General features: G+C 43.6%; 3 protein-coding genes across 10 annotated transcripts; all 3 read left to right on the top strand.

The window, feature by feature from the left end:
- The first annotated feature begins 34,463 nt into the window (after window positions 1–34,463).
- On the top strand, window positions 34,464–60,669 carry LOC108953554 (cytokinin dehydrogenase 5-like). The gene is made up of 3 exons (XM_065194206.1): window positions 34,464–35,039; window positions 60,391–60,395; window positions 60,450–60,669. Exons 1-3 carry the CDS (start codon window positions 34,464–34,466, stop codon window positions 60,667–60,669), a joined length of 801 nt encoding a protein of 266 aa, XP_065050278.1.
- An 837-nt stretch (window positions 60,670–61,506) lies between these two features.
- Window positions 61,507–67,553, top strand: LOC103994941 (uncharacterized). Of its 4 annotated transcripts, none has more exons than XM_018829654.2 (2): window positions 61,507–62,901; window positions 67,232–67,553. In XM_018829654.2, the coding sequence occupies exon 1, from the start codon at window positions 61,515–61,517 to the stop codon at window positions 62,889–62,891; it is 1,377 nt and encodes a 458-aa protein (XP_018685199.2). In that variant the 5' UTR covers window positions 61,507–61,514; the 3' UTR covers window positions 62,892–62,901; window positions 67,232–67,553. The 4 variants fall into 4 exon arrangements, with proteins under 4 accessions (XP_018685199.2, XP_009413681.2, XP_009413682.3 ...); XM_009415406.3 differs by lacking the exon at window positions 67,232–67,553 and adding an exon at window positions 65,428–65,718; XM_009415407.3 differs by lacking the exon at window positions 67,232–67,553 and adding an exon at window positions 65,423–65,718.
- Window positions 67,554–67,923: 370 nt separating this feature from the next.
- Window positions 67,924–71,047, top strand: LOC103994940 (AP2-like ethylene-responsive transcription factor TOE3). Of its 5 annotated transcripts, XM_009415401.3 has the most exons (10): window positions 67,924–68,322; window positions 68,692–68,906; window positions 68,992–69,550; window positions 69,642–69,667; window positions 69,745–69,863; window positions 69,942–70,087; window positions 70,174–70,221; window positions 70,287–70,378; window positions 70,447–70,553; window positions 70,629–71,047. In XM_009415401.3, the coding sequence occupies exons 2-10, from the start codon at window positions 68,876–68,878 to the stop codon at window positions 70,842–70,844; spliced, it is 1,344 nt and encodes a 447-aa protein (XP_009413676.2). In that variant the 5' UTR covers window positions 67,924–68,322; window positions 68,692–68,875; the 3' UTR covers window positions 70,845–71,047. The 5 variants fall into 5 exon arrangements, with proteins under 5 accessions (XP_009413676.2, XP_018685324.2, XP_064935544.1 ...); XM_018829779.2 differs by having other exon boundaries at window positions 67,924–68,906; window positions 68,995–69,550; XM_065079472.1 differs by having other exon boundaries at window positions 67,924–68,906.
- Window positions 71,048–72,089: the final 1,042 nt, after the last annotated feature.

Here is a 72,089-nt window from a genome sequence, read left to right as displayed (position 1 = left end):
TCTTCCCTTTCCATATCTCATATGGTGTAGACACCACCGACTTAGTTGGAACTCTGTTCAGAAGGTAAGCTGCGGTTTCTAGGGCATATCCCCAGAATGAGATGGGTAGGTCAGCGAAACTCATCATGGACCGTACCATATCTAATAATGTACGATTTCTCCTTTCAGAGACACCATTGAGCTGAGGTGTATAAGGAGGTGTCCATTGGGATAATATCCCATGGTCCTTGAGGAAGTGAGTAAACTCTGTACTTAAGTACTCACCTCCTCGATCTGATCGAAGAGTTTTGATACTCTTTCCAGTCTGGTTCTCCACCTCATTCTTATACTCTCTGAATTTCTCAAAGGCCTCGGACTTGTACTTCATTAAGTACACATATCCATACCTTGAGAAATCATCAGTAAATGTAATGAAGTAGGAGTAACCTCCAATGGCATGAGTTGACATGGGTCCACACACATCACTATGTATGAGTTCCAACAACTCAGTGGCTCTCTCTCCAGTTCCACTAAATGGAGAGTTGGTCAGTTTTCCACGAATGCAAGGCTCACAAGTTGCATATGACACATAGTCGAATGGATCTAGATATCCATCATTTAGCAACTTTTGAATCCTTCTTTCATGGATGTGACCTAGCCTACAATGCCACAGGTATGCACTGTTCAACTCATCTCGTTTCCTTTTGGACACATTTATATTCATGATATGTGGAGTGGTGTCTAACATAAATAAACCATTATGCAATGTTCCTTTCGTGATGATCTTATCATCTAATAATATCGAACAACCATTGTTCTCAAAAACAAATTTATATCCACTAACTGTTAAACATGAAATGGAGATAATGTTTTTGATAATAGAAGGAACAAAATAACATGCATCTAATGCAATAAAAGCTCCACTAGGCAGATGTAGGGCGACCTCGCCAACAGCTAATACAGCAACTTTTGCTCAATTACCCATCTTGAGGTCCATCTCGCCTCTCTCTAGTCTCCTAGGCCTTGCCAGAACCTGCAACGAATTACATATATGATAAGCACTACCGGTATCTAATACCCATGTGTTATCATAAGAGTCTGACAAATGGAGACTGATCATGAATGTACCTGAAGCTTCATCAAGCTTTTGTTTCGCCCTTTCTGCAAGGTACTCTTTGCAGTTTCTCTTCCAGTGCCCATCTTTACCACAGTGGAAGCACTGGCCTTTGTCCTTTGTTGGGTCTTTCTTAGCAACCTTTGCTTTACCTTGTTTGCCCTTGCCCTTTCCCTTCTTAAGGGACCTTTCTGCTTTCCTTTTCTTTCTGGTCTCACTAGTGTAGAGAACTGGCTTCTCTTTCTTAATAGTACTCTCTGCCTCCCTCAACATATTGAGGAGCTCTGGGAGAGTCACCTCAAGCTTGTTCATATTAAAGTTCATTATGAACTGTGAAAAGGAATCTGGTAGGGACTGAAGCACAATGTCCACACACAAGTTATCCTCTAGGACCATTCCTAGACCTGTGAGTTTCTCTATCCACTCAATCATCTTTAGGACATGGTTCTGAACCGGTGTCCCCTCAGTCATCCTAGCGCGGAAAAGGCTCTTGGATATCTCATATCGTTGAGTCCTTCCCTGTTCCTCAAACAATTTACGGACATGTAGGAGAATGGATCTGGCATCCATCTTTTCATGTTGTCTCTGTAACTCTGGAGTCATAGAGCCCAACATATAGCACTGAGCAAGAGTGGAGTCATCAATGTACTTCACGTAGCGAGCGATCTCATCCTCGCTTGCCCCTTCTTCGGGCGTAGGCATCACTGTATCAAGGACGTACACGATTTTCTCCGCTGTGAGAACAATTCTCAAGTTACGGAGCCAATCCGTATAATTTGGACCAGTGAGACGGTTGACATCAAGTATGCCACGTAAGGGATTTGAAAGCGACATTTTCTGAAAATAAAGATGTAGCAAAAATGAATAACATGCAGATTTTGCAAGAAATAAACTATCAAGATATGGACTTCTATCTTAATATGCTCCCACTATTTTACTAACGAGTCACGCGACACCCTCAGCACGTGAAACGGAAGTCTCCGGCAGACTTCTAGTGGGGATCAGGATCCAATCAGCGTCTTAGTGTAACCTCGAGGGACTCGACCAATCACACTAAGCCTAAAAGGTAGACAACTCTTGCCGATCACAACTCCTTGTGATTCCCGTCCTGTTCGGCCTCCGAATCACCATGGCCTCGAGGGACTCGACCAACCATGATGCTCGGTTAAGTCAACACCTTCGTTACAAGATGAGTCTGATTTGATGATATACCCTCGAGGGACTCGACCAAGCATATCATGCCCTCAGGTCACCGATGACATCTCTATGTCGTAAGCAAGATAGCGAATCGCGATATAGGTGAGTCTCGAGGGACTCGACCAACTCAACCTACACCGGGAATCGGTTCCTACTCATAACGATGGAAGGCCACGTGGGTCAATCTAATTGCCTCACGTTTACCGACTTAATATTATCGAGAAATGTTTCTATAATTTGGTCTCCTAATATCACATGTCACACATATACATATTTAATATATATCTACATCGCATGCAAATATATATACATATCTAGTATGTGTATAAGCAATCACACCAGATGATCATGGAACACAACCTAATATGATTAGGCCCGAGCCAGTAGGCCTAATCACTCACATCAAGATCTATGTGTGCAACGGTGCATCTCCATGCCCTGTGATCGTCCATCTCGTCCTCGTCGGTTCCGTCGACATCTTAATGCATCTCCATGCATCACGATCGTCCGTCTCGTGGGTCCCACTATCGCATCCACGCTCCCGCTGCGCCTCCTCATGTGATTACAACTTAATCATAGGCACGCAGGCCCGACAATAAACGAGAAATATAATGGAGGTTCGCAGACCTCAATAATAATAATCACAAGTACACACATCACACGGTCCATGATCATCCGTCCACACATCATACATCACATGTATAAATAATCATCATCATGTAGGACTACTAGATAATAATAAAAATAATAATCAACTAAACCTTTTAATTAATTAATATTTTCTGAAATCAGGGACATGTAGGGAATTTCTCAATTCCTAAGGGTATTTTCGTAATTTGGACAAAAGATAGAAACTGGAATTTCTCAAATTCACAGGGGCAAAACTGTCTTTTTGCCCAAAACCCTAATTCCCTCTGCTGCTTCCGTCGCCGCCACCCTGCCGGCGGAGCCTGTGCGGCGGGGCGAGGGCACTGCCCTCGCCTGCAGGCGGCACGCCCGCTGGCGGCGACGCCGCTGCGGGTGGGCGCCCCCTTCGGGCGCCGCTGCCTCCGCAGGCGGTGCTGTCCTGCTAGGCGGCCGCCCCTGTGGGGGGGGTTTCGCCCGCGGGAGTACCGGCGGCAGGCGTCGCTGCAGGTGGGCTCCCCCTTCGGGCGTCGCTGCCCTGCGGCGGCAGGCGCCGCTTCCTTTCGGCGGTAGGTGCCGCTGCCCTGCGGCGCCTCTGCCCGTGGGTTGCCAGCCCCGCCGGCAGCAAGCCTGCTGCAAGCAGGCCGCCGGCCGGCTGCTGCAGGCACAGCGCTTGCGCATGCGCCGGCGCTGTGCTGCCTGGCTGCGGCTGCGGCTGCCGCTGCAGGTGGCTGCAGGCATGCAGATCGAGGGCAGCAACTGTTGTTGCCCTTCCTTGCTTTTGCGTCAACGATTTTGACGTCAAAATTCTTCCTAAACATAACACACGCAGTTCAAAAACCAATCATTCGCACGAACAACCTGGCTCTGATACCACTGTTGGGAAATCATAGGGGGGGCGACATCATATGCGCAGCGGAAGAACAAGAAAACAAAAATCCCCGATTCCCAAAAAGATGTTCGTCGTCGTGCGAAGATTGGTGCGCAAAATCCGCAAAACACAAAACTGCGTATAGAGATTGTGTTACCTAGGGAGATCGTATATCCCTGTTTCCTTGCAGATCCTCAGGAGAGGGTGAAGGAGGTCAAGCGTCCTCCTCTCTAGCGGTGATCCACACAGCAGGGTTGCGACGACGCTCCTCAAAACTCCAGGCCTACTCTGAGGTGGAGAGGGAGAGGAGAATAGGAAGGGCAAGCAAAGACTCTAGCCTATGAGGCTGTGAATCCCTCCTATTTATAGAGATCCCGTGTCAAAACCCTAATGGGTCCTTTCCTTAGTGGGTATTGGATCTGCATCCAATAAGACAAGGGCTCCGTCGGATATCTCATATCCGAACCTCTACTCATCGCAATGCCTACCATATGTGTGTGACCCTCTAGGCCCAATATCGAGCTGGCCGTGAGTCATACCTGTCAGAACTCCTTCTAACTAAGTGAATTATTATCTCTGTAATAATTCACTCGACTCATCGACTACGGAAGTACTAGGCCACTACGCCGTAGTCCCCAGACGATATAGGGGAATCCAATCCATTGGACCTGTCTGTCCTCAGTTACCATGTACCTATAGTCCCTCATCCATCTAATATCCCAGAGACCGTATATCGAGCATGGTGCTGTCAGACCCATACGGTTTCTACTCGAGTCTCGCTCTAATCGGATTTTCCCGGAGAACTCTTTCTCTCTCAACCCGAATGACCCTGGCCAGGGATTTGTCTGAGCAAGAACACATGGGATATTCCTCTCATGATACCGAGAGTGGATGATCCTCTATCGACACTCAATAGCCCTCGTAAGGTCGACTACCACTCCCAATGACCAGCTGTACTAGATCTGGGAACAGCCAAACCTATAAGTCTGGTATCAAAGAGTGGAGCACTCATACAGGACATCCTTGGTGTCTCAAGTCTAAGAACCAGATACACCACTAGGACTACGGAATTGTTGTCTGACAATAAGGCATCATCAACCATCCAGCATTCCGTAAGCGGATCAATCAGTGAACTCATTCTCCAATGAGCACCTGTACTGTATCCCTAGTGTCCCTACACGAGCAGCTATGAGACCAGCTGCATCCATCATATGGACGGGTATACAGCACACCAGTCTATCCGGTTATCACGATGTCCCTCTCGAGTAACCTATGACCGGGATTATTTAGGATATGTGTTTAAAGGTGAATCGATCTCATTATCGTGATCTCATCACGATCCGATTCCCATTGCACAAATCCAAGGACATCACAATATATATATGCATTTATGCAATAGTTATAAAGTGATATATGCCAAAATATAATAAGCAAAAAAGATTCTGTATCAAGTCACACGTGCCATCACTCACGTGATTGGCTTGTTGGGCACCTATGACTAGCAGATAGTGCCTACACCATATGAGATATGGAAAGGGAAGAAGCCTGATCTTAAGGTCGTTAAGATTTGGGGCTGCCCTACCCACGTTAAAAGACATAACCCCGATAAGTTAGAATCAAGGACAGAGCGATGCAAATTTGTGGGATACCCCAAAGGAAACTTATGGGTATTATTTCTATCATCTCAAGGACCAAAAGGTCTTTTTAGCTAAGAAAGCAGTGTTCCTTAAGAAGGAACACATTCTTGGCGGAGATAGTGGGAGAACGACAGAGTTGAGCGAGGTTGGAGAACCAAGCTCAAGCACCACTCTACAACCCGAGTCTATTCAGGTACCTAATACACAAGTTTCAACTTTATGTAGGTCTAATAGAGTATCCCATCCTCCTGAGAGATATGTGGGATATATTAGAGGAGAGGATGTTGAGGATATTGATGCTCAGGCCTACAAGGAGGCTATTATGAGTATAGACTCCGGGAAGTGGCAAGAAGCCATGAATTCTGAGATGGATTCTATGTACTCCAACAAGGTTTGGAACTTAGTTGATGCGCCCGAAGGTATTGTACCCATCGGTTGTAAGTGGATCTTTAAAGAAAAAGATCGGAGTAGATGGAAAGGTAGAAACCTATAAAGCAAGGCTAGTGCCTAAGGGGTATCGTCAAAGGCAAGGTGTTGACTACGACGAAACCTTCTCACCCGTAGCAATGCTAAAATCCATCAGAATTCTATTGGCTATTGCAGCACACTATGATTATGAGATCTAGTAGATGGATGTAAAAACTGTATTCCTCAATGGGAACCTCGAGGAGGAGGTGTATATGATGCAATCTAAGGGATTCGTGTCCAAGAACTGCCCAAATAAGGTATGTAGGTTGCTTAGATTCATTTATGGACTAAAGCAAGCTTTTCGAAGTTAGAACATAAGATTTGATGAGACAATCAGATCTTATGACTTCGTTAAGAACGAAGATGAGCCTTGTGTGTACAGGAAGGTAAGTGGGAGAGCTATCACCTTTTTGGTATTATATGTGGATGACATCCTGATCATTGGGAATGACGTAGGAATGCTATCCACAGTAAAGACTTGGTTATCCAAACACTTCTCCATTAAGGTCTTAGGGGAAGCATCCTATATCTTGGGGATTAGAATATATAGTGATAGATCCAAGAGGATGCTTGACTTATCCCAGTCCAGGTACATAGAAACCATTGTCAAAAGGTTTGGCATGGAAAATTCCAAGAGAGGTCGCATACCGATGAGACAGGATATCGCTTTCTACGAGTATGTCCCCAAAGACTCCAAAAGAAAGGGCGAACATGGATATGATACCTTATGCCTCAGCAATAGGGTCTATCATGTATGTCATGCTATGTACTAGGCCTGATATAGCGCATGTTCTAAGTATCACGAGCAAGTATCAAGCGGATCCAAGCTTAGAGCACTGGAAAGCAGTAAAGTGTATCATTAAGTACTTGAGAAGGACTAAGGATCTTTTACTAGTATATGGAGGTAATAACCTTAAGTTTGAAGGCTACACGGACTCAAGTTTTTAGTCTGATGTCGATGATAACAAGTCAAATTCAGGGTATGTGTACACCTTGAATGGAGGAGCAGTGTGCTGGAAGAGTTCCAAGCAAGATACTACTACTGACTCGACCACAGAGGCGGAGTATATTACTGCATCAGATGCAGCAAAGGAGGGAGTCTGGTTGAAAAAGTTCATCACATATTTGGGAGTCGTGCCGGGTAGCAAGGAGCCGATCTCCTTATATTGCGACAACAACGAGGCGATCGCTCGAGCGAAAGAACCTAGGTCTCATCAGAAATCTAAGCATGTTCTAAGGAGGTTCCACCTTATCAGAGAGATCGTAACCCGAGGAGATGTAGCAGTGGAAAGAGTTCCATCCAAAGATAACATTGTATATCCACTGACAAAGCCATTGTCACAGATTGTCTTTGAGCATCATAGGGGTCTGATGGGGATCAGACACATAGGTAATTGGCTTTAGGTCAAGTGGGAGATTACTAGTCATAGGTGCCCAACAAGCCAATCACGTGAGTGATGACAAGTGTGACTTGATAAAAAATCTTTTTACTTATTATATTTTAGCATATATCACTTTATAACTATTATATATATATATATATATATATATATATATATATATATATATATATATATATATATATATATATATATATATATATATATATATATTGTGATGTCCTTGGATTTATGCAATGGGATTCGGATCATGATGAGATCACGAAAATGAGATCGATTCACCTTTAAACACATATCCTAAATAATCCCGGTCATAGGTTACTTGAGAGGGACATCGTGATAACTGGACAAACTGGTGTGCTGTATACCCGTCTATATGATGGATGCAGCTGGTCTCATAGCTGCTCATGTAGGGACACTAGGGATACAATACAGGTGCTCATTGGAGAATAAGTTCACTAACTGATCCACTTACGGAATGCTGGATGGTTGATAATGCCTTATTGTCATACAGCGATTCCGTAGTCCTAGTTGTATATCTAGTCCTTAGACTTGAGACACCAAGGATGTCCTATATGAGTGCTCCACTCTTTGATACCAGACTTATAGGTTTGGCTGTCCCAGATCTAGTATAGTTGGTCATTGGGAGTGGTAGTCGACCTTACGAGGGCTATTGAGTGTCCATAGAGGATCATCCACTCTCGGCGTCATGAGAGGAAAATCCCATGTGTTCTTGCTCAGACAAATCCCTGGCCAGGGTCATTCAAGTTGAGAGAAAAAGAGTTCTTCGAGAGAATCTGATTAGAGCGAGACTCGAGTAGAAACCGTATGGGTTTGACAACACCATGCTCAATATACGGTCTTTGGTATATTAGATGAATGAGGGACTATAGGTACACGGTAACTAAGGATAGACAGGTCCAATGGATTGGATTCCCCTGTATCGTCTGGGGACTACGGCGTAGTGGACTAGCACGTCCGTAGTCGATGAGTCGAGTGAATTATTACAGAGATAATAATTCACTGAGTTAGAAGGAGTTCTGACAGGTATGACTCACGGCCAGCTTGATATTGGGCCTAGAGGGTCACACACATATGGTAGGCATTGCGATGAGTAGAGGTTCGGATATGAAATATCCGACGGAGCCCTTGTCTTATTGGATATCCAATAAGCCCTTGAATTATTGGATCCCATGGACTAGATCCAATAAGAGCCCATGAGAGATTATTGGATAGAGATCCACTAATCTAAAAGGCTTGGGTTATTGGATGCAGATCCAATACCCACTAGGGGAGGATCCATTAGGGTTTGATAGGAGACCTCTATAAATAGGAGGGATTCAGAGCCTCATAGGCTAGAGCTTTTGCTTGCCTCTCCTATTATCCTTCCCATCTCCACCTCAGAGCAGGCTTGGAGTTTTGAGGAGCGTCGTCATAGCCCTACTTTGTGGATCACCGCTAGAGAGGAGGACGCTTAACCTCCTTCACCCTCTCCTAAAGATCTGCAAGGAAACAGGGATATACGATCTCCCTAGGTAACACAATATACTCTATACGCAGTTTTTTAGTTTCGTGGATTTTGCGCACCAATCTTCGCACGATGACGAACATCTCTTTGGGAATCGGGGATTTTGTTTTCTTGTTCTTCCACTGCACATCTGATGTCGCCCCGAAGATTTCCCAACAGCTACCCTCTCTCACCTTTTGTGTCAATGATTTTAATGACAAAAGTCTTTCAAAAACATAACACATGCAGTTCAAAACCAATCTTTCGCATGAATAACCTGGCTCTGATATCACTGTTGGGAAATCTAGGAGCGACATCACATGCGTAGTGGAAGAACAGAAAATAAAATTCTCAAATTTCCCAAATATATGTTCGTTGTCGTGCAAAGATTAGTGTGCAAAATCCGCAAAACTAAAAACCACGTGTGAGATAGTTGTGTTACCTAAGGAGATCATATATCCCTAAATCCCTATAGATCTTTTGGAGATGATGAAGGAAGTCAAGTGCACTCCTCTCTGGTAGTGATCCACATAGTAGGGCTGTGACGATGCTCTTCAAGTCTCCAGGCCTACTATCTAAAAAGGAGAAGGGGAGAGGAGAATAAAAAATGACAACCAAGAGAAGCTCTAGCCTATGAACCTTTGGTTCCCTCTTATTTATAGAGGATCCCTATCAACTTAACCGTATTGGATCCTGCCTTATTGGATATTGGATCTCCATCCAATTATCCAAGCCTCTTAGATTAGTGGATCTCTATCCAATAATCTCTCATTGCCTTTTTTTGGTTCTCATCTATAGGTTCCAATAATTCAAGAGTTTATTGGATATCCAATAAGATAGGGGTTCCAGCGGATATCTCATATCTGAATCTCTACTCGTCGCAACGCCTACCATATGTGTGTGACCCTCTAGGCCTAATATCGAGCTAGTTATGAGTCATACCTGTCAAAACTCTTTCTAGCTCAGTGAATTATTATCTCCACAATAATTCACTCAACCCATCGACTATGGACGTACTTATTGAATCTTGAATTTTGATGGTGAAACCAATTGATAAGTGTTTATGTTTTAATCTATGTTTTGAGTGATGCAGGATGCTTCGATCAAGATGAGATAATTAAAGCAGGAAGACTCATGTTGGGCCGGAGGAAAACATGTCAGAAGATTGGATGTCGAGCCGGTGGATCGGTTGACGTATCGACAGAAGGCTTCAGGCCATAGATTCGGGCATCGGGCCAAGAAGAACAGATATTGCGTTAAGGATATTGGAGTTGCGGAGTCAACTGGCTGATTGGGCAATAGGCCACAAGAGAGGACGACGCGCCGAAGAATCGGATGAAGCGTAAAGGGACCAATGACATGCCGGACAACATGATTAAAGCTTAGTATTAATTGTTTGGATCAAAGTATGTTTTACAAGTGCAAGATTAACTACGATAGCAAGGCATGTAGCAAAATGAAGTCCTAGAGTCAATATCAAGATCACGTTAGGAGTACGAGAGTTCGTCGGTAGTTTGGACGTTCGTCGGAAGTTCTACAAGAACCAGCTGAGAAGTCCAAGAGCTTGTCATAGAAGCTTATCAGAACTTGGCAAGAAGATTGTTGTGAAGTCTAGGAGCTTGTCGGGAGTCCGCCGGAGCATCGCCGAGGGTTCATCGGATGCTTGCCAGAAGCTTGCCGGAAGAAGAGATTGACGCATCGGAACATAGAATTATAGTAATCAATTCATAATTATCATAGTTAAAGTATAGATTAAGTTAGGGTTGGGAGGTAATCCCACTAACTTAATTAGGGACCAACTGGGCCCTTAATATACCCAAATTGGGCCGAATGGAATAGCCTATTCAGACCCAGAATTCTAGGCCGGCGGTGGCTGTTAGGATCGAGAGCACTAAGAGGGGGGGGGTGAATTAGTGCAGCGGAAATCTTACAGCGATTAAAAACCAAAAGCTGCGTTCGTTCAATAAAAGCTATTATGATGCAAAAGCTAATTCTCAGTTTGTATCTAAGTGTAGTTTGCGTCTAAGCGCAGATTGCGTCTAAGCGCAGTTTGCGTCTAAACACAGTTTGCGTCTAAGCGCAGTTTGCGTCTAAGCGCAGTTTGCGTCTAAACACAGTTTGCGTCTAAGCGCAGTTTTGCGTCTAAGCGCAGTTTACGTCTAAACTCAGATTTACGTCTAAACGCAGTTTTACGTCTAAACGCAGATTTACGTTTAAACGCAGATTTACGTCTAAACTTTGAAACTCGTTTGTATACTCGCAGAAGGCAGTATGCAGTTGAAATCAAGACGTGAACGTGAACTGAGAACTGATGATTGTGAGAGGAAAGCCGATTTACGTCTAAATGCAGTTTTACGTCTAAATGTTGAAACTCGTTCGTAAAATTGTAGAGGACAGTTTGCAGTTATCAATAGGATCAAAATGTAAGTGTAAACTGCAAAGAAACTCTTTCGTAAAAGCACGGAAGACAGTTCTGCAGAATCAAACGTAAACGTAAACTGTAATGTACGAAAATACGAATTTACGTCTGAATGCAAATTCGGAAGAACAGCACTTAGAACTTGTTCGTGAGAGCGCAGAGAGCAGTAGTAATGGAGGAGGTTTGCAGTAATGATAAAGTGCTCAAAAATAAACGCAAACCAGAGATTTAGAGTGGTTCGGTCAGCCTTGACCTACTCCACTTTTGGCTTCCTCCACCGACGAGGTTGCCGACGTCAACTAGGGGCCTTCCTTCAATGGGCGAAGGCCAAACTGCCCTTTTACAGTTTCTCTCCTTTTGACAGGCTCAGGAGACAACCTTTACAGACCTTTCTCTCCTCACTTTACAACTGAAAACTTGAAGAACAGAAGGAGGAGACTTAAAGGCTTTACAACACTTTTGAGCTCTTAGAATCACAGAAAAGATCAAGATTTCGGTGTAGGTCTGTATCTTTTCAGTGCTGAATGGGTGGGGTATTTATAGGCCCCAACCCAATTCAAATTTCGAGCTCAAAACGATCAAATCCCGGAATTCCGGGATCAGGCGGTTGCACCTCTTGACTGGAGAGGTGGCACCGCCTGGCAGAGCTCGAAGTCTGAGCTCAGGCGGTTGCACCTCTCGACTGGAGAGGTGGCACCGCCTGGCAGAGCTCGAAGACTAAGCTCGGACGGTTCCACCTTCTCTGTCAGGGGTGGTTGCACCTTCCTGCCAGAGCTCGAAGACCGAGCTCAGGCGGTGCATCTCCTGACCAGAGAAGTTTCTCTTCTCTGCCAGAGGTGATCGCCCCTTTCTGCTAGAGGTGGTTGCACCTCTCTGCCAGAGGTGGTTGCACCTCTCTGCCAGAGCTCGAAGACTGAGCTTAGGCTGTGCATCTCCTGGCCAGAGAGGTCGTACTTCTCTTCCAGAGCTCGAAGACTGAGCTCGGTGATTGCATCACCAGGCAGAGCTCGAAACTTGAGCTCAGGCGGTGCTACCGCTTGACAGAGGAGGTTGCACCGCCCAGTCTCGCTTGGAGACTGAGCCCTGGGCGGTTGCACCGCCTGGCTGGAGCGGTTGCACCTCCCAGTCTCGCTGGGAGACTTAGCCTGGGCGGTTGCACCGCCTGGCTGGAGCGGTTGCACCGCCCAGTCTCGCTGGGAGACTTAGCCTGGGCGGTTGCACCTCCCTGCCTGGGCGGTTGCACCTCCCACAACTTCTTGGGTTCGAATGGGTTGAACCATTCGACCCAACTTGAGTTCTTTAGGGGCCCAATTGCCCCAGGATTAAGCTAATGGGATCACCTCCCATTTCTAACTTAATCACCGTGCTAACTACGATTAAATCTAAGACAATTTCTGCAGCTTTGCTTCGGTACGTCAATCGCTTCTTCCGGCGAGTTTCCGGCGAACTTCCGTCGATCATCCGATGAACCCTCGGTGATCCTTCTGCGGACTTCCGGCAAACTCCTGGACTTTGCGATGATCCACTTGGCGAGTTCCGACGAGCTTCGCTTGGCAAGCTTCTGGACTTCTCGGATCTGTTCTCGCAGAACCTCCGACGACCGTCCGTACTTCCGTCGAACTCTCGAACTCCCAACGTGATCATGAACTTGACTCCGGCGCAACTCCTGCTGCTTGTCTATCTTTCATCGTAGTTAATCCTGCACACTTATCTCAACACATAGATTAGACAACAAATGACAATTGACTTCATCATCAAAATCCGAGATTCAACAATCTCCCCCTTTTTGATGATGACAATCAATTGATAATGGAGTTATCCTTAACTCCCCCTGTCTATATGCCATAGTTGAGATAAGTCAACCTTGAATTCAAGACCTAAGAATTCAAGTGACGTATTGATAAGTTAGATCAGTTAAACTTATCAATACTCCCATCATGATACCTATCATGATGTATCTCTTCAAGGATGATGTCAAAGCTTGACATTCATCATCAAGTTTGTATGATAGTGTTTGTGACTATTCATCATGTAATTGAACATTATCATTTAAAGCTCGAAGGACTATTACATGATGCACACATATTATCATTCTAGCAAGTTTGCATTTACTTCACAAAATAGGATATCAACTCAAGACATAATGCAAACTATAGCACATGTTTCATATATCTCTTGGTGATGCAAGGATGGCATTGTGCAAACATTATTTATAGCATCACTCAAGGTATTTCTAATCACAGTGTTTATCAATTCATATATTTCTCCCCCTTTGTCATCAACAAAAAGCATTGTTATACAAGGAAGACCAATTTAGACGAAAGCTTATAGAGGGATTTTACATAGATTGCTTTGAAAACTTCTTCCCCCTTTTGTTATAATTCATTTTACCCGTTAAAGATATTACAGAATGACATACATATTCAGGAATCACTTTATCAGATTTATTTCAAAAAACTCATTTTTCATGAAAGTGTACGAATAAATCTGTTTTATAGCATTCGAACAACTAAGATGCATTTGGACAAGATTTTGTTACAGATATAATCATAGAAAATGGCATTCATGTGATCTGATCATTCAATATAGTCCGAAAAATAATTCTAACAAGTTTATTTATTCGGACACATGAGCATTCCTAACTCTCTTCTAATGAAATCAAATTGTTCTTCACTTAGAGGTTTTGTAAAAATGTCAGCTAGTTGATGTTTAGTATCAATGAATTCTATGGTTACGTCATGATTGGTGACATGATCTCGTATAAAGTGATGTCTAATATCAATATGTTTTGTTCTTGAGTGTTGTATAGGATTTTTCGTTAAGCATATTGCACTTGTGTTATCACATTTAATTGGAATATTTTTGAGATGAACTTTATAATCTTCTAAGGTATTTTTCATCCATACAACTTGTGCACAGCATGCACTTGCTGCAATATATTCAGCTTTGGTTGTTGATAGTGCAACTGAGTTTTGTTTCTTTGATGACCAGGAAACAAGGGCATGTCCTAAAAATTGACATGATCCTGATGTGCTTTTTCTATCTAATCTACACCCAGCAAAGTCAGCATCAGCATAAGCAATTAACTCAAAATTTTCTGATTTTGGGTACCATAATCCTAGATTTGTGGTACCATTAAGATATCTAAATATTCTTTTAACTGCTTTGAGATGAGACATCTTAGGGTTTGATTGAAATCTAGCACAAAGTCCTACACTGAACATGATGTCTGGTCTGGTTGCAGTGAGGTAAAGTAAACTTCCTATCATACCCCTATAAGTTTTTTGATCAAAGCTTTCTCCACTTTCATCAATTTCTAATTTAGTGGAGGTGCTCATAGGAGTGTTACTGGCCTTTGAGTTGTTCATGTTAAACCTTTTTAATAAATTCATGGCATATTTAGTTTGACTAATAAAGATGCCATTGCTTAGTTGTTTGATTTGTAAACCTAAGAAGAATGTTAATTCTCCCATTAAGCTCATTTCGAATTCAAGACTCATAGTTTTACCAAACGATTCACAAAGAGATTCATTTGTAGAGCCAAAGATGATATCATCAACATAAATCTGAACAATGAGAAAATTATTTTCAAAATTCTTGATAAACAATGTAGTATCAACCTTGCCTTTTATGAAATTATTTTCAATGAGAAAAGAACTAAGTCTCTCATACCAAGCCCTTGGGGCTTGTTTTAAACCATAGAGAGCTTTAGTTAGTCTAAACACATGATTAGGGTAGCCATTATTTTCAAATCCAGGGGGTTGTTCAACATAAACTTCTTCGGAAATGAAACCATTTAGAAAAGCGCTTTTAACATCCATTTGAAATAACTTAAAATTATTGCAACTAGCGTAGGCAAGGAGCATCCTTATGGCTTCCAATCGAGCCACAGGTGCGAAGGTTTCTTCGTAATCGATACCTTCTTCTTAGTTGAAACCTTTGGCCACTAATCTAGCCTTGTTTCTAACCACGATACCATTTTCATCTTGCTTGTTTCTAAAGACCCATTTAGTACCAATAACTAAATGGTCATTTGGCCTAGGAACAAGCGTCCACACCTCATTTCTCTCAAATTGATTTAATTCATCTTGCATTGCGATAATCCATGAATCATCTTTCATGGCTTCATCAACACATTTGGGTTCAATTTGGGAGAGAAAGGCGGCGTTGGCACAAAAGTTTTTAAAAGAAGATCGTGTTTGAACCCCCTTTGATGTGTCTCCTAGGATTAGCTCCTTAGGATGAGCATCTATATACTTCCAATCCTTGGGTAAGAATGTTTCGGAAGTGGATGCATCCAAGTTGCTAGTTGGAGACGGGGTTTCGTTTAAATTCAAGGAATCAAAATCATCATCAAGATCATTTTTCTTAATTTCTGAAATCTCATTGAAAACAACATGGATGGATTCTTCAATAATTAAGGTTCTTTTATTGAAGATGCGAAAAGCTTTAGAAACCGAAGAATAACCAAGAAAGATTCCTTCATCAGATTTAGCATCGAATTTTCCTAAGTTATCCTTTTCATTCAGGATAAAACACTTACACCCAAAGACTTTGAAATATGAGACATTGGGTTTTTTGTTATTCCATAACTCATAAGGAGTTTTGGTGAGTAAGGGTCTTACTAGGACTCTATTTAAAATATAGCATGCAGTGTTTACAGCTTCGGCCCAAAAATATTTGGGTAGGCTATGTTCATTCAACATTGTTCTTGCCATTTCTTGTAAATTTCGATTTTTTCTTTCTACGACCCCATTTTGTTGAGGATTTCTTGGAGTAGAGAAATTATGGTTATATCCGTTGAGTTCACAGAATTCTTGGAAGTCATGGTTTTGAAATTCTCCACCATGATCACTTCTAATTGACGAAATCATAGATCCCTTTTCATTTTGAACAAGTTTACAAAACTTGGTAAAATATCTAAAGCATTCATTTTTCTGTTTTAAGAAGTAGGTCCATGTATATCTGCTATAGTCATCAATAATGACAAAGGCGTATTTGCTACCTCCTAGACTCGATGTAGAGATTGGTCCGAACAAGTCCATATGGATCAATTGTAAGGGCCTAGAGGTGCTTATTTGATTCTTAGCTTTGAAGCTACCCTTAATTTGCTTACCTAATTGGCAAGCATCACATACATTATCTTTGATGAACTTGATATGAGGAATTCCTCTTACAAGTTCTCTAGATGATACTTGAGTGATTAGTTTCATGCTAGCATGACCTAATCTTCTATGCCATAGCCAAGCATCCTCATTCATAACGGCAAGGCACATTTCATCACATAAGTCATTGATGTCAATAGTGTATACGTTGTTTTGTTTTAATGCAATCATAGATATATTTTTGTGTGGTTTTTCAATGATGCAAGCATTAGATTCAAATCTTATAATATATCCTTTATCACATAATTGACTAATGCTCAAGAGGTTATGTTTTAAACCATCAACTAGTAAAACATCTTCAATAGAGAGGTTGGATTTGTTACCTATGGTTCCTTTGCCAATGATTTTACCCTTGTTGTTGTCTCCGAAGGTGACATATCCTTCGTCTATGCTAGTGAGCTTAGAGAATTGAGATGGATCTCCGGTCATATGCCTTGAGCATCCACTATCAAGGTACCATTTCTTGCTCCTAGCTTGCGATTGTTTAGTTTTCTACAAGAAAGGATGATGTTTAGGTACCCATTTGCTTTTGGGTGCCTCATAAATAGATCTACATTTTCTATCATGTTGCATAGAGTTTATCATGGTTCCTTTAGGAACCCAAATTAATTTGTTTGGACTTATTTTCTTGAATGGACAACAATGTGTCTTGTGTCCAGATTTGCAACAAAAGTTGCACTTGGTTTGGTGTTGAACATGTAAGATGGAGCCTTTTAAGAAGGTGGTTGGATTTTGGTGAGGATTTCTCACAAATCCAATCCCGCTCCTTTTTGGAATGTGACCCTTGTTTGCAAGGATCATGTTTAATGACTTGCTACCAACCTCGAATTTCTTCAAGGTGTCCTTGAGTAGCAGGTTTTCTTTTTGCATAGTTTCTAAATCATGACATTTGATACATGAATTTAAACTATCATGATGTTCGACTTTTAACTTATCAAACTCACAAGTAAGACTATCATGCATCTTTTTCAGCAATTTATATTTTCTACTTATACTCTTGCATTCGTCAAATAAGTCATTGAAAGCATTTAATAATTCATCGAAAGATAAATCAGCATCTATTGAATTTGTTACCTCGTCTTCGATGGCCATTAAGGCGTAATGAGCAACTTGCTCGGTGTTGGACTCCTCTTCCTCAGATGCGCTCGAATCATCCCATGTTGCTTGGAGCGCCTTCTTCTTTGTTGTTCTTTTCTTGACTTGGGGACAATCACTTTTGTAGTGTCCCGGCTTTTTGCATTCATAGCAGATCACTTGGTCCTTTTTGGGTTCAAGTTTATTTTTTGCATCATTCTTAAACTTGTTTCTTTTAAAGAACTTTTTAAACTTTCTTGTTAGAAGTGCCAAGTCATCATCACAGTCCTCATCACTTGAGTTTTCTCTCAAGTGGCATTCTGACGTTTTGAGTGCCATATCCTTCCTGTTCTTTGGAAGGATGTCTTCTTGCTCTTCATGAGCTTTACAAGTCATTTCATAGGTCATTAGTGACCCGATTAGTTCTTCAAGAGGGAAATTTCGCAGATCTTTTGCCTCTTGAATAGCGGTGACTTTAGGATCCCAACTCTTAGGAAGGGATCTTAGTATCTTATTAACAAGCTCAAAATCCGAAAAGCTCTTTCCGAGTCCTTTTAGACCGTTGACGACATCCGTGAAACGGGTAAACATGTCGCCAATGGTTTCACTCGGTTTCATCCGAAAGAGTTCGAAAGAGTGTAACAACAAATTGATTTTTGACTCTTTTACTCTACTTGTGCCCTCATGGGTCACTTCGAGTGTGTGCCAAATATCAAATGCAGTTTCACAAGTTGAAACACGGTTAAACTCGTTTTTATCGAGTGCACAAAATAAGGCATTCATAGCCTTTGCATTTAGAGCGAAAGCCTTCTTCTCCAAATCATTCCAATCGATCATTGGAAGAGAAGACTTTGAAAAACCATTCTCGACAAGATTCCATAATTCAAAATCCATAGAAATAAGAAAGATCCTCATTCGGGTTTTCCAGTAGGTGTAGTCCGTCCCATTAAACATGGGTGGACGTCTAATAGAATGGCCCTCTTGGTTTCCGGCGTAAGCCATCTCTCTTGGGTTTTAATCCTTTTGAGAGTTAACCGGGCTCTGATACCAATTGTTAGGATCGAGAGCACTAAGAGGGGGGGGGTGAATTAGTGCAGCGGAAATCTTACAGCGATTAAAAACCAAAAGCTGCGTTCGTTCAATAAAAGCTATTATGATGCAAAAGCTAATTCTCAGTTTGTATCTAAGTGCAGTTTGCGTCTAAGCGCAGATTGCGTCTAAGCGCAGTTTGCGTCTAAACACAGTTTGCGTCTAAGCGCAGTTTGCGTCTAAGCGCAGTTTGCGTCTAAACACAGTTTGCGTCTAAGCGCAGTTTTGCGTCTAAGCGCAGTTTACATCTAAACTCAGATTTACGTCTAAACGCAGTTTTACGTCTAAACGCAGATTTACGTTTAAACGCAGATTTACGTCTAAACTTTGAAACTCGTTTGTATACTCGCAGAAGGCAGTATGCAGTTGAAATCAAGACGTGAACGTGAACTGAGAACTGATGATTGTGAGAGGAAAGTCGATTTACGTCTAAATGCAGTTTTACGTCTAAATGTTGAAACTCGTTCGTAAAATTGTAGAGGACAGTTTGCAGTTATCAATAGGATCAAAATGTAAGTGTAAACTGCAAAGAAACTCTTTCGTAAAAGCACGGAAGACAGTTCTGCAGAATCAAACGTAAACGTAAACTGTAATGTACGAAAATACAAATTTACGTCTGAATGCAGATTCGGAAGAACAGCACTTAGAACTTGTTCGTGAGAGCGCAGAGAGCAGTAGTAATGGAGGAGGTTTGCAGTAATGATAAAGTGCTCAAAAATAAACGCAAACCAGAGATTTAGAGTGGTTCGGTCAGCCTTGACCTACTCCACTTTTGGCTTCCTCCACCGACGAGGTTGCCGACGTCAACTAGGGGCCTTCCTTCAATGGGCGAAGGCCAAACTGCCCTTTTACAGTTTCTCTCCTTTTGACAGGCTCAGGAGACAACCTTTACAGACCTTTCTCTCCTCACTTTACAACTGAAAACTTGAAGAACAGAAGGAGGAGACTTAAAGGCTTTACAACACTTTTGAGCTCTTAGAATCACAGAAAAGATCAAGATTTCGGTGTAGGTCTGTATCTTTTCAGTGCTGAATGGGTGGGGTATTTATAGGCCCCAACCCAATTCAAATTTCGAGCTCAAAACGATCAAATCCCGGAATTCCGGGATCAGGCGGTTGCACCTCTTGACTGGAGAGGTGGCACCGCCTGGCAGAGCTCGAAGTCTGAGCTCAGGCGGTTGCACCTCTCGACTGGAGAGGTGGCACCGCCTGGCAGAGCTCGAAGACTGAGCTCGGACGGTTCCACCTTCTCTGTCAGGGGTGGTTGCACCTTCCTGCCAGAGCTCGAAGACTGAGCTCAGGCGGTGCATCTCCTGACCAGAGAAGTTTCTCTTCTCTGCCAGAGGTGATCGCCCCTTTCTGCCAGAGGTGGTGGCACCTCTCTGCCAGAGGTGGTTGCACCTCTCTGCCAGAGCTCGAAGACTGAGCTTAGGCTATGCATCTCCTGGCCAGAGAGGTCGTACTTCTCTTCCAGAGCTCGAAGACTGAGCTCGGTGATTGCATCACCAGGCAGAGCTCGAAACTTGAGCTCAGGCGGTGCTACCGCTTGACAGAGGAGGTTGCACCGCCCAGTCTCGCTTGGAGACTGAGCCCTGGGCGGTTGCACCGCCTGGCTGGAGCGGTTGCACCTCCCAGTCTCGCTGGGAGACTTAGCCTGGGCGGTTGCACCGCCTGGCTGGAGCGGTTGCACCGCCCAGTCTCGCTGGGAGACTTAGCCTGGGCGGTTGCACCTCCCTGCCTGGGCGGTTGCACCTCCCACAGCTTCTTGGGTTCGAATGGGTTGAACCATTCGACCCAACTTGAGTTCTTCAGGGGCCCAATTGCCCCAGGATTAAGCTAATGGGATCACCTCCCATTTCTAACTTAATCACCGTGCTAACTACGATTAAATCTAAGACAATTTCTGCAGCTTTGCTTTGGTACGTCAATCGCTTCTTCCGGCGAGTTTCCGGCGAACTTCCGTCGATCATCCGATGAACCCTCGGTGATCCTTCTGCGGACTTCCGGCAAACTCCTGGACTTTGCGACGATCCACTTGGCGAGTTCCGACGAGCTTCGCTTGGCAAGCTTCTGGACTTCTCGGATCTGTTCTCGCAGAACCTCCGACGACCGTCCGTACTTCCGTCGAACTCTCGAACTCCCAACGTGATCATGAACTTGACTCCGGCGCAACTCCTGCTGCTTGTCTATCTTTCATCGTAGTTAATCCTGCACACTTATCTCAACACATAGATTAGACAACAAATGACAATTGACTTCATCATCAAATCTAGGAATGGACACTTTTATACTCCATTTTCAAACTCATTGGTGCCTATATAAACCCTACCCTTTCCTGCATGAAAGGGCATGAAAACTTGACATTATGTTGAGTTTTTAAGGCCTTAAAAGTGTTATAAAAGCTAGAATTCTCCTCCTTCTTTCTTCTAAGTGTTGAGATCATTCAAGAGAGGAGTAAAACTTGTAAGGGTTATCTCCTAAGCCCAGCAAAAGGAGAAAAGTTGTAAAAGGGTGGTTGGCCTTTGCCTATTGAAGGAAGGCCTCTAGTGGACGTCGATGACCTCGTCGGAGGAGGAAGCCGATAGTGGATGTAGGTCATGTTGACCGAAGCACTCTAAAATCTTGGTTTGTATTTACTTTGAGCATCTTTCCTTTATAGCAAACTGCCTCTAATCCTTACTATGCTTTAAATACGTCTACATTCGCTTTGATGAAAGACATCTTCCAAGATCAGCTTTCTACGAAGACTTTACGAAATCTACATTTTTGTGATTTATACTACTGCAATTCACCTTAGTCTTCTCTTGCATTTTTACTTAAGACTTCAAGCTCAAATTCCTTCTAAAATGAATTGAGTTGAACTCATTCTCATTGAATCAGCTTTAATTGAAAAAAGGGTTTTTGAAATCGTAAAAGTTTTTCGCTGCACTAATTCAACCCCCCCACCCCCCCTCTCTTAGTGTACTCTTGATCCTAACAATTGGTATCAGAGCCTCATGATTTCTTAGTTAGTTTAACACCCAAGAGAAATGGCTATTTTTGGCTTTCAAAAGAGTCACTCTCTCATTCATCCTCTCTTTTTCGATGGGACAGACTACACTTATTGGAAAACTCGAATAAGAATTTTCTTACTTTCTTTGGATTTGAACTTATGGAATATTATCGAATCCGGTTTTAAAATGTCTTCTCTTCCAATGAAAGATTGGAATGATTTGGAGAAGAAGGCTTTTTCTCTAAATGCAAAGGCTATGAATGCCTTATTTTGCGCCTTAGACAAAAACAAATTCAATCGGGTTTCTTTGTGCGAAACGACTTTCGATATTTGGCACACTCTCGAAATCATACACGAACGCACTAGTAGAGCAAAAGATTCGAGGATTAATCTTTTAATACATGATTTCGAGTTGTTTCAAATGAAGCCAAGTGAAACTATTGTTGACATATACACCCGTTTTACGGATGTCGTCAATGGTTTAAAAGCTCTTGGTAAAACTTTTTCAAATTTTAAATTTAAACTTGCTAGTAAAGTTTTTGTTTGGGAAATCTTTGGGGGCGACATCACATGCACAACGGAAGAACAAGAAAACAAAATCCCTGATTCCCAAAGAGATGTTCGTTGTCGTGCGAAGATTGGTGCGCAAAATCCGCGAAACTTAAAACTGCGTATAGAGTTGATTGTGTTACCTAGGGAGATTATATATCCCTGTTTCCTTACAGATCTTTAGGAGAGGGTGAAGGAGATCAAGCGTCCTCTCTGGCGGTGATCCACACAATAGGGCTGCGACGATGCTCCTCAAAACTCCAAGCCTGCTCTGAGGTGGAGAGGGGGAGGAGAATATGAGAGGCAAGCAAATGCTCTATCCTATGAGACTCTGAATCCTTCCTATTTATAGAGGTCCCCTATCAAACCCTAATTGATCCTCGCCTAGTGGGTATTAGATCTGCATCCAATAACCCAAGCATTTTATATTAGTGGAGCTTTATCCAATAATATCTCATGGGCTCTTATTGGATCTCGTCCATAGGATCCAATAATTCAGGGACTTATTTGATATCCAATAAGACAAGGGCTCCGTCGGATATCTCATATCCGAACCTTTACTCATCGCAATGCCTACCATATGTGTGTGACCCTCTAGGCCTAATATCGAGTTGGCTGTGAGTCAAACCTATTAGAACTCCTTCTAACTCAGTGAATTATTATCTCTGTAATAATTCACTCGACTCATCGACTACGGACGTACTAGGCCACTATGCCGTAGTCCCCAGACGATACAGGAGAATCCAATCCATTGGACCTATCTATCCTCAGTTACCATGTACCTATAGTCTCTCATCCATCTAATATCCTAGAGACCGTATATCGAGCATGGTGCTGTCAGACCCATACGGTTTCTACTCGAGTCTCGCTCTAATCGGATTCTTCCGGAGAACTCTTTCTCTCTCAACCTGAATGACCTTGGCTAGGGATTTGTCTGAGTAAGAATACATGGGATATTCCTCTCATGACGCCGAGAGTGGATTATCCTTTATCGACACTCAATAGCCCTCGTAAGGTCGACTATCACTCCCAATGACCAGTTATACTAGATCTGGGACAGCCAAACCTATAAGTCCGGTATCAAAGAGTGGAGCACTCATACAGGACATCCTTGGTGTCTCAAGTCTAAGGACCAAATACACCACTAGGACTACGGAATCGTTGTCTGACAATAAGGTGTTGAATCTCGGATTTTGATGATAAAATCAATTGATAGGTTAATTGATCTAATCCATATTATTGAGTTAAGTGTGCAGGATTAACTACGATAACCAGAAAACACAAAGCAAGAATACCGGAGTCAAGTTCGATGGACGTTTAAGAGTCCGAAAAATCGTCGGAGATGTTGCCGGAACCAACCGAGAAGAAATCGGGAACCTGTCAGAATTTTTGGAAGTTCGCCGAAGAGATTGTCGGAGGTTCATGGAGATCACCGAGAAGGCTCAGCTACTCGTTAAAGTCATCACAAGTTCGGGAGCTTGTTGGGAGTCCGTCGGAAGAAGTTCGTCGGAAAGCTCGTCGGAACAAGACTCGACGTTCGCGGTTGAAAACTTGCTTAGGATGTTTTTGTGTTATGTAGTTCACTTATAATTAGGATTAGGATTAAGAGATAATCCTATATCCTGGTTAGGGGCCAACTGGGCCCAAAATTAGACTTGGTTTGGGCTAAATTTGAAGCCCAATCAGTGAACCGAAGGGTCTGGCGGTGGCACCACCAGACTGGGCGGTTGCACCGCCCAGCACCCGAGAGCCAGGCGATGGCACCGCTCGTCCACTATCAGTGTCTGACACTGACAGGCGATGGCACCGCCAGCATCGGGAATCCAAAGAGAATTCAAATTTGGAGCCCAAATTTGAATCCTCTTGAGGCCTATAAATACCCCTCAAATCTCAGCTGAGATTACAACTTTTTGAGAAGCAATTGATTGAGAGAAAGATCTTAGAAGAGTCTTTGCTAGTCTTGTTTTCAATTTGCTAGTGTTCACCTCCTTCTTTCTTGCTGAAAATCTGTAAGAGAGTGAACCGCTTATAAAAAGTTGTAAGAGGGGTATTTACCCTTCCCCTTCAAGAAGATTTGCTAGTGGAAGGTGGGAGCCTCATCGAAGAGGGGCCTCGCAAGTGGATGTAGGTCATTTGACCGAACTACTGTAAAATCGGCGTGATCTCTGGTTTGCATTTACTTATTGTCATTTACATTACTGCAAACCATTTGCACTTTAATGCTCTACTTCTTTTTCTCCGTCTTACTTATCCCTTCAAGTTAAAATGCAATCGAAACGATTTCAAACAAAAACGTTACTTTTATCGTACGAAGTTTCCGAAAGTATTTAAATTGTCAAAAGTTTATCGCACTTTACCGCTGCACTAATTCACCCCCCCCCCCCTCTTAGTGCCGCTCTGATCCTAACATAAGGCATCATCAACCATCTAGCATTCCATAAGCGGATCGATCAGTGAACTCATTCTCTAATGAGCACTTGTACTGTATCCCTAGTGTCCCTACATGAGCAGTTGTGAGACCAGCTGCATCCATCATATGGACGGGAATATAGCACACCAGTTTGTCCGGTTATCACGATGTCCCTCTCGAGTAACCTGTGATCGAGATTAATTAGGATCTATGTTTAAAGGTGAATCGATCTTATTATCGTGATCTCATCACGATCCGATTCCCATTGCAAAAATCCAAGGACATCACAATATATATATGCATATATACAATAGTTATAAAGTGATATATGCCAAAATATAACAAGCAAAAAGATTATGTATCAAGTCACACATGTCATCACTCACGTGATTGGCTTGCTGGGCACCTATGACTAGCAGTTTTACGCTCACTTTTTAAAACTTGGGATTCAAAAGTAATGGCTTTATAAGAATCAAAAGATTTGAACCATTTCTCTATCGAAGAACTTATCGGGTCATTGATAACCTATGAAATGACATGCAATGCACGTAAAGAACTTGAAAACCACCTTCCAAAGGACAGGAAGGATTTCAGACTAAGAACAATCGAAGACTACTCGAGCATTAGCTCAAGTGATGGTGAACTTGAACTTTCAATGAAAATTTTAAAACAAGAATCGAAAATTAAAAATGAACTTAAAAAGAATAAAAAGAATGTATCTACTTGCTTTGAACACAAGAAGAAGAATACAAATTGGGATGAATCGAGCTCCTCCGAAGACGGGCAGAAAATCAACAAAGGCGAGGTGGCAAACTACGCCTTAACGGCTTTCGACGATGAGGTAATCAAAATCCCCCTAATTTATTTTGAAATTACATGATGCTTTTCATGATGCATTTTTTTAATTTAGTTTAGAATTAATTTTCTTTAAAATTACATGTTTAATAATAAAAATGCAAAAATTAGGAATCATGCTTATCATTCTAGTAATTTTGAAAATATTCATGAAAATTATATGTTTATGATAAATAAAATGATTTTGATTAAAAATACCTTATGAAATTATGTTTGATGATATCATGCCTAATAAATTTATCTTTCGAAATGATGCATGATGATTTTTGTGATTTATGAATTATCGATTTTTACTATAATAAAAGTGACTTTTTCGGTTATAAGTAAGATGATAGTTTTTATGATGAAATTTATTTTTTGATCCTAAATATTGATGCATATTTTTATTTGGCATAAATAAAAAAAAGGACATGCTTGAATGAAATAAATCACATGAATTGAAACAACTAAAAGAGGAAAGGTTTCTCCTTGAAAAATTTATTTTTCAGACTTTATCGATTTTCATGAATCTCATGGATTATGAAAATGATTTAAATTTAATGGGTTTTTATCGAAATCATGATCTTAATTTTTCGTAATTTATTACTTGAAATCATTTATGAAACAGGATCTCTTGTTATGGGTTCTTGTATCTTCTTACTGAGATTTATCCATATCAATCTTTTTTTTTGAAATTATAATTTTTATGATTCATGATGAATGGAGAGATTAATGAATCTATCTATATTTTTCTTTTTATGAATCTCTTGAAAATGATTTTGATTTGACAATTTGAATTTGAATGAGTTTTATTCAAATCATAATCTTAAATTCTTCGAATTACTTGAAATTTTTTTTGAATCAAGATCTCTTCTTTTTACCCCTACAATTTTTCTTGGTATTTTATTTAAGAGGAGATGTGTCAAAATGAATCATGTCTTTTGGTATTCACATGACATGATTTTTTTTGTCTTTGTATAACTTCTTATATTCATCACTCAATTAATTTTTCTTGATGAGATGAAATGAATGTGATAATATAAAATTATGCATGAAATACTCTTGATATTATTTTGATGCATACAAATATAATGTTATGATCATGCATAGCAGGATGTAATTTAACTTCTTGATACCATCATGATTTGAAATTTTTATGATTTGCATATCGCATGATATGATTGAATCATTATAGCAAAAGAAAAAGGAGATTGTTAGCTTGCACATTGCAAAAGAAAACAAAAAATATATGCTAGCTTGAATGATAAACATGAGATTATGTTTATAATGCAAATTTATTTTTCTCGTAATGTGAAAATTGATGTAAAGGGAAAAGAATGATAAAATTGTATTCTTCCCCTCTTTTTGACAATGACAAAGGGGGAGAAAGAGTTGCTAATGTACACATCTCAAAGAGAAAGATGCTAGCTTGCACAACTCAAGAATGAAGCAAAATTTGCTAACTTGTGCATCGCAAAGAAAAGCAACAGTTGCTAGTTTGGACATCATAAAGAGAAGCAAAAACTCGCTTATCTCAAAAGATGTAATGTTGAATCTCGAATTTTGATGATGAAGTCAATTGTCATTTGTTGATCTAATCTATATATTGAGAAAAGTGTGCAAGATTAACTACAATGGTAGTAAGACATACAACAGGTGTTATGCCGGAGTCAAGACCAAGATCACGTTGGGAGTTCGAGAGTTCGTCGGAAGTCTGAACGTTCGTCGGAAGTTCTACGGGAACCATCCAAGAAGTCCAGGAGTTTGCCAAAGAAGCTCGTCAGAACTCGCCAAGAAGATCATCGCGAAGTCCAGGAACTTGTCGGGAGTCCATAGGAGCATCGCTGAGGGTTCGTCGGATGTTCGCCAGAAGTTCGCCGGAAGCTCGCCGGAAGAGCGATTGACGCATCGGAACATGAATTACAGTAATGAGGTCTTAATTGTTATAGTTAGAGTGTAGATTAAGTTAGGATTAGGAGGTGATCCTACTAACTTAATTAGGAGCCAACTGGGCCCTTAATAGTCCCAAATTGGGCCAAATGGAATAACCCATTCGGACCCAGAATTCTTGGCCGGTGGTGGCACTGCCTAGGAGACTCGATCTCCCAAGGATTCTGGGCAGTAGTACCACCCCTGTCAAGCGGTGGTACTGCCGATAGTTATTACTACCAATGGTGGTACCACCCCAATCAAGCGGTGGTACCACCAGAGCTCGATCTTCGTGCTCTATCAAGCGGTAGTACCATCAGATTGAGCGGTAGTACCGCTCAGTGACAGATGACAGGCGATAGTACCACCCAGTTATGACAATGGTACCACTAGGATCCTGAAAATCCGGGAATGGACACTTTTAGGCTTCATTTTCAAACTCATTAGGGCCTATATAAACCCCACCCTTTTTTGCAGGAAATATAACAAAAAAACTTGCTTTAATCTTGAGTCTTGAGGCCTTAACAGTGTTGTAAAAGCTAGAGTTCTCCTCTTTCTTTCTTTCTAAGTGTTGATCATTCAAGAGATGAGTGAAAACTTATAAGGGTTGTCTCCTAAGCCCGTCAAAAGGAGAAAAGTTGTAAAAGGGTGGTTGACCTTCGCGTATTGAAGGAAGGCCTCTAGTGGACACTGGTGATCTCGTCGGAGGAGGAAGCCAAAAGTGGATGTAGGTTACGATTGACCGAACTACTCTAAAATCTCGGTTTACATTTACTTTGAGCATCTTTCCTTTATAACAAACTGTCTCTCCTCCTTACTGTGCTTTAAATACGTCCACATTCGCTTTGACGTAAACATTTTCCAAAATTGATTTTGCTTGTACGAAAGCTTTACGAAACCAATGTTTTTCAGTTATGTGATTTGCATTGCTGCAAATCACCTTAGTCTTTTCTTGCTCTTTCCCGAAAGGTTTCAAGTTCAAAGTTCTTCCAAAAGGATTGAGTTGAAACCATTCCAATTAAATCAGCTTTAATTACAATAAGTCTTTTAAATCGTAAAAGTTTTTCGCTGCACTAATTCACCCCCCCTCCCCCCTTAGTGTGCTCTTAATCCTAACAATTGGTATCAGAGCAAGGTTCACTCTCAGTTGGATTAAAACCCAAGAGAGATGGCATTTGTCGGAAACCAAGAGGATCACTCTATTACATGTCCACCCATGTTCAATGAAACGGATTACACCTATTGGAAGACTCGAATGAGGATCTTCCTTATTTCCATGGATTTTGAGCTTTGGAATATTGTAGAAAATGGATTTCAAAAGTCTTCTCTTCCAATGGTCGATTAGAATGAATTGGAGAAGAAGACTTTTGCTCTAAATGCAAAGGCTTTGAATGCCTTATCTTGCGCACTAGATAAGAATGAGTTCAATCATGTTTCGATTTGTGAAATTGCTTTTGATATTTGGCACACACTCAAAGTGACTCATGAAGGCACGAATAGAGTGAAAGAGTTAAAAATCAACCTTTTGGTACATTCTTATGAACTATTTCGAATGAAACCGAGTGAGACCATAGGAGATATGTACACCCATTTTATGGATGTCGTCAATGGTCTGAAAGGACTCAGTAAAAGTTTTTCGGATTTTGAGCTCGTTAATAAAATTTTAAGATCCCTTCCAAATAGTTGAGACCCTAAAGTCACGGCCATCCAAGAGGCCAAAGATTTAAACAACTTTCCTCTTGAAGAATTAATTGGGTCACTAATGATCTATGAAATGACATGCAAAGCTCATGAAGAGCATGAGGATACCCTTCCAAAGAATAGGAAGGATATGACACTTAGAACTCAAGAAAACCACTTGAGAGAAAACTCAAGTGATGAGGACTTTGATGATGACTTGGCACTTTTAACAAGAAAATTCAAAAAAATTATTTAAAGAAAAAAATTTAAAAATGACACTAAAAATAAATTTGAACCCAAGAAAGACCAAGTAATTTGCTATGAATGCAAAAAGTCGGGACACTATAAAAGTGAATGTCCCTAAGCCAAGAAGAAAACACCAAAGATGAAGGCGCTCAAAGCAACATGGGATAACTCAAGCGCATCCGAAGAAGAGGAGCCCAACACCGAGCAAGTTGCTCATTATGCACTAATGGCAATTGGAGAGGAGGTAACAAATTTAATTGATGCAGATTTATCATTTGATGAATTATTAAATACTTTCCATGATTTATTTGATTAATACAAAATAATTAGTAAAAAATATAAATTATTAAAAAAGGAGCATAATACTCTTGTTAGTAATTTTGATAAATTAAAAATTGAGCATAATGATAGTTTAGCTCCATGTATGAAATGTCATGATTTAGAAATATGCCAAAAGGAAAACTTGCTACTCAAGGATACCTTGAAGAAATTTAAAGTTAGTAGCAAGTCCTTGAACATGATCCTTACCAATAAGGGTCATGTTCATAAAAGAAGTGGAATCGGCTTTGTGAGAAGCTCTCACCAAAATCCAACCACCTTCATTAAAGGTCATATCTTGCATATTTCGCACCAAAATAAATGCAACTTTTATTGCAAACATGGACATAGAGCTTATCATTGTCCATTCAAGAAGGTTAGTCCAAACAAATTGATTTGAGTTCCTCAAGGAACCATAAAGAATTTCATGCAATATGATAAGCAATTTAGATTAGTTTTTGAGGCACCCAAGATCAAATGGGTACCTAAACATCATCCTCTTTTGTAGAAACGTATACCATCACAAGCTAGGAGCAAGAGATGGTACCTTGGTAGTGGATGCTCCAAATTTCATGACAGGAGAGATTGTGTGCTTCAATAACATGTTGGAAATTTTGTGCCTTCATGCTAAAAATTTTCATGATGATGAACATGTTTACCTTTATGATTGTAATTGAAAAGCTATGACAAAACATTCTCCAAATGCATGATTTTGTTATATTTTCTTCTGGACTTAATGTATTTCTTGAATGGAGCTTTTATGAGCCTATGCCATATCGAATTTATTTCATATCTATACTCCATCATTTAATGATGGAATTAATTGACAAATGCAACTCTCATGGATTTATCGTTTGTGAATTTTAATTAAGAAATGAATTTGATATAATGATTCTTTCATATAAATTCCTCTTTGATGATAGAAGAATTTTTTTTTTGAGATGAACACTTGCAAGGATTTAATTTCACTTGTCTATCTTGATCCTTGTGTAAAATGAAGCATAATGAAACTATCTTATCGATCTTAACTTCATTCAAAGTTGGTTCTCAATGGCTTTTCCTCCTTACTTTCCTCCTTCATGCAAAGTTTTGATGATAAATAAAAGGGAAGAAGTAATAAAAGCTATATGTTTAATGTGAGAACTTTTGAATGATACCATGAAATGAATGCTTTAAAAATAATTGGTATGAGTTTTTTTTATGATATGAATTTTTATCACACTTGCATTTATTGTTGAATCGTTCTCCTTTTTGTTGATGACAAAGGGGGAGAAATATGTGGTAAATTGATGATAGAATGAATTGCTTGAAATGTTTACATTATGATAAGATATCTAGAACTTAACTTGTAAGTTTACAACTTGATATCTTATCATAGAATGAATTGCTATGATTGTTATCATTCATATTTGAAATATAAGACTTGAAAATGGATGTCATGCCTTGACATCATCATGATAGGAATCACGATGGGTGTATTGATAAGTTTAAATAAACTTAACTTATTAAGATGTCTCTTGAATTCAAAGGCTTTGAATTCAAGAATGACATTTCTCATATATAGATAGGGGGAGTTAAACTCTATCATCAATTGATTGTCATCATCAAAAAGGAAGAGATTGTTGAATCTCGAATTTTGATGATGAAGTCAATTGTCATTTGTTGATCTAATATATATATTGAGAAAAATGTGCAGGATTAACTATGATGGTAGTAAGACATGCAGTAGGTGTTATGCCGGAGTCAAGACCAAGATCACATTGGGAGTTCGAGAGTTCGTCGGAAGTCCAGACATTCGTCGGAAGTTCTACGGGAACCATCCGAGAAGTCCAGGAGCTTGCCAAAGAAGCTTATCGAAACTCGCCAAAAAGATCATAGCGAAGTCTAGGAGCTTGTCGGGAGTCCGCAGGAGCATCGCCAAGGGTTCGTCGGATGTTCATCGGAAGTTCGCTGGAAGAGCGATTGATGCGCCAGAACACGAATTACAGTAATGATGTCTTAATTATCATAGTTAGAGTGTAGATTAAATTAGGATTAGGAGGTGATCCCACTAACTTAATCAGGGGCCAACTGAGCCCTTAACATACCCAAATTGGGCCGAATGAAACAACCCATTCAGACTAAGAATTCCTGGCCGGTGGTGGCACTGCCTAGGAGACTCGGTCTCCAAGGGATTCTGGGTGGTAGTACCACCCCTGTCAGGCGATGATACCGTCGGCAGTTATTACTGCCAACGGTGGTACCGCCCCAATCAAGCGGTGGTATCGCCAGAGCTCGGTCTCCGAGCTCTATCAGGTGGTAGTACCACCCAAACTGAGTGGTAGTACCGCTCAGTGATAGATGACAGGCGGTAGTACTACCCAATTATGGCGGTGGTACCGTCAGGACCCCGGAAATCCAGGAATGGACACTTTTAGGCTCTATTTTCAAATTCATTGGGGCCTATATAAACCCTATCCTTTCCTGCAGGAAAGGTAATGAAAAACTTGCATTAATCTTGAGTCTTGAGGCCTTAAAAGTGTTGTAAAAGTTAGAGTTCTCCTCTTTCTTTCTTTCTAATTGTTGATCATTCATGAGAGGAGTGAAAACTTATAAGGATTATCTTCTAAGCCCGTCAAAAGGAGAAAAGCTGTAAAAGGGTGGTTGGCCTTCACCTATTGAAGGAAGGCCTCTAGTGGACACCGGTGACCTCGTCGGAGGAGGAAGCTAAAAGTGGATGTAGGTCGTGATTGACCGAACCACTCTAAAATCTCGGTTTGCATTTACTTTGAGTATCTTTTCTTTATAGCAAACTGCCTCTCCTCATTACTGTGCTTTAAATACGTCCACATTCGCTTTGATGTAAATATTTTCCAAAATCGGTTTTACTTGTACAAAAGCTTTACAAAACCGACGTTTTTCAGTTGTGTGATTTGCATTACTGCAAATCACCTTAGTCTTCTCTTGCTCTTTCCCAAAAGGTTTCAAGTTCGAAGTTCTTCCAAAAGGATTGAGTTGAAACCATTCCTATTAAATCGGCTTTAATCGCAATAAGCCTTCTAAATCACAAAAGTTTTCTGCTGCAATAATTCGCCCCCCTCCCCCTCTTAGTGCACTCTTGATCCGAACATGTAAAACTTTACCAACTTTCATATATGTAAAATTTGCTAGCTTGCACTTTGCAAATGAAGCAAAAATGACACTTCTCAAAAGAGAAGAAAGAGCTTGCTATCTTGAAAATCACTAGCTTGCCTATCTTAAAAAGCAAAAATACAAACTTGTAAAATTTACAGTCATGCGCATCTTTAAAATTAATGATGATTTGGTGATTATGCATGTTGTAAAGCGATAGAAAATTGCTAGCTTACACTTTCTAAAATGATGATAAATTTTGCTAGCTTGTATGATGTAGAACATGCTATCTTACTACCTTGCATATCTAAAACTTGATAGCTTGCATGTTCTAATATGATGTAGCACTTTCTAAATTTTTGCTAGCTTGCATGATGATAAAAATGGATATTATGTTTGATATGACAAAAAATGGCAGGCCCCACCTCATGCGCAGCCAACACGCTGCCTTGCAGCCTCGGCCACTTGGCCTCATGCGCAGCCAACACGCTGCCTTGCAGCCTCGGCCACTCGGCCTCATGCGCAGCCAACACGCTGCCTCGCTGCCTCGGCCACTCGGCCTTGCGCGCAGCCAGCTAGCAGCCTCGCTGCCTCGGCCACTCGGCCTCACGCGCAGCTAGCACGCTGCCTTACTGCCTTGCTGCCTCGCTGCCTCGGCTCCTCGGCCTCGTCCGCAGCCAGCAAGCACTACGCTGCCTCGGCCACTCGGCCTCGTGCGCAGCCAGCAAGCACTACGCTGCCTCGGCCACTCGGCCTCACGCGCAGCTAGCACGCTGCCTTACTGCCTTGCTGCCTCGCTGCCTCGGCTCCTCGGCCTCACGCGCAGCCAGCTAGCAGCCTCGCTGCCTCGGCCACTCGGCCTCACGCGCAACGTTCCCCGCTCCCGGCAACGTCCCCCGCACGTGGACAGGCGCGGCGCCCCAGGGGGAGCAATGAGGGTGACGGTCTGCGTCCGGGCGTCAGCCTCACTGAGCCCACAGCCCCCTCAGTTGACCCAGCACAGCCGGACGCGATAGAAGCAGGTAACGGTTGAAGCTCGCCCATACCCTGCGATCCCCCGGTCTCCCACGCAGCCCCAGTGGCAATGTCAGACGCCAACATCAAACCTCCTCTATAAATACCCCTGAGTCCTAAGCAGAGGGGGGGAACTCACTCAGACACAAAACACTCAGAGGCTCTTCTTCTGCCTCATCCACAATCCCCTCCACATCTTTCTCTAACTTGATCGTCGGAGGGGTCGGGCCGAGCTCCCGGCCCGACCTGTGTGCAGGTGCGAGACGGTGTCGCCTCTTCCCGAAGCTGCAGCGGAGCTGCCTCCCGACCCGAGCCGCCGATCCGAACCGCCGACCCGAACTGCCGAACCGACCTCCCGACCCGAACCACCGAGATCGGCCGCCGGGAGACCTCGAGGAGCGCCCCAACGGAGATCACCGCCTTCCGGACCCGAACCAAGCCGCGACGGCCCCGAGGCCACGGCTAAAAAAGTTACTTACCGTAACATAATGGCGCTAGAAGGAGGGCCCCGGAAACGACGGTACATTAGCTTTCTCCTTAGTCGCTCCACTGCAGCCGACCTGCACCAGCAGCAGTGACTTCTGGGGCCGGTCTCGGCTCCTCGGCCAAGCGCGCGGCTCGGCCCCGCGCGCCTCGCCTGCCTCGGCCCCACGCGCGCGGCCAGCCCGCGCGTCCCGGCTCCTCGACCCCCACGCGCGCGGCTCGGCCCCCGCGCACCTCCGCCCGCGTCGGCCCCTCGGTCCCACGCGCGCGGCCCGCTGGTTGCCGGTCTCCGCTAGGGGACACGGCCACTCGATCAAGGGCCAGACGCTCTCGCCGGACGGCGTCGTGGTCCAGATGAGTCGCGGCCGGATCGCGCCCCGCCCGGAGCCGACGTGCTCGCCGTCCACGGGCGAGCACTATGTCGACGCCTCGGGGGGTGATCTCCAGGTCGATGTGTTGAACTGGACGCTAGCCAACGACGGCCTCGCGCCCAAGTCGTGGACCGACTACCTCTACTTGTCGGTCGGCAGCACCCTCTCCAACGCCGGCGTAAGCAGGCAAGCCTTTCACCACGGACCTCAGATCAGCAATGTCCACGATCTCGATATGGTCACAGGCAAGGACGAGCTGATAACATGCTCAGAAGAGCAGAACTCAGAGCTGTTCCATGGAGTTCTCGGTGGTCAGGGACAGTTTGGGATCATCATCAGAGCCCGGATTGCACTAGAGACAGCTCCTCACGGGGTGAGATGGATCCGAGTACTGTACTCCGACTTCGCGGCCTTCACTAGAGACCAGGAGCTCCTCGTCTCGCTCCACAGCGCCCACCGGAGCGAAAGGTTCGACTACATCCAAGGCTTCGTCATCATTGATGAAGGCCTCATCAACAACTGGAGGTCGTCCTTCTTCTCCCCCAAGAACCCTGTTAAGGTAAGCTCTGTTCACTCCAACACGCTGCTGCCTCGCTGCCTCGGCTCCTCGGCCTCACGCGCAGCCAGCAAGCAGCCAACACGCTGCCTCGGCCACTCGGCCTCATGCGCAGCCAGCAAGCAGCCTCGCTGCCTCGGCCACTCGGCCTCATGCGCAGCAAGTAGCACGCTACCTAGCAGCCTCGCTGCCTCGGCCACTCGGCCTCATGCGCAGCAAGTAGCACGCTGCCTAGCAGCCTCGCTGCCTCGGCTCCTCGGCCTCATGCGCAGCAAGTAGCACGCTGCCTAGCAGCCTCGCTGCCTCGGCTCCTCGGCCTCATGCGCAGCAAACAGCGCGCTGCCTCGGCCCCTCGGCCCCGTGTGCAGCCAGCACGCTGCCTCGGCCACTCGGCCTCATGCGCAGCAAGCAGCCCACTACCTCGGTCGCAGCCTGCCTGCACCGAGCACCTCAGCAACTCTCTACCGAAATCCCACCTCAGCGCGGCCTGCCCGCCTGAGCGGTGTCCCTCGGTCGCAGCCTGCCTGCACCGAGCACCTCGGCCAATCACTGCCGAGATCTACCTCGGCGCGGCCTGCCCCCCTGAGCGGTGTACCTCGGTCGCAGCCTGCCTGCATTGAGCACCTCGGCAACTCTCTGCCGAAATCTCACCTCAGCGCGGCCTGCCCGCCTGAGCGGTGTCCCTCGGTCGCAGCCTGCCTGCACCGAGCACCTCGGCCAATCACTGCCGAGATCTACCTCGGCGCGGCCTGTCCGCCTGAGCGGTGTCCCTCGGTCGCAGCCTGCCTGCACCGAGCACCTCGGCCAATCTCTGCCGAGACCCACCTCGGCACGGCCCGACCGCCTGTCGTGTTCCTCGGCCGCGTGGTGCCCGAGGCCGCGTCCTAGCGTCCTGCCCGCCTGATCGTGCTACTCGGTCGCATGACCCTCGCGACCACGCTTGCGCGGTCACCCCGCCTGCGTCGTGCTCCTTGGCTCTATGTTCCCGAGACAGACCAGTGCCGCCAGTACGCCCGCGTCGTGCCCCTCGGCTCCATAAAACCCGGGACACGTCTGCGCGGCCAGCCTGCCCGTGCCGAACTCCACGGCCCTATCCACCTGGTCCACGCCCCTCGACCGCGGCTTGCCTGCGCCGAACGCCTCGGCTCCATTCTTGCCGAGCCCACCACCTCGGTCGCAGCCTGCCTACACCGAGCACCTCGGCAACTCTCTGCCGAAATCCCACCTCAGCGCGGCTTGCCCCCCTGAGCGGTGTACCTCAGTCGCAGCCTGCCTGCACCGAGCACCTCGGCAACTCTCTGTCGAAATCCCACCTCAGCGCGGCCTGCCCGCCTGAGCGGTGTCCATCGATCGCAGCCTGCCTGCACCGAGCACCTCGGCCAATCACTACCGAGATCTACCTCGGCGCGGCCTGTCCGCATGAGCGGTGTCCCTCGGTCGCAGCCTGCCTGCACCGAGCACCTCGGCCAATCTCTGCCGAGACCCACCTCGGCATGGCCCGACCGCCTGTCGTGTTCCTCGGCCGCGTGGTGCCCGAGGCCGCGTCCTAGCATCCTGCCCGCCTGATCGTGCTACTCGGTCGCATGACCCTCGCGACCACGCCTGCGCGGTCACCCTGCCTGTGTCGTGCTCCTTGGCTCTATGTTCCCGAGACAGACCAGTGCCGCCAGTACGCCCGCGTCGTGCCCCTCGGCTCCATAAACCCCGGGACACGTCTGCGCGGCCAGCCTGCCTGTGCCGAACTCCACGACCCTATCCACCTGGTCCACGCCCCTCGACCGCGGCTTGCCTGCGCCGAACGCCTCGGCTCCATTCTTGCCGAGCCCACCACCTCGGTCGCAGCCTGCCTACACCGAGCACCTCGGCAACTCTCTGCCGAAATCCCACCTCAGCGCGGCTTGCCCCCCTGAGCGGTGTACCTCAGTCGCAGCCTGCCTGCACCGAGCACCTCGGCAACTCTCTGCCGAAATCCCACCTCAGCGCGGCCTGCCCGCCTGAGCGGTGTCCCTCGATCGCAGCCTGCCTGCACCGAGCACCTCGGCCAATCACTACCGAGATCTACCTCGGCGCGGCCTGTCCGCCTGAGCGGTGTCCCTCGGTCGCAGCCTGCCTGCACCGAGCACCTCGGCCAATCTCTGCCGAGACCCACCTCAGCACGGCCCGACCGCCTGTCGTGTTCCTCGGCCGCGTGGTGCCCAAGGCCGCGTCCTAGCGTCCTGCCCGCCTGATCGTGCTACTCGGTCGCATGACCCTCGCGACCACGCCTGCGCGGTCACCCCGCCTGCGTCGTGCTCCTTGGCTCCATGTTCCCGAGACAGACCAGTGCCGCCAGTACGCCCGCGTCGTGCCCCTCGGCTCCATAAACCCCGGGACACGTCTGCGCGGCCAGCCTGCCCGTGCCGAACTCCACGGCCCTATCCACCTGGTCCACGCCCCTCGACCGCGGCTTGCCTGCGCCAAACGCCTCGGCTCCATGCTTGCCGAGCCCACCACCTCGGTCGCAGCCTGCCTGCACCGAGCACCTCGGCAACTCTCTGCCGAAATCCCACCTCAGCGCGGCCTGCCCCCTTGAGCGGTGTACCTCGGTCGCAGCCTGCCTGCACCGAGCACCTCGGCAACTCTCTGCCGAAATCCCACCTCAGCGCGGCCTGCCCCCCTGAGCGGTGTACCTCGGTCGCAGCCTGCCTGCACCGAGCAACTCGGCAACTCTCTGCTGAAACCCCACCTCAGCGCGGCCTGCCCGCCTGAGAGGTGTCCCTCGGTCGCAGCCTGCCTGCACCGAGCACCTCGGCCAATCACTGTCGAGAACTACCTCGGCGCAGCCTGTCCGCCTCTATCGTGTACCTCGACCGCATGGTGCCCGAGTCCACGTCCTCGCGTCCTGCCCGCTTACGTCGTGCTACTCGGTCGCATGGCCCTTGCGACCACGCCTGCGCGGTCTGCCCGCCTGCGTCGTGCTCCTCGGTCGCGTAATGCCCGAGACCACACCTGCGCCGCCAGCCGCCTGCGTCGTGCTCCTTGGTTCCATGTTCCCGAGACAGACCAGTGCCGCCAGTACGCCCGCGTCGTGCCCCTCGGCTCCATAAACCCCGAGACATGTCTGCACGGCCAGCCTGCCCGCGCCGAACTCCTCGGCCATATCCACTACCTTGCCCACCTGGGTTACATCCCTCGGCCGCAACCTGCCTGCGCCGAGTGCCTCGGCTCCACGCTTGCCGAGGCCACCACCTCGGTCGCGTAATGCCCGAGGCCGCCACCTCGGTCGCATAATGCCCGAGGCCTCCTCGGTCGCTTAATGCTCGAGGACACCCCCTTTGGCTCCGTACCACCCGAGACCACGCTTGCGCGGTCACCCCGCCTGCGTCGTGCTCCTCGGCTCTTCGGCTCTACGCCATCCCGAGACCACACCAGCGTGGCCAACCTGCCTGCGTCGTGCTCCTCGGCTCTTCGGCTTTACGCCAACCCGAGAACACACCAGCGCGGTCACCCCGCCTGCGTCGTGTTCCTCGGCTCTTCGGCTCTACGCCATCCCGAGACCACACCTGCGCGGTCACCCCGCCTGCGTTGTGCTCCTCGGCCCTCGGCTCTACGCCATCCCGAGACCACACCTGCGCGGTCACCCCGCCTGCGTTGTGCTCCTCGGCCCTCGGCTCTACGCCATACCGAGACCACACCTGCGCGGCCAACCCGCCTACGTTGTGCTCCTCGGCCCTCGGCTCTACGCCATCCCCTCGGCTCTACGCCATCCCGAGACCACACCTGCGCGGTCACCCCGCCTGCGTTGTGCTCCTCGGCCCTCGGCTCTACGCCATACCGAGACCACACCTGCGCGGCCAACCCGCCTACGTTGTGCTCCTCGGCCCTCGGCTCTACGCCATCCCCTCGGCTCTACGCCATCCCGAGACCACACCTGCGCGGCCAACCCGCCTACGTTGTGCTCCTCGGCCCTCGGCTCTACGCCATCCCGAGACCACACCTGCGCGGTCACCCCGCCTGCGTTGTGCTCCTCGGCCCTCGGCTCTACGCCATCCCGAGACCACACCTGCGCGGCCAACCCGCCTACGATGTGCTCCTCGGCCCTCGGCTCTACGCCATCCCGAGACCACACCTGCGCGGTCACCCCGCCTGCGTTGTGCTCCTCGGCCCTCGGCTCTACGCCATCCCGAGACCACACCTGCGCGGTCACCCCGCCTGCGTTGTGCTCCTCGGCCCTCGGCTCTACGCCATCCCGGGACCACACCTGCGCGGTCACCCTGCCTGCGTTGTGCTCCTCGGCCCTCGGCTCTACGCCTCCCGAGATCACACCTACGCGGTCACCCCGCCTGCGTTGTGCACCTCGGCCCTCGGCTCTACGCCTCTCGAGATCACACCTGCGCGGTCACCCCGCCGGCGTTGTGCTCCTCGACCCTCGGCTCTACGCCTCTCGAGATCACACCTACACGGTCACCCCGCCGGCGTTGTGCTCCTCGACCCTCGGCTCTACGCCATCCCGGGACCACACCTGCGCGGTCACCCCGCCTGCGTTGTGCTCCTCGGCCCTCGGCTCTACGCCTCCCGAGATCACACCTACGCGGTCACCCCGCCTGCGTTGTGCACCTCGGCCCTCGGCTCTACGCCTCTCGAGATCACACCTGCGCGGTCACCCCGCCGGCGTTGTGCTCCTCGACCCTCGGCTCTACGCCTCTCGAAATCACACCTACACGGTCACCCCGCCGGCATTGTGCTCCTCGACCCTCGGCTTTACGCCTCCCGAGACCACACCTGCGCGGTCAAACCGCCTGCGTTGTGCTCCTCGGCCCTCGGCTCTACGCCATCCTGAGACCACACCTGCGCGGTCACCCCGCCTGCGTTGTGCTCCTCGGCCCTCGGCTCTACGCCATCCCGGGACCACACCTGCGCGGTCACCCCGCCTACGCTGTGCTCCTCAGCCCTCATCGGCTCCATCGGCCCCGAGTCCAACCCTGCTCGGCTTCCTGACTGAGTTGCGCACCTCGGCCCCATGTTGCACGAGACACGTCCGCGCGGCTAGCCCGCTTACGTCATACGCCTCGGATATGCATGACCAGCCCACCTGAAGTAAAAAGCCATGCATCGGACCCCCTGCATGCAAGAACCGACGCATAGCTCCTTTCGGGGGGGGGGGGGCATATGATATGACAAAAAATGGCAGGCCCCACCTCATGCGCAGCCAACACGCTGCCTTGCAGCCTCGGCCACTCGGCCTCATGCGCAGCCAACACGTTGCCTTGCAGCCTCGGCCACTCGGCCTCATGCGCAGCCAACACGCTGCCTTGCAGCCTCGGCCACTCGGCCTCATGCGCAGCCAACACGCTGCCTCGCTGCCTCGGCCACTCGGCCTTGCGCGCAGCCAGCTAGCAGCCTCGCTGCCTCGGCCACTCGGCCTCACGCGCAGCTAGCACGCTGCCTTACTGCCTTGCTGCCTCGCTGCCTCGGCTCCTCGGCCTCGTCCGCAGCCAGCAAGCACTACGCTGCCTCGGCCACTCGGCCTCGTGCGCAGCCAGCAAGCACTACGCTGCCTCGGCCACTCGGCCTCACGCGCAGCTAGCACGCTGCCTTACTGCCTTGCTGCCTCGCTGCCTCGGCTCCTCGGCCTCACGCGCAGCCAGCTAGCAGCCTCGCTGCCTCGGCCACTCGGCCTCACGCGCAACGTTCCCCGCTCCCGGCAACGTCCCCCGCACGTGGACAGGCGCGGCGCCCCAGGGGGAGCAATGAGGGTGACGGTCTGCGTCCGGGCGTCAGCCTCACTGAGCCCACAGCCCCCTCAGTTGACCCAGCACAGCCGGACGCGATAGAAGCAGGTAACGGTTGAAGCTCGCCCATACCCTGCGATCCCCCGGTCTCCCACGCAGCCCCAGTGGCAATGTCAGACGCCAACATCAAACCTCCTCTATAAATACCCCTGAGTCCTAAGCAGAGGGGGGGAACTCACTCAGACACAAAACACTCAGAGGCTCTTCTTCTGCCTCATCCACAATCCCCTCCACATCTTTCTCTAACTTGATCGTCGGAGGGGTCGGGCCGAGCTCCCGGCCCGACCTGTGTGCAGGTGCGAGACGATGTCGCCTCTTCCCGAAGCTGCAGCGGAGCTGCCTCCCGACCCGAGCCGCCGATCCGAACCGCCGACCCGAACTGCCGAACCGACCTCCCAACCCGAACCACCGAGCTCGACCGCCGGGAGACCTCGAGGAGCGCCCCAACGGAGATCACCGCCTTCCGGACCCGAACCAAGCCGCGACGGCCCCGAGGCCACGGCTAAAAAAGTTACTTACCGTAACAATATTTTTCATGCAATGTATTGAACTTAGATATCTCAAAACCTGAATAGTTGACTTCTCCTTTTTGTTGATAACAAAGGGGGAGAAGTATGTTGATGTCATGCATGATTTAATCATGACATGTTGCTTGAATTTTTTGAATCCAAGAGTTTCTATCAATATGGCATATTGATAGGGGGAGTTTGTTTAAACTCCGGGAGTTAAGGTTAACTCCGTCGTCGATTGATTATCATCATCAAAAAGTGGGAGATTGTTGAATCTCGGATTTTGATGATGAAACTAATTGATAAGTGTTTATGTTTTAATCTGCATTTTGAGTGACACAGGATGCTTCGATCAGGATGAGACAATTAAAGCAGGAAGAATCATGTTGGGCTAGAGGAAAACATGTCAGAATATTGGACGTCGAGCCAATGGATCTGTCGAGGTATCGACAGAAGGTTTCGGGCCATGGATTCGGACATCGGGCCAAGAAGAGCGGATATTACGCCATGGATATCGGAATTACGAAGTTAACTGGCCGATTGGGCAATAGGCCGCAAGAGAGGACGATGCGCCGAAGAATCGGATGAAGTGTCGATGTACCAATGACATGTCGGAAAACATGATTAATGCTTAGTATTAATTGCCTAGATCGAAGTATGTTTTATATGTGTAGGATTAACTACGATAGCAAGGCATATAGCAAAATGAAGTCCCGGAGTCAAGATCAAGATCACGTTGGGAGTACGAGAGTTCGTCAAAAGTCTGGACGTTCATCGGAAGTTCTGCAGGAACCAGCTGAGAAGTCTAGGAGCTTGCCATAGAAGCTCATCAGAACTCGCCAAGAAGATCATTGCGAAGTCCAGGAGCTTGTCGGGAGTCCGCTGGAGCATCACTGAGGGTTCATTGGATGTTCGCCGGAAGCTCACGGGAAGAAGCGATTGACGCACCAGAACACATAATTGCAGTAATCATGTCGTAATTGTCATAGTTAGAGTATAGATTAAGTTAGGGTTGGGAGGTAATCCCACTAACTTAATTAGGGGCCATCTGGGCCCTTAACAGACCCAAATTGGGCCGAATGGAATAGCCCATTCGGACCCAAAATTCCTGGCCGACGGTGGCACCGCCCAAGAGACTTTGTCTCCTAAGAATTATGGGTAGTGGTACCACCCCAGTCAGGTGGTAGTATCGCCAGAGCTCGGTCTCTGAGCTGTGTTAAGCAGTGGTACCACCCTAGACAGGCGGTGGTACCACCAGAGCTCGGTCTCCGAGCTCTGTCAAGCGGTGGTACCGCCCTAGTCTAGCGGTGGTACTGCCAGGACCCCGAAAATCCGGGAATGGATACTTTTAGGCTCCATTTTCAAACTCATTGGGGCTTATATAAACCTCACCCTTTCCTGCATGAAAGGGCAATGAAAACTTGACATTATCTTGAGCCTTTGAGGCCTTATAAGTGTTATAAAAGCTAGAGTTCTCCTCCTTTTTTCTAAGTGTTGAGATCATTCTAAAGAGGAGTGAAACTTGTAAGGGTTGTCTCCTAAGCCCGGAAAAAGGAAAAAAGCTGTAAAAGGGTGGTTGGCCTTCTCCTATTAAAGGAAGGCCTCTAATGGACGCCGGTGACCTCGTCGGAGGAGGAAGCCGATAGTGGATGTAGGTCACCTTGATCGAACCACTCTAAAATCTCGGTTTGCATTTACTTTGAGCATCTTTCTTTTATAGCAAACTACCTCTAATCCTTACTGTGCTTTAAATATATCTACATTCACTTTGAAGAAAAATATCTTCCGAAATCAGCTTTCTACGAAGACTTTACGAAATCTACATTTTTGTGATTTACACTACTGCAATTCACCTTAGTCTTCTCTTGCATTTTCACTTAAGAGTTCAAGCTCAAATTCCTTCCGAAACTAATTGAGTTGAACTCATTCTCGTTGAATCGACTTTAATCAAAAAAAGGGTTTTTAAAATCGTAAAAGTTTTCCGCTGCACTAATTCACCGCCCTCCCCCCCCCTCTTAGTGCGCTCTTGATCCTAACAGTACTAGGCTACTATACCGTAGTCCCTAGATGGTACAAGGGAATCTAATCTATTGGACCTATCTATCCTCAGTTACCTTGTATCTATAGTCCCTCATCCATCTAGTACCCTAGAGACTATATACAGGGCATGGTACTGTCAAGCTCATATGGTTTCTCCTCGAGTCTCGCTATAATCAGATTCTCCTATAGAACTCTTTCTCTCTTAATCTGAACGACCCTAGCCAGGGATTTGTCTGAGTGAGAACACATGAGATATTCCTCTTATGACACCAAGAGCGGATGATCCTCTATTGATACTCAATATCCCTCGTAAAGTTGGCTACCACTCTCGATAACCGATTGTACTAGATCTGGAACTTCTAGACCTATAAGTCTGATATCAAACAGTGGAGTACTCATACAGGACATCCTTGGTATCTTAAGTTTAAGGACTATATACACCACTAGGACAATGAAATCCCTATCTGACAATGAGGTATCATTAACCATCTAACATTCCGTGATCGGATCAATCGATGAACTCATTCTCCAATGAGCACCTATATTGTAGCCCTAGTGTCCCCACACAAGCAGCTATGAGACCAACCGTCTCCATCATATATATAGGTATACAGTACACCAGTATGTTTGGTTATCTCGATGTCCCTCTCGAGTGACCTATGATCAAAATTGTTTAGGATCTATGTTTAAAAGCGAATCGGTCTCATTATCATGATCTAATCATGATTTGATTCCCATTGCACAGATCCATGGATATCACTATATATATATATATATATACACACAATAAGTAATATAAAGTGATAAAATACCAAAATATAATAAGTAAAAAGAATGCATATCATGTCACGCGTGCTATCACTTATGTGATTGGTTTACAATGCACCTATGACCAACAAAAATATCATAGACAAATCTATGAATACAGTGTTCGATGTAATGCTTGTGTATATCTATATTTTTCAATTTTATTCATGCTTTATATTAACATTTATAGAGAGCTTACAATAGACTTAGCATCCTCATTTTAGTTAGCTTTTGTGATTGTTTCTGTCTTGTAAACGTAGATTATGTATAGTCATTGTATAGAGGTAAAATTATCGAGAAATAAACAATTCAAATAGTCATTCTAGGGGTATTTTGGTTTCATAGAATGGTGAGGAGTATCAACCGATATAACACCCAAGAGCTACCCAGGTGGTATATGGCTAGATGAGCCTTTAGGAGAGTGTCTAAGGATAGTTCACTATTTTATTCTATAATAGTATTATTTGGGTATTTATGTAGACTTTTGACCACAACGAACTACCTTAAATCCTTTATCATATGATCCTTCAAAACTTATGAAATCTATGTTTGTAATTTGCATTACTTATTAAGTGTTTGTTGAAACGATTACTTGTGGAATCCCGAGTTAAACATTTCCTCTATCTCATCTTCTTTTTTGCAGGTCTTTATAGGACCATAAGAGGTCTCAAGGAGGTTGACTATTTACGGATGGATATACAAAGATAACACACAACTTAGCCAAAACCAACTAAGTTTATGACCAAGGGGTGCTCCTTTTTTGGACTTTAACAAAACTACTCACAATATTCTCATAAAAAAAGATAATGATTTCTCTTTCACTAGGTTTAAATCATTGCATCAATTTTTTTTAGCTGAAACTAGTTCAACAAAATTCTAACTATTCAAGTTAATTTAATTAAGCCCTAGATTATCTTTTGATTTTTTTTCATTATCCCCACCTCCACTTCCACCCACTCTGTTGCTTCTTTCCCTTCTCCATTGGCTTTCTCCTTCTCACCCTCCCCATTGACTTTCTCCTCTACCGTCTCCTCCTCCCTCTCTGTTGACTTTCTCCTCTATCGCCTCCTCCTCCTTCGACTCCATTGTCACCACCTCCTTATCTCTTTCTTCGTATCCCTCATCTACCTCCCTCTCCTCCTCTTCCTTCTTCTCATAATTTACTCACAAAAGTCATTGCACTCGAGTTATACTCATTTATAAAATATATTAAAAATATATTATTTTTATATAAAATTATCTTAAATTTATCATAAAACTAAAAAAACTTAAGTTATCCTTATAGTATATTAATTTTTATATAAAATTATCCTAAATTATCTAGAAAAATTATTAAGTTTGAATTACACTTGGGTTGCACTTGAATTATATTTATTCATATAACATATTAAAAATATATTAATTTCTATATAAGATCATCGCAAATTCATCATAAAACTGCAAAACTTGACTTATCATTAAAAAATATTAAATTTTATATAAAAGTATCATAAATTATGTAGAAAAACCAATATGCTCGAGTTAAATCCGTTCACATAACACATTAAAAAAATATTATTTTTTATATAAAATTATCCTAAATTCATCATAAAACTAAAGCTCGAGTTATCCTAAAAAATATATTAATTTTTATATAAATTTATTCTAAATTATCTAAAAAAAGTTATTATACTCGAGTTACACTCATTCACTGTTAAAACTAAATTAATTTTTATATAAAATTATCTTAAATTCATCATAAAACTAATCATAGAATCTTAGATTTTTTATTTTCTACTTCCTATATTAACTTAGCTACACTCAAAATTAAAATACTTTAAATTTGATTACCTATCTTATTTTAATATTAGTATTTTTAGATATTTTTAGGATAATTAATTATCAAAAGTTTAAAAATTCTACTATAATTTGATGTTAATAAAAAAAAAATTATTTATAATAAATTTAGAATAAGTTGATATAAAAATTAATAAATTTTAGTAGATTCTCTAAATGAATGTAACTCAATTGTAATGAGTGTACCTTAAATGCAAGAGATTTGACCAGACTTAACCCAATTTGAAGGGATATGACATGAGTTGACTAGATTCTAATCGAATTAGCTCCGAATTATTCAGATTTGAAATAGCCTAGTTCAAGAGTATTATTGAGATTAAAAAAAAAGGTGTCCTTGGTTAAAAACTAAATATAGGGCCACCATTTGATAAATGCCTATTACTATTTTTTTTATAAATTACCCAAAAAATCCATATAATATATATATATATATATATATATATATATATATATATATATATATATATATATATATATATATATATATATCTTTATATATATATATATATTATAAATAAAATTATAATCATATCAATAAATGTAAAATAACTTTTATAAAAAAAATATTAATTTCTAACTAAATAAAATTGATAATTTTATAATTTTAGATAATATTATAATATACTTTAAGAATTTAAAAAAATTTATTAACATTCGGTAATTACTGAAATGCTAATGCTACCGTAAGGTAACATCAACATTTATAATTTAACATTTAGATCAAATATGATTTTAAAAAACTATTAAATAATAATTCATAGTTAAAATGCATATCAGAATGTCGCATTTCCAAACGCACGCCGAAAGACAAACCATGTGATAATTGAACACTGACAATCTCACTTGATCATCCTCTTATGCACCATAATCAGCATCAAAACATCACCTACTTTTTGCATACAATATCATTGGTTGAACCTTAGATGTAAGTCTTTATGAAGAACAAAAATAATGGCCATAGGAATCCTGATCCTGGCAATATTGGCCCTTTATGGTTCATTCCTGATGAACCCTTCCTTTTAATGATGTATACTTTGTTCATCCTGATAGGTCTGGCTAAGTTTGATTGTACATCAACATGACCTTATATAAGGAATTGCCGAGAATATGCTTAGTGAGATCCTTCTCTCCTCTAACCTTCTACAAGGAGAAGGATTAGGAACTCAAAAGGAGTTTCATAAGTCTTTAGTCACTTCTCAATTAATAATAATATACCATCAAAATTTTATTTCAATGTGGGATTAAATTGAAACATTACAATCATACGAGTGTCAGTTAGTTATGTGCCCTCAAGCTTAATCTATATATAATCATTTATTATTTAAGCTTCTCATCACGTTTAATATTTAGTTGGCCACGATAAGATTTTATAATGATCCAATCAATTGTGATAAATTATTTATTAATTTATTAAATTTAAACTAAAAAATTAAAATATTTAAACTCAAGTTAATAATAGATGTATGGTAGTGGCCGAGGATGGACTGCATGGAAACGTTGACTTTGATCATGTACTTGCATGGTTGATGATGGTACGGTTGTAAAGAAAAGAGGCTAAATCTAACTTGCCAAGTAATAATACCAGTTTATGGGTAGGATGCTAACGGATCTTCCTAGTCTGGTCATACGAATGGAGATTGTTGTGGACAACAGTGGTGATGTTATTCTTTGATAGAGTATTCTCTTACACCTTATATACTTGTAGCTAAATTCATGTCTTCAGTTTCGTGTGATCATGATTCATGGAGTGTTGAGTTCATCAAGGAATTTAAGGGGTGAGAATCTTAAAGTACCATGATAAATCTAGTGTTTTATATACATTATTGTTAGGATTGATTTTGAATTGGAAGTTTATTTAGGTTTTTTTTTCTACCTAATCTTAGGATAATTCACCCAATCAGGAAACAGTTCGAACAACTCTCCTGCGAACCGCGTGGGCGGCGACCGCAGTCGGCGGTGGCCGCAGGCAGCAGCGCATGCGACGACGATCACAGTGAACGCTGCGGCGAGTGGCGGGGCCCACGAGCAGGCGGCGAGAGTCGCGGGCGACGCTGGTGAGAACGCTGCTGGCGGCGGTGCGGCGAGCGGCGGGCAGCTGTGGGGGGCTGCGCGGTGAAACCCTCGCTTGAGGACGGCGCCGCGGGGGCACGCAGCGTGCCCCGCGTTGCGGAAGAGACGGTGGGGGCCAGTGCGAAATCGACTTGGTCAACATCCCTGCTTGACCCGGTTGATTGAGCTGAGTCCGTTACCACAAATTCTCCTCTTGACGGAAAATTGGTGTTGGTTCATCTTGAAAAATTAATTTTCTCTTCTCGCAATAACTCGATGCAGGTTGATCATATTTAAGCAATTCTCAAATTTAGCCAAAAGAAATGATTTCATCGCATATCCGTCCGATTGTGAGTTGTATCAATTTTGTGAAGGAAGTTTTTTTAGTGATTACTTCATGAATAAAATGATACTTGACGTTGACATGTTTCGTTATATCATGATAGATTTGATCCTTGGATTAAAAAATTATGCTCTGTTGTCATTCAATGCTTTCTGATTTATAAAATTTTTTTATCAGATTTTCTAGCCATATTATTTCCAAATTACTTTAGTGGTTGAAAACATAATGGAGCTTGACTTTCTAACACGCTATAGTATTATGGTGAAGACATAAGCGATAATAGTTCATCTTTTATTTAGATTGTTAAATGTTGATGATGAAACTAATTAATAAGTGTTTATGATTTAATATGCATTTTGAGTGACATAAGATGCTTCGATCGGAGAGACATTTAAAGCATGAAGAATCATGTTGGGTTGGAGAAATATGTCAGAAGATTGAACATCACACCCAAGGATCGGTCGACGTATCGACAGAAGGCTTCAGGCCACAGTTTCGGGCATCGGGCCAAGAAGAGCGGATATTGTGCCAAGGATATCAGAGTTGCGAAGGTCAACTGGCCGATTGGACAATATGCCGTAAGAAAGAACGATGCGCCGAAGAATCGGACGAAGCGTCGATGGACCAATGACATGTCAGACAATATGATTCATGCTTAGTAATATTTGTCTAGATCGAAGTGTGTTTTTATGTGTTCAAGATTAACTATGATAGTAAGGTATAAAGCTAAATGATGTCTCGGAGTCAAGGATGTGATTTCATTGGGAGTTTAAGAGTTCGTCGGAAGTTCTGTCAGAACCAATTGAGAAGTCCAGGAGCTTACCAAAAAAGCTCGTCGGAACTCACCAAGAAGATCGTCGTGAAGTCCAGGAGCTTATTGGGAGTCCATTGGAACATTGCCAAGAGTTCGTTGAAAGATCGCCGGAAGCTCGCTAGAAGAAACCTGACTTATTTTACTTAGAATATGTCTTAGGAATCATAGTTAGCACATAATAGGAGTTGGGATTAGGAGGTAATCCCATCAACTCTGTTAGGAGCCAATTGGGCCCAAAGTTGGGCTGGTTTGAGCTGGATTCAAGGCCTAACCAGGATGCTGAAACCCTGGCCGGCGGTGGCACCACCTAGGAGACTTAGTCTCCCAAGTGGTTTGGGCGATGGTACTGTAGGCAGTAAATGCTACCAACGGTGGTACCGCTAGAGCTTGGTCTCCAAGCTCTGTCAGGCGGTGGTACTACCCAGTGTCAGGATGCTAGGCGATGGTACCACCCAACACAGGTTGTGGTATCGCTCGTACCCGAGAAACCCGAGATGAGATGTTTTTAGGCTCCAAGTTTGAATCAACTTGAAGCCTATAAATACCCCTCTCATCCCTGGTTAAGATACACAAGACTTGAGAGTAAAAATAGAAAGAAATGATATTGCAATCTTATATGAACTCCTCTCAAAAGTTCTAAGTGTTAGAATAGTTTGAGAGAGGAGTAAGTGGGGCTATAAGGGTTATCTCCTAAACCTGGTAAAAGGAGAATTGAGTTGTAAAAGGTGGTTGGTCTTCGCCTATTGAAGGAAGACTGATAGTGGATGTCGGTGGCCTTGACGGAAGAGGAATTAGCTGAGTGGATGTAGGTCACGATGACCGAACCACTATAAAAATCTGGTTTGTGTTTCCTTTGAGCACTTTACTTTTATAGCAAACTACCTCTCCTCTTTACTATGCTTTTACTACGCCTACACTCGTATACGTTTTCAAGTTTCTAAAATTGTTTTTTAATGTACAAAAGAATTTTCAGAACCAACGTTTTTACCGCTGCACTAATTCACACCCCCGCCCCCCCCCCCCCCACACCCCTCTAGTGTCGATTCGTTCCTAACAGTTGGTATCAGAGTCTCATTTTTCATATTTGGTTTAACACCTAAATAAAAATGACTCTTTTCAACTTTTAAGAGGGTCACTCTCTCATTCGTCCTTCTTTATTTAATGGGACGGACTACATATATTGAAAAACTCGAATGAGAGTTTTTTTGCTTTCGTTAGATTTGAACTTATGGAATATTGTCGAAAGCGATTTTTGAAGGTCTTCGAACGCTCTATTTTGCGCTTTGGATAAAACTGAGTTTAATCGGGTTTCTACTTGCGAAATGACTTTCAAAATATAACACACTCTCGAAATCACACACGAAGGCACGAGTAGAGTAAAAGATTCTAAAGTTAATCTTTTAATGCATGATTTTGAACTATTTCATATGAAACCAAGCGAAATCGTTGGAGATATATACATCCATTTTACGGATGTCGTCTATGGTTTAAAAGCACTTGGTAGAAGTTTTTCGGATTTTGAACTCGTTAACAAGATTTTACGATCGCTTTCTAAAAATTGAGATTCAAAAATAACGACAATAAAAAAATCAAAGAACTTGGACAATTTTTCAATTGAAGAACTTATAGGGTCTTTGATGACTTATGAAATGATATGCAATGCACATAAAAAACTTGAGAACCACCTTTCGAAGAACATAAAGGATTTCGAACTTAGAACAATTGAAGACAACTAGAGCATAAGCTCAAGTGATGGTGAACTTGAACTCCTCACTATGAAATTTAAAAAGTTCATGAAACAAAAATTAAAGAATAAAAAGAATACAACTACTTGCTATCAACACAAGAAGAGGGAAGCACTTTGGGATGAATCGAGCTCCTCGGAAGATGAAGAGAAAATCAACAAAGGCGAGGTGGCAAACTATGCCTTAACGGCTTTCTATAATGAGGTAACCAAAACCCTTTTGCTTTATTTTGAAATTACATAATGCTTTTCATGAGTTATTTTAGTTTAGAAAATTATTTTTCTTGAAAATTACATGTTTAATAATATAATAAAAATGCTAAAAACTTGGGATCATGCTTATCTTTCTAGTAATTTTGAAAATGATCATGAAAATTACATATTTTATGATAAATGAATAAAAATATTAGACTTAAATCTAATGATAATCATATATATTTTAAGAAGCAATAAGGTATATGTTGATGATTTTGCATATTGATTTTCAATTTTGTTTGAAAATGCTTTATGCTCAATGAAACAATGATTGATGAATTTGCTTCATGTTTAATGATTTTTTTGGCTTATATACTTTATCATGATGAATGTTTTGAAAATAAATGTTTGCATCATACTTGATAATTTTTATATATAAGGACTTGAAGTAATGATTTGAAATAATATGGTTTGGAATTATGTGTTACACTTTTTGATCTTGATATTTTTTTATCTTTTCGTTTTAAAGGTTGATACATGGTTTTGACATAAGAACAAATATTTGGGCATTCTAATATAAATTAAAACTAAAGAGGTTTATATATCTTTAAGAATCATTCAACATTATGTTCAACAAAACTATGCTTGAAGCCTTAATGAAAATGTAATGATGATTTGAAAGCATGCTTAATGAGTTTATATTTCGAACTTATGCATGATAATTTTTGCGATCTTTTGAAAGTTCTTTTTTGGTGTTAATGAATAATGCATGGCTTTGAAAGAAAAGAATATGCATGTATATGTATGAAATCAATCAATAAGTTGAAACAAAAGGAGGAAAGCATTTTTCTTGAAATTTTTCTTTTTCTCTATCTTATCGATTTTTCACTAAGAGACCAATAAAATTATTTATGCCATTTTAAATCTCTTAAAAGAAATGTTAAGATTTTGACGATTTAAATTTGAATGAGTCTTATCAAAATCATGATCTTGTTGAATCTCGGATTTTGATGATGAAGTCAATTGTCATTTGTTGTCTAATCTATGTGTTGAGATAAGTGTGCAGGATTAACTACGATGAAAGATAGACAAGCAGCAGGAGTTGCGCCGGAGTCAAGTTCATGATCACGTTGGGAGTTCGAGAGTTCGACGGAAGTACGGACGGTCGTCGGAGGTTCTGCGAGAACAGATCCGAGAAGTCCAGAAGCTTGCCAAGCGAAGCTCGTCGGAACTCGCCAAGTGGATCGTCGCAAAGTCCAGGAGTTTGCCGGAAGTCCGCAGGAGCATCACCGAGGGTTCATCGGATGATCGACGGAAGTTCGCCGGAAACTCGCCGGAAAAAGCGATTGACGCACCGAAGCAAAGCTGCAGAAATTGTCTTAGATTTAATCGTAGTTAGCATGGTGATTAAGTTAGAAATGGGAGGTGATCCCATTAGCTTAATCCTAGGGCAATTGGGCCCCTGAAGAACTCAAGTTGGGTCGAATGGTTCAACCCATTCGAACCCAAGAAGCTGTGGGAGGTGCAACCGCCCAGGCAGGGAGGTGCCACCGCCCAGGCTAAGTCTCCCAGCAAGACTGGGAGGTGCAACCGCTCCAGCCAGGCGGTGCAACCGCCCAGGGCTCAGTCTCCAAGCGAGACTAGGCGGTGCAACCTCCTCTGTCAAGCGGTAGCACCGCCTGAGCTCAAGTTTCGAGCTCTGCCTGGTGATGCAATCACCGAGCTCAGTCTTCGAGCTCTGGAAGAGAAGTACGACCTCTCTGGCCAGGAGATGCACAGCCTAAGCTCAGTCTTCGAGCTCTGGCAGAGAGGTGCAACCACCTCTGGCAGAGAGGTGCAACCACCTCTGGCAGAAAGGGGCGATCACCTCTGGCAGAGAAGAGAAACTTCTCTGGTCAGGAGATGCACCGCCTGAGCTCGGTCTTCGAGCTCTGGCAGGAAGGTGCAACCACCCTTGACAGAGAAGGTGGAACCGTCCGAGCTCAGTCTTCGAGCTCTGCCAGGCGGTGCCACCTCTCCAGTCGAAAGGTGCAACCGCCTGAGCTCAGACTTCGAGCTCTGCCAGGCGGTGCCACCTCTCCAGTCAAGAGGTGCAACCGCCTGATCCCGGAATTCCGGGATTTGATCGTTTTGAGCTCGAAATTTGAATTGGGTTGGGGCCTATAAATACCCCACCCATTCAGCACTGAAAAGATACAGACCTACACCGAAATCTTGATCTTTTCTGTGATTCTAAGAGCTCAAAAGTGTTGTAAAGCCTTTAAAGTCTCCTCCTTCTGTTCTTCAAGTTTTCAGTTGTAAAGTGAGGAGAGAAAGGTCTGTAAAGGTTGTCTCCTGAGCCTGTCAAAAGGAGAGAAACTGTAAAAGGGCAGTTTGGCCTTCGCCCATTGAAGGAAGGCCCCTAGTTGACGTCGGCAACCTCGTCGGTGGAGGAAGCCAAAAGTGGAGTAGGTCAAGGCTGACCGAACCACTCTAAATCTCTGGTTTGCGTTTATTTTTGAGCACTTTATCATTACTGCAAACCTCCTCCATTACTACTGCTCTCTGCGCTCTCACGAACAAGTTCTAAGTGCTGTTCTTCCGAATCTGCATTCAGACGTAAATTCGTATTTTCGTACATTACAGTTTACGTTTACGTTTGATTCTGCAGAACTGTCTTCCGTGCTTTTATGAAAGAGTTTCTTTGCAGTTTACACTTACATTTTGATCCTATTGATAACTGCAAACTGTCCTCTACAATTTTACGAACGAGTTTCAACATTTAGACGTAAAACTGCATTTAGACGTAAATCGGCTTTCCTCTCACAATCATCAGTTCTCAGTTCACGTTTACGTCTTGATTTCAATTGCATACTGCCTTCTGCAAGTATACAAACGAGTTTCAAAGTTTAGACGTAAATCTGCGTTTAGACGTAAATCTGCGTTTAGACGTAAATCTGCGTTTAGACGTAAATTTGAGTTTAGACGTAAACTGCGCTTAGACGCAAAACTGCGCTTAGACGCAAACTGTGTTTAGACGCAAACTGCGCTTAGACGCAAACTGCGCAAACTGCGCTTAGACGCAAACTGTGTTTAGACGCAAACTGCGCTTAGACGCAATCTGCGCTTAGACGCAAACTACACTTAGATACAAACTGAGAATTAGCTTTTGCATCATAATAGCTTTTATTGAACGAACGCAGCTTTTGGTTTTTAATCGCTGTAAGATTTCCGCTGCACTAATTCACCCCCCCCCTCTTAGTGCTCTCGATCCTAACAGATCTTAGTTTATTAGAATTATTTGAGATTTTTTGAATCAAGATCTCTTCTTTGTACTCCTACGATTTTTCTTTGTATTTTACTAAAAAAGAGATTTTCTATATGAATCATAAGATTTCTCTTACATTTCCTTTTGCGATTTACTAAAGAGAATATCTTTTTCAAAATTCATGACTTAAAATTTCATCTGAATATATTTTTTAAAATTCATGACTTAAAATTTCATTTGAATATCTTTTATTATGATGATGTATGTGATGTATTACATATGATGTGAATCATGATTAAAATTACTTTGATTTGAATTCAAGATTTATCTCAATTATGACATTTTAAAATAAGAATGATTACTTATCTTTGTCATGCTTTGAAAATTATTGTAAAGGGAAAAAGATATACAAAATTGTATTCTTCCCTTCTTTTTGATAATGACAAAGGGGGAGATAGCTAACTTGCTAGCTAGCTTGCACAAGTCAAGAAGATGCAAAATATGCTAAACTTGCACATCTAGCAAAATTTACAAACTTGCAAAACTCAAAAAACATTGCTAGCTTGCAAGATGATATATGGAGAAAGAATTGCTAGAAACGTAAAAATACTAGCTTGCACGTTTTAAGTAGATGCAAAAATACACTATCTTGCATATATCAAAAAGTGTAAAAAGTTTGCAAACAACTCACTAGCTTGCATAATGCAAAACTTGTTAGATTGCTTCATGTAAAACATTGTATCTTGCTAGCTTGTTATCTTGCATTATTTTTCAAAAACTTGCTAGCCTTCATACTTCAAAGCGAAGTAACACTTGTCAAATTGCTAGCTTGCATGTTATAAAATAGTGTAAAATTTTGCTAGCTTGCACTTTGCAAAGGAAGCAAAAATGGCACTTCTCAAAAGAGAAGAAAGAGCTTGCTATCTTGAACATCATTATCTTACCTATCTCAAGAAGCAAAACTTGCAACTTGCACATTACAATAGGAAGCAAGAATCGCTAGCTTGCACACTTCAACAAGAAAGCTATCTTGCATTTGCTTTCGAAATTTTTGCTAGCTTGTATGTTGTAAACTTGCTATCTTACTACCTTGCATATCTACAACTTGATAGCTTGTATGATGTAGCACTTGCTAAATTTTCTAGCTTACAAATTGCATGATGATAAAACTTGATATTATGTTTTTTATGTAATAATTTGAACTTGTATATCTCAAACACTTGATAGTTGAATTTCTCCTTTTTATTGATGACAAAGGGAGAGAAGTATGATGTTATGCATAAGTTTTATAATAACATGTTGTAATCCAAGAGTTCTATCAATATAGTATATTAATAGAGGGAGTTTGTTTAAACTCCGGAAGTTAAGGTTAACTCTGTTATCAATTGGTTATCATCATAAAAAAGGGGAAGATTATTGAATCTCGGATTTTGATGATGAAACCAATTGATAAATATTTATAATTTGATATATGTTTTGAGTGACATAGGATGCTTCGATTAGGGAGAGACATTTAAAGTAGGAAGAATCATGTTGGGCTAGAGAAACATATTAGAAGATTGGACGTCGCACCGAAGGATCGGTCGATGTATCGACAGAAGGCTTCAGGCCACGGTTCCGAGCATCGGCCAAGAAGAGCGGATATTGTGCCAAGGATATTGGAGTTGCGGAGGTCAACTGGCCGATTGGGCAATAGGCCATAAGAAAGGATGATGCGCCGAAGAATCAGATGAAGTATCAATGGACCAATGACTTGCCGGACAATATGATTCATGCTTAGTAATATTTGTCTAGATCAAAGTGTGTTTTTATACGTGCAGGATTAACTATGATAGCAAGGCATAAAGAAAAATGAAGTCTCGGAGTCAAGGACGCGATTTCGTTGGGAGTTCAAGAGTTCGTCGGAAGTCCGGACGTTTGTCGAAAGTTCTATTGGAACTAACCGAGAAGTTCTGGAGCTTGCCAAAGAAGCTTGTCCGAATTCACCAAGAAGATCATTGTGAAGTCCAGGAGCTTGCCGAGAGTCCACCGAAACATTGCCAAGAGTTCGTCGGAAGTTTGCCGGAAGCTCGCCGAAAGAAACCGGATTTATTTTGCTTAGAATATGTCTTAGGAATCGAAGTTAGCATATAATAAGAGTTGAGATTGGGAGGTAATCCCATCAACTTTGTTAGAGGCCAATTGGGCCCGAAGTTGGGCTGGTTTGGACCGGATTTAAGGCCTAACCAAGATGTTGAAACCCTGATCGACGATGGCACCGCCTAAGAGACTCAGTCTCCCAGGTGGTCTGGGCGATGGTACCATCGGTAGTAAATGCTGCCAGCGATGGTACTGCCATAGCTCTGTTAGGCGATGGTACCACCTAGTGTCAGGATACGAGGTGGTAGTATTGCCCGTACCCGGAAAACCCGGGATGAGATGTTTTTAAGCTCCAAGTTTGAATCAACTTGAAGCCTATAAATACCCTTCTCATCCCTGGTTAAAATACATAAGACTTAAGAGTAAAAATAGAAAGAAATATTACTGCAATCTTGTGTGAACTCCTCTCAAAAGTTCTAAGTGTTAGAATAGTTTGAGAGATGAGTAAGTGGGGGTATAAGGGTTATCTCCTAAACCCAATAAAAAGATAATCGAGTTGTAAAAGGTGGTTGGTCTTCGCCTATTGAAGGAAAACCAATAGTGGATGCCGATAGCCTCGACGGAAAAGGAATCGGTAGAGTGAATATAGGTCACGACGACCGAACCACTATAAAAATCTGGTTTGCATTTTCATTGAGCACTTTACTTTTATAGCAAACTGTCTTTCCTTTTTATTGTGCTTTTACTACGCCTATACTCGCATACACTTTCAAGTTTCCGAAATCGATTTTCAACATACGAAAGAATTTTCAAAACCGACGTTTTTCCGAAATCCTAACGCTGAATTTGAGAACTTTAAGTGAGATATTAGTTCCTCCAAAAATTGAATAAGTCTTTTGGGTTTCTAAAAGGTACCGATAAACCCATTTAATGACTTCCCAGTGAACCCTTCTTTAGTTTGCCATGCGTACTGACCATGGTGTACATTATAGTTTTCAATGCACTTGCATAACAAAGTTTTTTTTTTTTTTTTTTTGTCTCGAGGACACAAGGACTTTGACAATCGAAAGTATATAGCCAGTAGAGCGAGAACGATCTTTAAAGATTATATACCGAATTATTTCACTACTTTGTTTACATATATCTCTTGGGATAAATACAACTTATTGGCAGATCTAGCAGAATGAATCTCCATATTAAGAATTTTTTTTTTATCGCTCTAAGTCCTTCATTTCAAACTCCTTCTTAAGCAGATTCTTAAACTTATCTATTTTAGTCTTTTATCTTGTAGTAACGAGCATATCATCAAGTGTTCTACTGTAAATATACTATAAAATTGTTTATCCTTTCATATATACGTAGCTATCATAATCTAAAAATAAGTTATACCATTGCATTGGAGACTATTTGAGAGTGTAGAGAGACCTTTTTAGTAAGTAAATATACTTTTCTTTTCCTTTTTGCTCGAGCCCTTCTAGTTGCTCTATATCTCTTTTTTTAAGTCTCTATAAATAAATGTCACCTTTATATCTAACTACTTTAATCCCAGATCAAATGTTACTACCAAGGCAACTAGGACTCGAAATCAAATATGTTTAACAATCAGAGAAAAAAAATTTTATAATCGATACCTGCTATCTGGCTATATCCCTCAACCACTAAGCGAATCTTGTAGATGCTACCTTCCTTGATCTTAAAGATCCACTTGCACCCAACTAATTTCTTGTTGGGTGGAGACTTCACCAATTCCCAAATATAATTTTTCGATGATGATTAAAAATCTTTTATTATTGCTTCCTGTATGATGTTGACTCTTTTACATTTTGTAACTCCATAACATTTGTGTAATTTATATTTAGATGTGGTCGACTGGTTGAGGTCAATACTATAGTGGTGCTCGTCTTCGACCAATTGTGGCTCCTTCTCCTCTATTTTATCTTCAAGAGATGTAGGGGTGATAATAGGTTCTTCAGGTATAGAGGATGATTTTGGAATCAAAACTCCATATTTAGTCAGTTTTGCATCTTTTACGACCTTCGTCTTCTCCTTCCGTAATAGCAACTATTTATCAAAAATAGCATCTTTATATATTTCAACTTGAAGATTCTTTAGTCACTAAACTTTCGAACCTTTTTACTCCTAAGGGATGACCTAAAAAATATAATATTTTGACTTAGCTTCTAGTTTATCATCATTCACACTTACATATACTTTATAATAGAAAATTCTTAATTATAAATAAGAGGCAAGGGATCCACTCCACTTTTCTACTAGTATCTTGAACTCAGTGGTAGATAATGGCGATCTATTTATCAAGTAGCATGCGGTTGATGCTATCTTGGCCTAGAATGACTTTGGAAGCTCAGCATTTGAGAACATGTATCATACATTTTCCAATGTGATATGATTATTTTCTTTATTATATCATTTGTGGAGTGTGAGGCACTATATAGTGGCGAATGATTTCTTTCTTTGCATAGTAATTGTTAAATTCACTACTATAAAATTTCATGCTATTATCAATACAAAGTGTCTGAACATGCCTCCCAATTTGTTTCTCCATCATAGTTTATACCTTTCTTGAGAAGTCATCAACGAAGATGATCATATAGTGAGCAGTTCCTTAAAACGCTACCAACGAGGGACCCCACAAATATGAATGAATATAGTCGAATATTCCCTTCATATGATGTTGTATAGTGGAAAAAAAAACTTTGGTTTACTTTTTCAAAAATACAATACTCACATTGTTCCATTTTTTATAACTTTCTTTCGCCTAATAAATCTTATTTAAAATTATCATACCTTTCTCTCTCATGTACCCTAGCATGATATATTATATCTTTGTATATTCTTCGTATGAGAGAAATGAACTAGAGATAGTCATATCTCTTATTACTGTTGAGTATTAAAGGACATAAATTTAGATTTTGTTTTCAGCCTTCATCACCACAAGAGTCCCCTTTCTGACTCTTAAACTTTCATCTGGGCAAAATAGGTGTTTCCCATATTAGGTGTTTCCCATAAGCACATCTCCTTCTCTTTGGGTGAGTTTATAGGTAAAGAACAGTCGAAAAGCTACTCATCTTGTGACCTTATATGGCACGTGAAGGCCATAAGTATCCACCGTCACAACTTCTTTATCCATGAGACTTCGATAATTTATTTTTCTTTTGACTGTAACTTTTTTTTCTTTGAGCTTAGTAGTCTGCTTTGATATGACCCTTTTGTTTTTGTAGTAGTAGTACTATTCTAGATTTAAATCTAAATTTGCTTTTATCTCATTTGCTAGACTCTTTTTTTTTTCCTTTGGAGTTCAAAGCTTCAGTATGACTTTTGGAGATTCTGATTGTCAATTGCAAGTTCATAACTTTTTTGATAATAGGGCTAAAATAAAAAATGGTACTCTTCACATATAAAATTGTTTCATGAAAATTTTTATATGAAACATAAATAGAACATAATAATAATAGAGCCTTATCTTCTTCTTGGATGACGATGTTCATATTTTCTAGATACACATGAACAATGTTAATTTACTATGGTTTCTTCAGTCATTCGTGCAATCTCTGTTTGAAGGTGATCTTCCTTGTAGGGGTTTTGTCTTGATATATGATCATTAATTTAACCCAAACTTTTATTATTATTTATTTTATAGTAACCTCTCGAAGTGCTTCGTTGGATATGCACATGAACAATGTTATCATGACACTCTGATATACACATGAACAATATTATTTGGTTAATTTAACCCAAACTTTTATTGTCATTTTCTTTTCGTGAGGATGAAGTTTCTAAGATAGTCTTCGTCTTTATCGTTGTAGTTGATCTTTCGATCTAACTTTCCAATTTCATATTTTGTGTCTACCGTTGAGGCCTAGTGACTTAGTAATCTCGCTTTAATACTATTTGTTGGGAAGGATCAGTAAGTTACGTAGTCACAAGATATAGAGCGTTCCCACATCTGACTCTTGGCTAGTCGCCTCGCCGTCGTCGAGCACGACACGTCTCTCCCTTCCCATTCCATCTCCCTCAAGTGCGACGACCAGGAAGCCGAGTTCATCCACGCGTCCGCCCCCACTGCCAAGGTCTCGGACATACTCGACTCCGTCTACGTTCCACCAGTCGTGATCGCGTTCCTCCCACTCAACAGAATGCTGAGCTACGGCGGCCACCACTTGTCACTTCTCGGCGTCTAAGTCACCGAGCTCGCCGGCGAGGTGTTCATTGGGTGGACCGTCAACCATGCCTTGGCCGACGGCACCTGCTTCTGGCACCTCTTCAACTCGTGGTCGGAGATATGCCGCACCAGCAGCAACCATGTCATCGATCCTCCCGTCTTCGACCGGTGGTTTGTCGAGTCTTGCAGCCCTCCTCTCCGGCTGCCGTTCAGCAGCGAGCGAGAATTCATTAGAAGGCCCGTGTACACTCCGGTGGAGGAGTGCGCGTTCCATTTCTCCGCTGAATCCGTGGCCAAGCTAAGGCCAGAGCCAACGCGGAGATGGGCACCGGCAACCGGATCTTCTCTCTCCAATCCCTGCTCTCCCACCTTTGGCAGTCGGTGAGGCGCGCACGCGGCACTGAGCTCACCGGTGAAAGATAAGGAGTTCTTAATGAACGTGGCACATCTGCCATGGAAATCCACATATTATCATGTGATTCGTGCTTGATTTGTTAGAGCTTCTACTGTTATATTGCATTCTGCTAGCAATTACTTTGGCTATTCATTATTGGATAAAGAGACTCAAACGTTAAATCAAGTTATAATAGATGCAAAAAATAAAGTTAATCTTACGCTATTAACCTTCAAAAAGGACGCAAAATTGTATCATTAATGAAAAAATGTTATAATAAATCGTACTGCATTGCACGGTCAAGTTGGACCGCCAATTGAACCGAATGTCGTACTGGGCCACACAGCTAGGCCAAGCGATCCCTAATTGAGCCGATCAAAGCGAAGGCCACATAGGCCCAATCTAACCTGGCCCAGATTGGGCTTTTAAGACATGGCCTGTTCGGTTTGGCGTATCCCTGCCCTTGCCGCATGATCTACTTCAACCCAAGCGTCGGAAGCTTGGACGGGGTGAAGAACATCATCCCTCCTGTTCACCGACTTAATTGGAGGAAGATGCTTGGTCCGGCCACCGCCGTCCACCTCCCACTCAGCCCACCCTCTCTCATCGTCTCGCCTCTCCTCCCGCTCCGCTGCCCCGTACCTAGGCTCGCCTTCCGCCCCCGCACCGCTGCCGCCCGCCCCCTCGCCTCCGCCGCCCAGCCCCCCGATCTTAGCGCTGCGGCTGCCGAGGTGGACATGTTCTGCGGCCGCGACGGCGTCTGGACCGCCCGCCAGCAGACGGTGGTGGTCCTCTGGGACCTCGATAACAAGCCCCCCCGCGGGCCCCCTTACGAGGCCGCCGTCGCCCTCCGCCGCGCTGCCGAGCTCTTCGGACGCGTCGTCGAGGTCTCCGCCTACGCCAACCGCCACGCCTTCGTCCACCTCCCCCAGTGGGTCCTCGAGCAGCGCCGTGAGCGCCATCGCCTGAACGTCCTCGAGCGCAAGGGCCTCGTCGCCCCTGCCGAATCCTACACCTGCGGCGTCTGTGGCCGGAAGTGCCGAACCAACCTGGATCTCAAGAAGCACTTCCGCCAGCTCCATGTGCGTGAGCGCCAGAAGAAGCTGGACCGCATGCGCTCCCTCAAGGGCAAGAAGCGGCAGAGGTACCGCGAGAGGTTCATCGCTGGGAACCACAAGTACGAGGATGCCGCCCGGACTCTGCTCACCCCCAAGACAGGGTATGGCCTTGCTTCGGAGCTTCGGCGGGCAGGAGTCTTCGTCAGGACGGTCGCCGACAAGCCCCAGGCTGCAGACTCGGCGGTCAAAAGGCAGATGCTGCATTCTATGACACGGGGGATTGATTGGCTGTTTCTGGTGTCCGACGACTCGGATTTTTCTGACATGATCAGGAGGGCGAGGGAGGCTGACCTGAGGACGGTGGTGGTCGGGGATGGTCGGACGGCACTGGGGCGGCAGGCTGACATATGGGTTCCTTGGGTGCGGGTGGAAAATGGGGAGGTGGGCAAAGAGTTGTTGCAGTCAGGGTGGGGGGCACAATTCGTGGATGGGGAGGAGGCGAATAGTTATTACGATGCTGATGACAACATGGAAGGATTATTTGCATCTGCTGGTTTCTATGAGGATGGTGAATTGCAGGATTTAGACGTGGTAATTGATGAGATTGTCATTGGGAATTCCAGATTGGGTGGTCTTGAGATTTCAGCATTTTCGGAGGAGGAGGTTGTCGATGAAGGCACTTTTGGGGAGGAATTTGGATATGAGGGGATTCAAAGCTTTGGATCACCAACTCCCAACAACGAATTGCTATGGGATAGTGAGGCAGAGGAGGAGGATCCATACATTTGAGTGCCAAAAGGTACTTTCAGTTTCAGTCAAATTATTATGATATATGTAGACATATTTCTTTTGTAGCCTAATTTGCTTCCAATGTTACTTAACTATATGATGTAGATGAGCCCTTTTGTTATTTTTATATGTACTACTTGCAAAAAGGATGCACACACACACACATTGTCAAAAGACCTTAGACGCTTGCTTGAGTGAAGTGAGACACTTGTGAATATAAAAATCATATTTTCACACACACACACACACACACGGAAGGATTTTAGATTTTACCTTAGTGAGGATTTCTTGGAAGATGGAGAGCTTGGACCGACAAGAATCCCTCTCCAAGGCTTCTAAATGCTGGAATGAAGGTTTAGAGAGGTTGTGGGAGAGTTTGAAGCAGGTTCTCACGGGTTGGGGGCGGTGTCACCGCCGGCCCTAACCCCTCGGCTTATAAAGGGGCTCTCGGGCGGTGCCACCGCCAAAACGAGCGGTGCCACCGCCAAAACGAGCGGTGCCACTGCCTGGCGCCCGAGCGCTCAGGCGGTGCTACTGCCGATTCTAGCGGTGCCACCGCTGGCTTGCCGCGGAAGAGAAGAAAAAATTCCTTCTTCCCCCCTTTTGTTTTTCAGAGGTGTTTGACTCAAGATATGTTGAGATATTGGGTTGTACTTTAATATATTATTTGGAATCGAAAGAGAAGGATGAAAACAACTCCACAAAAGAACAGAACAAGACACACACACACACACACGCACGCACATATATAACCACTAAGATTAAGATGCTACCTATGATTATCATGATTTAACCACTAGAAATACATACATTTAACCACTAAGATTAAGATGCTACCTATGATTGTCATGATTTAAGATCACAAAACAACAGTAACAATCCAAAGGACTAGCAGTAACAATCCCAAGATCAACAATCAAGAGGGAGGCTACGCCGACACAGTGCAAGAGGTGATGAAGAGGAGCAGCAGAGTTCGATTTAAGATCAAAGGCAATGACGAAGAATGTTGTCTCTACTACGGTGTCACTCAGTTGGCTGGGAGGGGATGTGCCTTCATATATATATATATATATATATATATATATATATATATATAGAGAGAGAGAGAGAGAGAGAGAGAGAGAGAGAGAGAGGGATTGCTGAGAGTGGGGAAGAGAGAGACAGGGGAGAGATGGGGGGCAGGGGGATGGCCCTGCACCTTCAGGAGAGAGGGGGGCACTGTGGGCTAGGAGAGAGAAATAAGAGAGGGGGAGAGGGGGCCTGCACTGTCGATTGAGAGAAGTCGTCGGGGTCGACAACATCAGCAGAGGAGATCATCGGGGGAGGAGGTGGCAACTGCATTTGTCACGTCGAAGGAGGCAGCATATGCTGTTGTATGGTATATTTGTTGTAAGTGATTAGTACCTGGATTTGGAGAACTAGATGTCTGTAGACACTATAGGACTTGTGAGTTACATGTTAGGATTTATTCCTCAAACCAGATTTTTTTTCTCCAATTTGAAGAAAAAGATCTCCCAAAGATCTAAACTAGAGAGCAAAAAGATTATTTTATTGCTGGAAAATGGAGAGTAACTGTAGAGGATGCTAATTGATGTCTTAAGTGGCTTCAGATTCCAAATAGCATTGGTCTAAAACATCAAATACTAATGCTAAGGCTACTTTGGGTTCATGATTAGCAGATGGGTTTTCAGGAATTATTAAGAGCTATCAAAGTCTCCGGGGACTCCTATAGTGAGAAGAAGAGGTTGCTCCCCTTGTTTGTATTCTTGAGAGAACCGCAATAAGACCTCAAAGAATGTCAACACTTGTTAGAAACGAAGAGTTATACCAGAACCTATTTGAGGTGGTAATGACTCACATAAGTCAGATTGGTAGATGTAGGAAGGTGATGACTAATGTGATACAGTAGAAGCCTATGGGTTCCATGCTAATGCTTCATCTTGTTGTTTTCCTAAAAGTAATTATTATAAAGGCTGTTCCATGCTCTAAATTTTCTGTTATATGTCTTGTAACTGAAGTGAACTTTTACGTGCCTGTGACATGTTGGAGTCTTGTATTATTTGACACTGCCAAACTTGCAGCATGTCGGCATGCCTTGATACAACAGAATATTGTATGCCTGTCTCTTCAGGCAGTGCTGAGTACAGGCTGCATACTAAATTCTTGGTTACAACTTAAAATTGTATATCCCACTATTACCAGCTTACTTTATTAATTTTTCAGTATAAGCAGGAGCCGTTTTGTAATTGTTTTGCATGGTCTTAAAAACCACATAATACCAATTGTTACCGGCCCTACCATATAGGTTCAATATTGGACTAATACAGTAGTACACTGGTCATAGTGATTAGTATCGGCAAGTTAAACAAATTCTGAACCTTTTTCCGGATGTACCAAGGTGTAATGATCCTACTGATCGGTTACCTACCGGTCTAATAAGTTCCCAAGATGAGTGTTGATATTCATACCTTGATGATAAGTCTGTTTATATTCACTTGATACAAGTTTAGTGACTTGTAGGTTTTGTTCAGCGCAGGAATCCTGTGCATGATTCTGAAATATGAAGTTGAAAATTGCCCGACTTGGTTGAGCTTGGTGAGAGACCACCTCGAAGCTAATAATCTCTAATCTGTTTCAAGTGTGCATACGCTAAGCAAGAAACTCTTGTTCCATCGAACGAGGCAAGTGCTCACTCGTCATTTATGGACGGAGTGCATCAAATTAGATATTTTGGGGTTTTGACATACATGTAAGTTGTATATAACAGTTGACTGCAATTTGTAACAATTTATGTGATAAATTTGATGCTTAAATCTTTTTTCTTGAACGTACAATCCAATCATGAGATCTTTTGTTTCATAGGTCTTAGTTGCATGGACATGTTAACTAGCTGGTTGGACTAGTTAAATTTAGAGTATGGAGATTATGTTTATAACGAACATCGTATATTAGATTAGAACTTTGGATGTTTATGCTACGGATACGTTCAGATGTTGTGGGTATGGTGTACAAGTTGAGGTCAGTAGCACATAGAACTGCTGCATGAGGAGACAAAACAGTAACACTTGGTTTTTTCCTTTTTCATGTGATGGAAAGCTTTGTTAAGTTTTGCAAGTGACTTCTGCCCACGTGTGAAACACATTTGCTTTCGATGCTGCTCGAATTATTTCTTCGTTGAATGCAGAAATAAGTGCTTTGATTTGATGAGTTTTGTTTTTTGTTTTTTTTATTCTGGTAGCCATTTGCATATGATTGCTCTATGTTGTGGTTGGTGCAACTCACATTAGTTGGTCTTAACATATTTGCTTGTGAGAAGAAGAATTGAAAGTGTTCATTTGTTTGTCGTTTTTTTTCAGTTTTATTAGATTGGCAGTCTTATCATCATAAGACATGATTAGGAGAGAGGGATAGTTACCATCTAAATTACATCTTCAAAGTTTTGGTTGGTTCAAACTACACTTCAGTTTAAGAAAGCATGTTATTGATATGATTATTATTTTCGATCAATCGAATCGAGATTATTTTCGATCTATCAACAACATGCCACATGGGCTTTTGATATGATTATTGTTTTCGATCAAGATTCGATCTATCAACATGCCACATGGCTTTTGAACCTTTAGGCATATGACACATTAGTATGATACTTAAAAGAATATATATTTTTTTTATTAAATCGATGGTTATAAGATTGCTATTTTATAAAATAACATTCTCAAATATATTTTTGTTCAAAACTCATCCAATTCTACAAGGGGTGGTACCTTGGAAAATTTTATATAAAATCCAATGTTTGAATCCTCAGTAATGCCTTTCTTTCCTCTTTCGAACTTGATGGATGGAATCAATTTTGTCAAATTGGAAGAAGGACCAAATTTGACCATGTCATGTGCATCGATGCTAAAAGGTACTCATAGCTCTCGTGTGTTGATGATGTTGAAGGTAAGTAAGCCCAAAACTTAGGTTTCCTCCCACGTTAATGCATTTGATACCCTCGGTCTCTTGCTCATTAAGTTGACCTATAGTTGGTAGAGGTTATTGTTAATAGGTCTTGTCACCATTATTTTCCCATTCCCTCCTATTCGACGACTCCATCCCTCAATTATAGTTAATAGGTCTTGTCACCATTATTTTCCCATTCCCTCCTATTCGACTCCATACCTCAATTATAGTTACTTGGGGCTGGATTGGAATGTCAGTGTCTCTTCTTTCTCTCGCTAATAGTGGTGTTCTTTTTCTTAGATCAACAAGGAGAGGAGGCCATGTCGTCGGTATTTGGGTTTGTCTAATTGAGACGTGGTTGCTTACGAACTAATGTCTTTTTCTTTTTCATTTGGTAGACATTGAATATGGGAGAAGAGCAAGCAAGCGGAAAAGGAAGACTGACAAAGAAAAGAAGAAGAAGAAAAGAAGAGCATATATTCACATTTCCACTATTTAATGGGCCGAGGAGAGGAAGATGATAATGGTATCTGTTGCCGTGATTAAATATGGATTTTTTTTTTTCTGAAACATCATTATACAGATAGTTGGGCTATCATCTTCAAAAATTCTTTGAATGAGATTTCGTGTCCTAAATCTATCTCATTATGCTTTTATCGGATGATATTTTGGACAATTAACATTTGGTAAATGAGCATTGACTACCTTTTAGGTGTTTAAGACTTGTGAGACGAGATTTCGAGAGATGGCGTCTTGCTTTGAATACCCCAATCACTTTGCAAGCAAACGGGGCGCGGGGCCCACATGACTTTTTTTAAATGCGGTGAGGCCATTTGGAGTCGTCCACTTGTCTTTACTCGTTACTGTCTCATCCAACTCTCCTATTCCATTCTAACTCAACCAAACTTGGCTCAATTGAACCGAGACAGAGAGAGAGAGAGAGAGGTGTCGATTAGACCCAAATCACTCGTTGGTGCACGACCATATTCATCACCAACGCTCCAAAGATTCCTATGGAAACCTCAGAAGACCACCCCAAACTCGATTGGGATCACAGCCTTTCGGTCTGTTCGAATCAAGCTGAGATTAATCTGCAGACGTAACCTCGAGTCAAATCGGACTTCGGTGTTGCCCTTAGTAGAATGCATTCTCGATTGAATCCTACCAATTCGCAAGTAGTGCCATGAGATCAACATGCCATGTCGAAGAGGCAAAGCGTGATGGCCACACTTGCCTGCCAAGGCGTGCGAAGGGGAAACTGCTTCCTTTCATGGCAGTGAGAGAAAGAGTAAGAAACCATGAGAGGCAATTCCAAATCAGGGCTGGCTTTTCGATTTGGTTAACGTGGGATTAGGCTGCGTAATGGTTGTTGCGTCTTCTTTCCTTCTTCCCCATCAGCACAAGGGGAGAGGCGGAGCCCAACAAGCAAATGACTTCATGGATGGATGGAGAACGTTGCTTGTATGTTTGACGGGAACAGATCGCCGAGGTATAACTGCGCTTCCACTCTATTGTGCTTAAACGTATGTGGTGGTGCTCCTCTTGGATGCGTCATAGGTGTGTTTTGGGAGCGTTTCACTGGTTGGGGGGGAGGCACTAACTTTGGCAAAACTGGGTTCCCTCTGGTCATCAGCTTCCCCCCTCCCCGTCTGCTCTTCTTTTTGCCTCTGTCTCCTGTCCTAGGTTTTGGATTCCACAACTACAAAGTTCCTGTTGCGATAACACGACAAGCGACCGGCGAAGGAAGATTGTACTCGCATCCTCTCTTTTGCGAGGTGGAAGATGAGATCTTGAAGACGAGAAGAGAAGAAGATAAAAAAGAAAAATATTCGATCTTGACGTGTTCTGTCTGCTGCAGTTTGAGTACCGGTTGAAGGCTATTTCTAGTTTTCTACTTCTCGAGGAAGAGCAAGAAACCGGAGGAGGAAGATTGAACCCGCATCCTTGAAAGAAGATATCTTGAACGCAAGTAAGAGAAAAGAATTCCATCTTGAAGGGTTCTGTCTGCTGCTTCTCGAGGAGGAGCCAGACACCGGAGAAGGATGATCGAACCCTCCTCCTCTCTTTTGCGAGGTGAAAGATGAGATCTTGAGGCGAGAAAGATTAAAATAATAATAATAAAAAATCGGTCTTCAAGTGTTCTGTCTGCTGTATTTAGTAGGAGTTGAGCTCGAGAAAGTGCAGAGGAGGGAGGGGAGGAGGGCAAAGCCGACGATGTGGAATCTAAACGACTCGCCGGATCAGATGAAGGACGCAGCTACTGATGCTGAGGAGGACAACAAAGGAAAAGCGCCGGAGACGGTGTCCACCGACAACGACCGCTGCTGCTACGACAACTCCAGCTCCTCCGCCGTCGAGGCCGACGGAGACTGCAAGATATTCGGATTCACAGTCACCGGCCGCGGCCTCCAACACGTGGAAGGCAGCTGCTCCGCCGACAGCGAACCCGCCGTCATCACGCGGCAGTTCTTCCCGTTAGACGAAGTCATGGAAGCAGGCGACGTCGGCGGCGGCGCCGAGGAGAGCTCGTTGCCACCTGCGCACTGGGTCGGCGTCCAGTTCGGGCAGTCACCGCAGCGGAGCGCCACCGCGACAGAGACGGCGGCGGAGGCGTCTCAGCCCGCCAAGAAGAGCCGGCGAGGGCCGCGGTCGAGGAGCTCGCAGTACCGCGGCGTCACATTCTACCGGAGGACCGGCCGCTGGGAGTCACACATATGGTTAGCCCAATTCCCTTCTTCCTTTCTCATCTTCCTTTTTCGCTTCGTAGACATCAACGAATTCATGTACTGTTTCATCATTTACGTGCAGGGATTGCGGAAAGCAAGTCTATTTGGGTAAGCATCTGATGGATTTCGTGGTAACCTCCGTGCGTCACACCGCTTCAATGGCTTATCGCCGTCAATTCCTACAGGTGGATTCGATACAGCTCATGCTGCGGCGAGGGCATACGACCGTGCCGCCATCAAATTTCGCGGCGTCGACGCCGACATCAACTTCAATATGGAAGACTACGAGGAGGACATCAAACAGGTGAGTGCTGCTGCTGCCATAACTCGTGCAAACAGAGAAGAGCAGTTCCTGAGAAAGACGATGGTTGTGGGTGGGCAGATGAACAATCTCACGAAGGAGGAGTTCGTCCATGTGCTTCGACGCCAGAGCACCGGTTTCCCGAGAGGGAGCTCCAAGTACAGGGGAGTCACACTGCACAAGTGCGGCCGATGGGAAGCCAGAATGGGCCAATTCCTGGGGAAGAAGTATGCAAATCCATCTATCTCTCTCTCTCGCTCCTCTTCTCTGTTTCCTTTCCCCCCTCGAAGCTCGTAATCGTTTGCTCTTCAAGCAGATACGTCTATTTGGGCCTCTTCGACACGGAAGTGGAAGCTGCAAGGTAAACTCTGTTCCACGGTTGCTACGAGTTAAAACGGAGGCTTTACGTGTGCTTCGGGTTTGCAGGGCTTATGACAACGCTGCCATTAAATGCTATGGGAAAGATGCGGTGACCAATTTCGACCCGAGCATCTACGTGGAGGAGCTCGATCCCAGCGGTGGGTTATCGGTTGCAATTTCGCAGTTTGATGCTTGGTCTAGTCTTCCTTCTCATCTAATGTTGCAGATGGCAAGAAGGAACACAACCTCGACCTGAGCTTGGGAAGGTCTAACTCTGATAACGACGATCCTCGTGGGGTCGATAAGGGTGTTGGGATGGACAGCAAGGCAAAGGTATGATGATGACCTCTGTCCCCGTAGCAACCACAATCTTCCATGCTCACTTACTTTGCCTGCCATGATCGAAAGCTGCAGCTTGCGAACAGCAGCGGTGACGGCGGTGGCCACCAGCAGCAGCAGCAGCAGCAGCAACGACGACAGAGACAGTGGAACTGGGGTAACGGTAGCAGCGATAGGCTACGACGCTTCGCAGACATGGCCACACCTCGAGTGATGGCCAGTTCGGCTGCAGCATCATCAGGATTCCCTCAACAAACAGCAAGGCCACATCTGACTTGGCTGTAAGAGATCTACTCGAGCCCATTGGTCCAAACTCAAAAAGAGTAAGGTCGATGCATCTTTGTTCTTCTCGACTGCAGGGAGTGAAGTTTTCTTGCTAGTGCTAGTAAATTTAAGTTGAGTAAGAAATGGATGGATGAACGTTCCATGACTAGAAATTAATAGTTTCGACATTAAAAATAAATCATCCTAAATATTTTCCTTCATCATTTTTTCTTTTCGAAAAAGTATATTTATTATCAGAAACTTGCGTTTGTTGATATTTTTACAACTGTTCTATATTATAAACTTTTATTATTATTAACTAATTAGGTAATTCAAACTTTCATATTATTTATTGTATGGAGATGCTAACTAGTAAGGTTTGGGATTAAATCTAAATTATTGATATTTATCATTTACAAAACAAGAAGAAGAAGAAGAAGAAGAAAAATCAAAATCCAAGTAGTAGTGCATTTAAAGTATTTTTCATCTTCTCTGAAGCATTTCTAATTTTGTATTCTGATCTTGTTGGAAAAAAAAATCTATAGTTAAGAATTTTAGAATGTTCGGTAAAATATAATATATGACCGAGCATTAATTTTCTTCTGAAAATATAATATATTCTTTGCACATATGCTATTACAATTTTTTTTTTTTTTTGGCTAAAAGTAAGATTGGATTCCTTGTTTCCTAATGTGGAATGGGCAATTAATGGAGTGTTGGCTTTTGGAACAACAACCAAGTAGACAATCAAACCTGCGTACAAACCAATAAAATTAATGCTGGTAAAACTTCGACTAAGATAATTCCCCAAAGTTAGTATCAAGTTGGTCAGTAGATTCTCATAATTGAAGTCAAGATGTCCTGATCTAGAGTGACCTAATTGATAGGTCCACATGCCTAACCAAGTAGTCTTTTACTACAATGTTTTTGGTTAACAACTGTCACATTAGCTTTATTAAGGAGAATGATGATGTATGCTAAAGGAGATTTAGAAAACACCTTTGCGGGTGGGTTTGTGAAACCTCACAAGTCTTGTCATACGATAATAAATGTTGTGGGGGTGGTGGGTATCACCATATCCCCTTTGCACGTATAATTATTGGCACACGTGACGCTGTTTGATTGATACGATCTTGCACTTGTTGATGATAGTAGGTAGGATGGGCAATTTTAAATTGGATCCGATCCAAGTTGATATGATCGAGTTGTTCTTTAGTTTATGTGAGAAAACAAAGGTCCATAATCTTATACAAGTTTTCTTCTCTT

The sequence above is a fragment of the Musa acuminata genome, chromosome BXJ1-8 (assembly GCF_036884655.1).
Source record: "Musa acuminata AAA Group cultivar baxijiao chromosome BXJ1-8, Cavendish_Baxijiao_AAA, whole genome shotgun sequence".
Taxonomy (NCBI): Eukaryota; Viridiplantae; Streptophyta; class Magnoliopsida; order Zingiberales; family Musaceae; genus Musa; species Musa acuminata.
Note: the sequence above shows the minus strand (reverse complement) of the source record. Positions and strands in the feature narration are given on the sequence as shown.

What these genes read in the sequence shown, in the direction of transcription:
- LOC103994941 (XM_018829654.2), top strand. Translation starts at nt 61,515, where the DNA reads ATGATCTACTTCAACCCAAGCGTCGGAAGCTTGGACGGGGTGAAGAAC.
- LOC108953554 (XM_065194206.1), top strand. Translation starts at nt 34,464, where the DNA reads ATGAGTCGCGGCCGGATCGCGCCCCGCCCGGAGCCGACGTGCTCGCCG.
- LOC103994940 (XM_009415401.3), top strand. Translation starts at nt 68,876, where the DNA reads ATGATCGAACCCTCCTCCTCTCTTTTGCGAG. An exon ending in ACGGAAGTGGAAGCTGCAAG is followed by an intron (nt 70,222 to 70,286) that starts GTAAACTCTGTT and finishes TCGGGTTTGCAG; the next exon opens with GGCTTATGACAACGCTGCCA. An exon ending in GGATGGACAGCAAGGCAAAG is followed by an intron (nt 70,554 to 70,628) that starts GTATGATGATGA and finishes CATGATCGAAAG; the next exon opens with CTGCAGCTTGCGAACAGCAG.